This window comes from Cupressus sempervirens, chromosome 6 (assembly GCF_028749045.1).
Source record: "Cupressus sempervirens isolate cs-2001-9-10 chromosome 6, ASM2874904v1, whole genome shotgun sequence".
Lineage (NCBI taxonomy): Eukaryota > Viridiplantae > Streptophyta > Pinopsida > Cupressales > Cupressaceae > Cupressus > Cupressus sempervirens.
Window position 1 is genome coordinate 327,181,877 of NC_143123.1, and position 72,089 is coordinate 327,253,965.

Consider the following 72,089-nt stretch of genomic DNA (forward strand, 5'->3'; position numbering starts at 1 on the left):
GACACAAACTAAAGTTTACTAGTGCTTGATATCAACTAAAATTTACTTGACATCAACTATTTTACTTGGCTTACAGTAGAATAGACTTTTACTTGGCTCCGATTGATTTTCTACTCAGCTTGCACTAACTTTTCTCAGCACCTACTATCCACTCGATCAAGCTTGACAGACAAACTTTGTTTAACTTGTTCTTCTAAACTTGTTCAATGTAACCAACCTTTGCAACCATAAGTAGATTATTAATGCACTATAATATCATTGTCTTACTTGATTCTTGTACTCCTTTTCATATCATAACTCAACCCTTCCTCTAGGTGCTATTGTTACATCATTTGATCAAATCCTCTTCATCAATCAAATAAGTGATAGTACTTAAATCATATAAGCATTTGTCTTATGAGAAAATAGCAAATTTGATATTAGTGACAAAACAATGATTGAAACACATTTATCATACTTGTATCAATCTATTTTCAACACATATACATGGGATCAAGACCCTTGAACTACTCACTCTAACGAATATGTAGATATGGTTTCTAATTGTTTTGATGTTTGTTGTATTCCTATAGCCACTAGTGAAATTTACTCACCTAATACAGCTCTTTGCTATCATACACCCACTCTGGCGAATCAAACAATTTTCTATCATTACAATCCTGTAATGCCCTAGTGCATGGTTTAGAGGTAATGTCATTGTGGCAGTGAGAATAACTTCAGTGAAGAGTTGAGTGTAAGGAGTTACTACCTTGACTATTCAAGAAACCTTCAATAACATGTGAAATAAGGTATTTAAACATGCCTCAACCAATTGTGATTTAATTTTGGATCACCTACTTAATTAGTTTGGAATTTTGTTCTTGCCAAAAGGAACATAAAAAGATGATTATTGTCCACAATTTTTTTTTTAGCTCTTTTGGCAGAATCGTTCTTACAATTTTTTGGCTCAATCTGCAATTGGTCAATATGTGTTTTGAAAAATTATTCTTGGACTGCAAGTCAGGAAAAGGAGAAATATCAAACTTGAAAATGATGTACATAAATGTAATTAATTTATAAACTTCAATTTTATAAACTTACAAAGAGAACCATGGAATTATAAGAAACTATTATGGTTTGTACTATTTAAAAATTATAGTTACAAATGATAAATTTATATACCTTTGATTCAGAGAGCACAAATAATGGAAATGAAGTATTGTTGAAGGTGCAAGCTCAACTACACCCCCCCCCACCACCATCTGGATGGCACTGTTAAATAGAGAATAGTTGCATACATACATACATACATGGTTAAGTGCTACCTAGCTATGTCCAAGGTGCCTACACATTGGAGGCATACTCTACCCACCAAGCTGCCTACATACCCATATACATGGGATCAAGACCCTTGAACTACTCACTCTAATGAATATGTAGTTATGATTTCTAATTATTTTCATGTAGTTGTATTTCTATAGCCACTAGTGAGTTTTACTCACCTAATACATCTCTTTTCCATCATACACCCACTCAAGCAAATCAAGTAATTTTCTATAATTATAATCCTATAATACCCTAGTGCATGGTTTAGAGGTAATGCCATTGTGGCAGTGAGAATAACTTTAGCAAAGAGTTGAGTGTAAGGAGTTACTACCCTGAACATTCAAGAAACATTCAAGAAATATTCAGTAACATGTGAAATAAGGTATTTAAACGTGCCTCAACCAATTATGATTTAATTTTGGATCACCTACCTGATTAGTTTGGAATTTTGTTCTCACCCAAAAATATAAAATACAAGAACAATTGTGCCAAAAAGAACGTAAGAAGATGATTATCATAAAAAGATGTTTATATACATAATACATACATATACACATATATATACATATACATATGTATATGTATGTATGTACATACATGCATACATATGTATATGTATGTATGTACATACATACATACATATACAATGATCACAAGGGTATGAAAATGAAATCCTAGATCTCCACTAATCTCCACAATCAACAAGATCTCTCTATATGTATACATACATACATGTACACACATAAATATATACATACATACATACATATACATACATACATACATACATATACACAAACATATATTTGCATAAACAATTTTATCACCTTGGAAAGCATTGGAAGACATTTGATTAGAAATATGGAAAAGTTGAAAAAAATTTGTCATGCGACAAATATTGTTGCCAGGCAACTTTTTTTGCAAATTTGGAAGGTGATCAGTTAGAGTTTTTATTTTTTTATTTTTACCAAACAAGTAGGAATGAATATGTAAGGTCAAGAAATGTAGTCTATAAATGAATGTTCTTCAACCTAGGAAAGGGTTGGAGTTGGTATGTACTAATTTGAATCAATAAGAAAGCAATTTTAGTGGGAAAATATGTGTAGACAACAAGTACAATTTTAAGATCTCCTTGCAGTTTTACAATAGGTACATGCTTATATTATGAAAAGTTGTGTTTTTGCTTCTTAGAAAAGGTGCTAATTAGTTTAAGGAATGTAGGTTAAGCTTGAAGTACTTTTGATTTTTTTGTGTCTATTGGTTAACCTAATCTGTGCTTAGGGTTTTAATTGAAATGGAGTCTCCTTCCTAATCCTCACAGTGGAAGACCCTATTTTCTTTTTGTAGAAGGGATATAAGATGGAGATGAATGTTTTACTTTTTATTTTCAGAACACCCACCTACTTGGATTACCTATTTCGAGGGTAAGTAAGTAGAGATAGTGCAATTGATGAAGCCACCTAAGATATTTTAAGATGTCATCTTGCAAAGACATATAGTTCCCTATAGTAAAAATTCTTATGAAAGGGTGAATTGCAAAACCAATTAGTTATAATGATAGATTCCTTATATAACAATCAGAAATGAAAACATGTAAAATTAACCTTCTTAGATTTCTTGTAAGCATTGTCTTTCTTGGGCAATAAACAATTTGGCCTTCTCATCTTTTTGTGACCACCCATACACATATCTTGTGTCCTTTTAACATCTTTGACAGCGTGATGAACAAAATCATGACTTTTATGCCTCAAGTCTACATCTCATTTGTACCACTATCAACTTTAGTGCGAACATAGGAAGACTTAACCATGTTATTGAGTTCATGTGAAATGGATGCTACCTCATGATCAAAACTATTTTTACAAAAATTAGAATAAATGTTATACCTTGGTTACATGTTTTCAACATCTATAATGGCCTAGGCCATGATTGTAATTTGATCCATTTTGTGATTAATATGAATTCTCAATGGTGTACTATGTGCCTCTTCTTGATCCAAGGTTTTTTTTCTTCTTTAGGGATACTACATGATGATTGATTTTTATATTGATTTTGATGAGTTTTAGTTCACAATTTATGAATGGATATCATAAAGTAAATATTTATTTAATGCAACAATGTTTATTTCCAACAGGTAATCAAGGAAACAATATTTAAGAAGTAAAATAGTCAACATATAGATTTAAAATGAATATTTTCCCTCTATTTTGAAGAAGACATTACTTTGTGTAAAGGACATGAATGCTACTATATAATTATTTAGACTTAAATAAGACAAAGATTATGATAAATATATCAGGTAGTGGACATGAAGGTAAAGTGATGACAACACTAAACGACATATATAGGCGACTATTTGGGAGTGGCAATTAAAACAACACACATATGTATGACATAAATACACAATTTGAATAAGCTCTCAATCATTATCCAATACATGGATATCCATGTTGGTGTTGAAAATGATTAGAAGAGTAAACATTTATAATCAAGACTGGGACAATTATATTCAATAATGTTGTCGATGCTCCAAGACAGTGATATAAAGATAAAGACAAGATTTTGAATGAACAATTCATATATAATATAACAAAATAGAATAATATTGCCACATCATGTTAGGAAGATAATGAAAAATTTAATAAATTGCCTAATAATCGAAAAGACAAAGTCATAACAGGGGCGGAAGAAATGATCGTGATTCTAGTGATACATCTAAAGTAGGTTTGAATATTCACAAAATAGAATAGTGACTTACTGGTTGGCTAAGAAATGAGACACTAGTATTTTCATTCAGAATAAATGTCACAAATAAGGTTGTTTTGTAATCTTAGGAAACTGTTTTGTAGAATGCTATGTTCTCTTCACCATTAAACACCCAATTTCCAAGAGATAGGCTCCATATTTCCTATGTCATCTCATATTGTAATTAATTGTAGCCTCTATCCCTCTAGATTTTGTGCCTAAATAGGCCACATTTTAGTATAATATTTTTATAGTTTGTAACTTTCCATTTCAAGGAGTTGATAATTCTATTTTATTTCTTCCATTTAAAGCTCTTTAAGTTTTATAAAGGTCTCTTACATATGTACATTGCTTACAAACAAGGTACTATATTGGTTTAATGGATGATGCATGTCAATATTCTCTTTTTTTGGAGTCATCCGAGTGAAAACTTTTTAACAATGTCCTATGTACTTTTAAAATTATTTATCTTGAAGGCTTAGTGTATCATGTGCTCGGAGATATTATAAATGTATTTTTTTTGTTTTGTGCATGTATTGGTTCAGATCCTTTCACTTTCCTCTAACCTTTGCATAAAAAACCTTTGTCTAGAAAAGTTAACTACCCCTTCAACTTTGAAAGAATGTGGTTGGCTCATCCAAATCTTGAAAAATGCATACATGAATGGTGAAGCATTAAAGTTGAAGGCACAACTATGTTCAAAGTGGAAAAGAAACATGGACATGTACAAGAAATGATCAAAATTTGGAATAAGGAAGTCCTTGGAGACATTCTAAATGAAAGTGGAAACCCAAAATTATCTTAAAATTATGTAGGATCAAATTTAAGAAGAGGGCTACACTGAACATCTAATAAATTCTAAGAATGACATTCAACATGACAAAGAAAAGTTAGATAAGGATCAAGATGTCAAGGAAGAAATGATGGGGTATTTCCCTAATCTTCTATAGATCGACAATAATTTAAACTCTCTTAATCGAAATGATTTTATCACTTCTATTCCTTCTAGAATTGATGATATTTTGAATAAATCTCTTAGTTCTATCCTATCCTCCAAAGTAATTAATGAAACAACCTTCTCATTTGAAGGAGAGAAGTCCCTTGGGTTGGCTGGTTTCCCTATGCTCTTTTTCCACAAGTTTTGGCATATTGTTTCTAAGAAAGTCTCAAATTTTGTCAAAGAACTCTTTGACACTCAATCTCTACTAGAGGAAATGAATTGAATATTTATTTCCCTTATTTAGAATAAACCAAGAGCTAAATTTATGGATGGATTTAACACAATTATCCTTTGCAACTTGTTATAGAATATTATTTCTAAAGTCCTAACTTTGAGGTTGTAGGCTCTTCTCCCTAAAATTATCTATGTCCAACAAATAGGTTTTGTTATTAGAAGGAAAAAGTGGGATTCAATCATTACTGTCCATGAGAACATCCACTCACTGGAAGTCTCAAAAAAACAAGGCTTTTTAATGAAATTGGATCTGTCAAAATCTTACAATAGATTTGATTGGGGATTTTTGTGCAAAGATTTAAAGGTTTTTGGTTTCAATTAGAAATTCATTAAATTATTTTTTTCTACTTAGTCTACTATTGTGTTAGTGAATGACATGTCTTCTAATTTTTTCAAAGCTTCATGTAGTATAAAAAAAGGTGACACCATTTCCCCTATCCTTTTTTATATCATGGTGGAACCTTTGGGAAAACCTATTGGAAGATTTGTTCAGGATGGAAATATTTAGGGTCTCCAACATTTTTTTGATTTTTCTCCTTATTCCCACAAGCAATTTTTCGATGACACTATCGTGATGCGAATGGATTTTGTCAAAGAGGCAAAAAAAAATTAAAATTTCTCTTTCTTTCTATACTTAATTCTATGGGACAACTTATCAATTAGACCAAAAGTTCCATTTCCTTTATCAATAATCCAGAAGAGAGACCAAAAAGAATATCTAAAATCCTTGATTGTAAGATTGATTTTTTAAACCTTTTCCTATCTTGGTCTCCCATTAGGGATCAAGCTTTTTAATTCTTTTTGGAATTCCATTATTGACAAAATCAATAGAAATTTGACTGGTTAGAAAGAGCCCTTTTAATTCAAGTTGGGAAAATCCAACTTTTGAAGTCTATTCACCAAAATATGCATGTGTATGCATTAAGACTTTTCTTTATTCTTGTGAAGTATGCTAATATAACTAAAAAATCTATGGAAGTTTCTTTGGATGGACACAGAGGAGAAGGCTCATTTTTGTTAGTGTCTTAGGAAAATGCCTGCAAACCAATTAAGAAGGGATGTATAGGCATCAACACTATCAGAATGATTAACAAATTTCTTCTCTCTGAACAAATTTAGAGAATATTTGAAGAGGAAAAAAATGGAACTCTCTAATTAAGAAAAAGTATGTCTTTGTAGCTTCTAACCTTGAGGATTACCTCTATTTAGATGTTTAGATTAATGGTTACCAGATCTAGAATAGTATCCATAAAGATAAGAACATGTTAAGCAAGGAAAAAGATGGAATCTTGGTAATGGAAGGAGGATGAAGTTTAGGGATGACAGTTGGATTATGGATAATCCTATTTTTTAAGATCTTATCTTTTTCTAGCATGCAGAAAAATGGAAGAATTTACTAGGGATTGAAGTTAGAAACTACTAGACAAAAAATGAATGAATTATACTTAAGGATGTCAATCTTTCTCTTCCTCCTATTAACTAAAATCCAAATTCTTATTTTACTAGACCAAGTCTTAATGATAATATGTTCTGCAATCAAAATTTTGATGGAAGGTTCTTTGTTTTCTCTATTTCATCTATAAATTTTAAAGACTTTGAGAGTTCATTTTGGTCTAAAGCTTGGATTAACTCTCTAATTCCTAAAATAAATATCTTTTACTAGTTCTTCTTTCAAAACAAGGTATTGACTACTGGCAATTTATGCAAGAAAGGCTTTACTCTTTCTAATCGATCATGGGCAATATATATATGATTTTGCCATTTTTCTAATCAAATATGTTTGGACTACTATTCTTTAGCCCAAATGGCCCTATGTAGGGAAATATTACTTATTTTTGACTTAATGAAATTCCTGAATCCTTCTGATGAGTTTGCTATATCTGCTCATTGCTCGAGATGCTCTATTTAGCAGCCTTGGAAAAACATTTGAATCCACATTAAGGGTACAATAGTGTATCATTCCATTTATTGAATCAATTTTCAAGTTCTAATGTAAGTGTACATTTCAAGCCTCAATGTCAGTTTTCTTAAGGAAATTTATGTCTTTTCTAGTCTTGGGTCTAACAAATTCCATGGTCTAACAAATTTCGTGGTCTAATAAATTTTGCCAATTGCATGCTTATTAGATTTTGTCATTCATGTAAATATCGTGCAAGTTTATAACCAATCCCTAAAGTCTAATGAACCATCATTAGTTTTATTATTCATCTCAAAACCTTAATCAATCACTCTAGGGATTTTAATGTATTCTAATAATATTTACATGCCAAAGAGATTCAATCTTGTTCAAAGGTATCTCTAACGGCCAGTCTGTAGAGAATGTTGCTATGTGAATGAATCAAGGTCCTTTGACGGCCAGTCTATAAATATAAGGGTATCTCTAATAGTCAATCTATAAAGACACCAAAGATGTGGAAAAAATATGGATATTTTGTTCCTTATCAAGTGTGATTTCACTCAATAGACCTCTTGATGGGATTTTTAGTCTATAGGAAAATCTAATTTTTGAGAAGCTGGCACAACTTATAGCCAGGTAAATAAGATATGAAGGATAGAACCTTCAATTTGGGCTTGCAAATAACATGAATCATGAAATACTAATTTCCTCCTAAATAATGTGAAGAATGCACTTAAGAAAATAGAAGAGTACTAGACAGAGAAAAAATGAACTTGGTTTAAAACAAGATAAGCCTTGCAAATTGTTTTATGAAAACCCTTACCTTCAATGACATTATAAAAATCTTTGTGAAGCCTCCCTCCTGCCCACACTTTGCTACCTAAATAAATGAAGTTTCACTTTTTTTTTTGTTTATATACCTAACAATGTCAAAATTGTGATGCTAAATTTAACTGTCATCAAAATTTCAACTTATCAAGATCATATTTTTTAAAAATGAATTTGACAAGACAAATTGGCTTTTCGTCAAAATTTTTGGTCAAAAATGACCCCCAAATGTACTGGTGGTTGATCTTTGCATCATGATTTTTCTTGTTAGCCTTGGATGATTCTATTAGAGTGGGGTTGTTGTTGCACCAAAAGATCAATTTGTCAATGCCTGATACAACCACTTAACTTATAGTACATAGGAGGTGGTTAAGCCCTTGTCAGGAATCTCAAAGGGAGCACTGAACAAATTTCTAACAATCTTCCGCTCAACATTACCTGAGGGTCTAAAAATTTGAACCTGTGACCAAGCTCTAATACCACTTGTTAGAATGGGGTCATCTTTGCTCCACAAGACTGATCTGTCAATGCCCGCTACAACCACTCAACTTATAGTACACAGGAGGTGGTTAATCCCCTGTCACAAATCCTAAGGGGAGCACTAAACAAATTTCTAACAGATTCCCCTTTTTCATATTTAGGTAACGGTGTTTGAAGGCTTTGTGATCAGAATGTTTTACTAAGCCATCTGTTATGACTTTGACTCTATTAATCAGGTCATGGATAACATCTTTGCGTTTAAAGCAATTTTTAGTGTTACACTCATTTCCCCTATGATAATTGTAGAAATGATCCTCCCTCCACCAACGAGGTTTGATAGGTGGGTCATAGGGCTAGGAGTTATCTGGAAGCATGACAAGTTTATTTGCAAGCAAGGTCTTCAAGACCACTTCATAAGATTCCAACATAGGTGTGTAAATACATTTTATCTTAGAAGATTTTTGAGTTTTGTCAAATGTTTGAGACTTTGAATTCTCTTGTTTTGCAACATAGATAGCATTAGGAAGGTCAAAGGTTGACTCCTTCATCCTAGGAACATCAACTACTCCATCATTGACAACATACTTGTTCTTATTCCAAGGCGTATTTTTGTCTTTGCCATTCCCATTGCCATTATTGTCCTTGTTCAACATATTGTCACATTTTCTAATAGCAACATCCTTAATGCGGTATGCACTTTTGACCATGTTATTGAAGGATGTGAATAGTTGTTTCCTAAGGTCATAATAGAGTTTAGGTACAAGTGTATTGACAAAAATGTCAATCTTCTTGGTCTCAGGAATCTACCAAGGGTACCTAGAGTGTAAAGATCTCCATAGTCAAAGGTGCATTGCAAAGGGTTCACCTTGTTTCTATTTAATGTTGCACAAGTCTAGCATAGTAATATGATGTTGAATGTTATAAGAATACTATTGAATGAAGCATTGTGCAAGTTCATCAAATGACTTGAGAGGAGGGGATAGTTTCATGAACTATTCCATATCTTGGCCTCTCAAGATCCTAAGAAATAACCTCATAAGGTAAGTGTCCTCATGCATAAAGTCCATGCTAAGAGCATAGAAGTGTCTTACATGATCGTGAGGATTGCCATTTCTATCATATTTATCATATTTGAGAAACTCTTTATCACTAGGAAATGGGATTATGTAAAGAATCCCATCAAAAGGAAGAGCACATATCGATTCAACAAAAGAGATCTTGAGTTGTTCCTTGGAAACTTGCAATTGAGTGAGTTGATTTTTGAGTTCTTGCATTTCCTCTCTCAAGATCTCGGCTTTAGTAGGTTCTCCTTTTTGGATGATTCTTTGCACGTCAAAATCCTAAGGGAGTTTCCATCCCTTAGCTATCATGTATTAAAAATATTGGTCCCCATTTTGTTCCAAGGCTTTGAGAATTAGCCTTTGGAAGATCTCATCTTGTTGAAATCTCATAAGGTCTTCACTAGTCATTTCATTATTGGTCTCACTTTTGTGATGCGACTGTGAGTGTGTAGGTGGTGAAGAACACACTCCTGTGTTTACTCTAGGAGTTTTGGGAGGTGTATTGTTTCCATTATTACCATCGAGAGGAATGTTATCAAATGGGTTGCTATGGTAGTCATGCCTATGTTCATAATTACACGCATGGGCTTCAGCCTCATCTTGATGATATGCTTTTTCTCTAGTGGCCATGCATATGGCCTCTTTGAGTCTTTCATTTTCTCATGCTTGTTCTTCTAAGTGGTGTTTCCTCTCCTTAGGATGCATGGTGAGTGACATGTTTTCTTCAACCCTAGGTGTATCAAAGGTCGTGTCAAATGGATTCTCAAAGCTATAGAGTGGGTTATTCCAAGTAATAGCCACCTGTGTCTTATCAAAGACAGGTTCCTCCATACAAGGATGTCCAAGAGGATGCCTAGTTGGACTTCCCAATTGTTCAAAGGTGAAGGAAGAATGACTACCTTTATCGACTTGGAACTTATTCGCAACTAGCATGTAATGCTATGTATTTGTCTAATAAGATGAGGTAAACCATTTTAGATTTGAAGCTCTTAAGGTCAAGAACAATGACTTGTCAAAGATAGAATAAGTGAGTGGCTTGTCAAGAGTGCTCAAGAATTTATAGCACTAATGACTCAAGCCAAGAGAGTGAGCAAGAAACTCAATAGCAAGTAGCTAGCCCAGAAAGGTAACTAGATTTTGACAAGTGACCATTAGCGATGTTTTGAGATTACATCTGACGAATTAGATCCATCTTTTCAACTTAGGACAATTCCCAACATGAAGAATTTTTACCAAACTTGGGTAGGATGAAGTGAAAACACCCCTAAATTAGCTAAGACGCAACATGATATTTCTTAGAGAAGCATGTGATATTAGGACAATAGAATATATCGTAAGATAAACTTTACAATAGTCGGGCAATACTTTTCTTTCATAAGATAGCTTTTCTCAAACAGGGTGATAGACTTCACTACTGTTAGGCGATATAAGTTACAACATGTAGATGATACTTTCTCAGGTATGAAATGTCATATGATATTTTTCAAGAGGTTGTGTGATAAAGGGATAATGAACTATGAAAAAGGCAATTTGAAGCTTAAAAATTCTATGTTTCGGGTTGGATTTTGAACATTTTCAAACCAGAATGTGACACAAACAATATATGACCTCAATTTACAATAGAGAACAACATGGTTTGAAAAAAATAAGGGTAATTTAACATGTCTCAAACAATTGGACAAGGGACAAAGCAACCTTGCCAACACACAATTATGATATCAAAGAAAATTCTAGGAATGCTAATGAGATTGTTTGATTGTTGAAGAACATTTACATGTGTCTAACACATCCAAAAACACATGCCAAGAAAGACTACCTAAGATTCATGGTTCAATACTCAATAACTTGGTCCACACTTGATGCATCTTCATCTCACACCAAGTGGTTGCCCGCAAGAAATATTGTCTTTGTCATGGAGATGTCATTAGCATAACCAAGGGGACAAGAATGAAGGAGACACAAATGATGAGTGTAACATTTTGGGGTGATCTGGGTAATCCACTAGGATCGGTCCTTGCATGAAGATGTTGAGCGGAAAATAAGGTAGCTTCTAGACTACGATGTTTAGAAAGGGCTTTCGTTCATAACACTTTTATTGCACCCAATAATGGGACACCTTGCCTTGCAAAAATTTGTTAGAGTGGGGTTGTCATTGCACCAAATGACCAATTTGTTAATTCTTGATATAACCACTCAACTTATAGTACACAGGAGGTGGTTAAAGAGCTTGGTCAGAGGTTCGAATCCTCAGACTCTTGGGTAACGCTGAGGGGGAGATTGTTGGAAATTTGTTTAGTGCTCCCCATGAGTCTCATGAGTCTCGAGGGGAGCACTAAACAAATTTCCAACAATCTCCCCCTCAGCGTTACCCAAGAGTCTGAGGATTCAAACCTGTGACCAAGGGTTGATACCACTGTTAGAGTGGGGTTGTTGTTGCACCAAAAGACCAATCTATTAATGCCTAATACAACCGCTCAAATTATAGTACACAAGAGCAGTTAAACCCTTGTCATAAATCCTGAGGGGAGTGCTAAACAAATTTCCACCTCTAGTAACAGACCTCGTGTTCACAAGAGGACCTTAAGAATTCTTGCTTAGCAGTTTCCTCATGGTCCCAATCCCATAAGTGCTCACACTAAGAAAAGACAAGCACTATGTCTACTAAGGTTTTGTGTCCTTGATAGCCTTGAGTTTATAATGGGTTGGAATAGCCGAGTTCACTTGTCCCCACTTGGGTCATTCCTCTTGATTTCTCAAGAGCAGGGCCTCTAAAGGATTCTAGACTAAATCAGATTGGATCCACTCTTGGGGGTCAAGATTTTTGATTCACCACAAGGGTGAAGAGCATACTCTCCTATCATAATTGCTTCCCCCAAACATGTCAAACAAGTTCAATTAACCCTCTTTCTTTTGAAATCTAAAGGTGGGTCAAGATTTGTACTTCACCACAAGGGTGAAGATTTCCTACCACCGAGAGACCCCAATCACAAGTCTTATGTGCCTATGAAGATAAACAAGTAGTAATATTGTTGCACACAAAGATAAGAAAAATATAAGCATTTGTTTGTTTTTATGTTTTTAGGCAACCCTGCAAACAATCATTAATAGCCTTTTTTCATTTGAAGCTTTGACATACATTCTTTCAAGGCAATTTTTTCAAGTGTTTGGGCAACCCTACAAGCACAAATTTTAGTCCAACAAAGGTTAGTCCAAAAATAATGCAAAAACCTATAGTAAAACCTCTATCAGACATCAGTAAACTCAAGAAATCTGAAAAATAGAATGTCAAAGACTCAAAATTTACAAAACAACTCGAACAACAACAAGTTCCAGGATGGGCGATAGTTTTTTGCTGATAGAATATCGTACAATACATTTCAGTATAGGGGTACAATACTTCTGTGCTATGCGATATTTCTCCATATAACTAAGCGATAGAACTTTGTATGCTAGTATGATATACTTATGTATAGGCATATGAAACTTTTGTAAGAATTTGGTATAGCTCTGATACCATGTAAGAATTTGGTATAACTCTGATACCATGTAAGAATTTTCCTAAGACAATAATTCAACACCAAGTTCAAGAAGCTCAGTCGATAGCACAAGAGAGACAAATAATGATCAAATGAGAATGAATATCAAATAATTGGATATTAGATGATTTATTACACACTAGAAGTGCTTGTATATAAAGGCCTCTAGAATGACTAGGAGTTAGCAAAGAGATAAGAATCACAACTAAGCACATGTTCACCAAGAGTAGATTATCCTCCATTGAGCACAGAAGTTTGTGCGATGATGAGAGGATAAGCTTACATAGGTGTATCTCATAAAAAGATGTTGTAGACACCATGTGCTTAATTAGAGTGTGAACAATTGTGTTGTCTACATGACAACTCAGATAAATATGCAAACTCCTATGTTGTTAACAAGACTACGCATACTCCTAAGTGTCTACATGACAAATAATGAAATAATGCATTTAACCTAAGTAAACTTAAGTAAAGTGTAAATAGTAATTAATTATTTATGCTAACACCCCCCTTAAGTGCAACTTAGGGAAATGCACTTAAGCTCACAAAAGCTATGATGAAAATGCATAATGGGTCCTAGCTATTAGGCCATGTTAGGTACCCATGTACAAATGCAATGATGTACATATAATGCAATGCAATGCAATCTCTTTAAAAATAGAGAAAGAGGGAAAACCCCATGGGAAAAAATCTCCCCCAAAAAGAGAGATAAGTATAATAAAGAAAGATGCATGTATGGATGGAGTAATCAAGACCCCCTCATTATGACATACATCATGCATATACAATAGAGAATCCCCCCATAAGAAGGAAATACAAAGAAATGAAATCCCCCCCTTAGCGAAAGATCTCCTAATGATGAGTGCTTGAAGACAAAAGAAAATCTAATGTCGACAAACAACATTTCTCCCTTTAGGAAGAAGATAAACCAAGTATAGGTGCAAGTATACTTCCCACTGTGGATAGGAAGATGTAGGAAGAGAAGCAATGTAGCCTCCCCTCAATGATGAATGCACACCCATGAAAGAAGCTCCTTGATGACTGAAGAAGCTACTACGAAAGCTGAATGAAGTTCCTCCTTGTAGGAAAAAATGGTGCCATAGTTGCAGTAGAGAATGCTCACCAACTAGGAGGAAGAGTTCTCAGAAGATATGATGTCTGAGGAAAATAGAATACAATTTCCAAAGACTAATATGTCTCCTCTAAAGTAAAAGAGTCCTTCTCCATCTACTAAAAAGAAGTGTCCACAATCATGTCAATCTAAAAAGAAAGATCAAGTGGTTGAGGGACAGAGTGTTCCCTCGCAACAAGTGAAGAAGAAGTCTCCTCAACAAAGAAAAGGTGAATGTCATCAAGAATGTCTCCCACATCTTCAATGCAAGACTCTACAAACAACATTGCAATGTCTGGAGGGAGTCATCTCATGAAGCTACAATAGGAAGATATGGTGTTTTCTGCTGCACCGAATCAGAAGCATCTGTGGCTAGAATTGGATCAGTAGAAGCAACAGGAGCATTAGGAGGTATGATCTCAATTGGAGTTGTAGGCACCATAACTAGAGTGACTGGAGATAGAATGTCCTTTGGGAATAGAGGGACTTGTGGATCTCCATATGCTTTCCAAAGATACATCCAAAGGTCATAAGGTTCACTAGATTTTCTAAGGACAACAAAACAATCATGATTGATATTTATAAAAATGGCTTACAAAATTATGCTAATAGGTGATAGATTAGTGTAAGAGGGCAATTCTTTGGAACATAGAAAAGGAAATACTTCCTTATGCTCTCTTAGATGATCAATCATCAAAACACTCCATTTTTGTCAACTTCAATTTTAAACCAAACTAACACTTATGACATGACTCCATGAGATCAATAAATATATGCACCCCCAAAATGCAAAAAACAATCAAATAAATCCTCCCTAATGCATGATTTGGCACTTTATGTTTAGTGCGATTACAATGGCCACTTGCCAATTTAGGCCTAAGTGGACTTCTAGCTTTGATGGTTACAACAACAAATATGAAGCTATATTAGACTCAACAAGATAAGACACAAGACCTCTTAAGGGTCTAATTAATTACAAATGCCAATAGGCCAAAATGAGACCAAAATTTGAAAGTACCATGTCTACTCAAAATTACTCCAAACTAATACCAGATTTGGAAAGTAGACAAAAAATAATGCACTCTCGAAAAAAAATAGCAGCTGAATATGTGTCCAGATGAGCTCGAACTAAGCCTTTGAAGTTGCAAAAATTGGGATTTGCAATTTGCAGAAAAATTCAAGAACAAAGATCTCAAACATCTTGCACCAATGTGTAGATCACAAAATTCTACCCCAAAATAGAAAAAAATCTCGAAAAAAGGAGTTTGTATGAGGGAGATATCGTTGTTTAAAAATCACCTCTGTAATTAATTTTCCTGAATCACCACCGTCACACCTCCAAAAATCAAATGACTCTAGATTTCACCTTAAATGTCCAGTTTTGATGAAACAAAAATTGATTTAGGAGTTTTTTGACCTTCTAAATGTGATGCCTATATTTGATTTGCACTAGCAAGCTCCAATCTTGACCTACAAAAAGAATCTCTCTAATCTCTATGCAATGAAACTCCTATGGCTTTGATACCATGTAAGAATTTGGTATAGCTTTGATACCATGTAAGAATTTGCCTAAGGAAATAATTCAACACCAAGATCAAGAAGCTCAGTAGATAACACAAGAGAGACAAACAATGATCAAATGAGAATGGAAATCAGATAATTGGAGATTCGATAATTGGATATTAGATGATTTATTACACACTAGAAGTGCCTATATATAAAGGCCTCTAGAATGACTAGGAGTCAACAAAGAGATAAGCATCACAACTAAGCACATGTCCACTAAGAGTGGATTATCCTCCATTGAGCACAGGAGTTACTATGATGATGAGATGGTAAGCTTACATAGGTGTATCTCGTAAAAAGATGTTGTAGATACCATGTGCTTAATTAGAGTGTGAACAATCGTGTTGTCTACATGACAACTCAGATAAATATGCAAACTCCTATATTGTCAACAAGGCTACACATACTCCTAGGTGTCTACATGACAACTAATAAAATAATGCATTTAACCTAAGTAAACTTAAGTAAAGTGTAAATAGTAATTAATTATTTAAACTAACAACTTTTACTAGAAAAGTATCACACGATAGTATTGAGAACTATCGTACAATATTGATAAAGTATCGCTCGATAATCACAACCATAGAAAAAACAAAACAAACAGACAACAAGCGAAAAAATGCAAGATAAAAGTATGAATTAAGAGGCAAAACCAAAACGTTCTACCTCACAAATTGTGCACTTCTGTAAACCCTTCTATCCAAGATATCCCATGAATTGGAACACTCAAATATAGACTTAGAGCTCCCTAATCATGGAGTGCAAGAGGCATAAAATAAGCATGAAGTGAGCTCTCAAATGAACCTCAAAGATGCAAACCTTGCTAGTAAACCATGAAATGGGAGGTTCTTGAGACAAGAGCAAGAATGCTAGTGTCAAAAGAGCTCTCAAGATACAATGCAAGAAATGAAGCTAGACTAAGATGAAATGTACAATGCAACTAGATTAAGAAAGATGAATATGTTACAACCATTGATAATTAGAATATGCGAGCTATGATATAACAAAGGAAATTAAGCTATGCTAGATGAATCTAAGCTAAGATGGAGTATGCAAGAATGAGACAAGAAGCAAGAAGTTCTCCACAAGTACTCTAGGGAAAACTCGTCAAGAAACCTACAACATAACAATACTAAAAAATTAGATCCTTAGAGAGGGAGAGAGCTCTTTCTTTTAAAGATAGATAGACGATTGAGATCAAGATCAATAACTGAGGGTTCAAGGGTGGGGGTTGAGTTTTGGCATGATCCATGTGTAAGAGCAAGGCAACCAATGAAAATGAGTTGACCTTTCATGTGAGACAAAGGCCTTTTCTTTAATTTGTAAATAGGGGAAAATATTTTATGTGTACACATTGAGTAGGTTAGAAGAATGGGGTCTTTTATTTAATTAAAAGGGGACATGTTCTTTTAATCAAATATGGACTTAGGATATTATAGTCAAACTATAGGTTAAGATCAAATAAATTGTTTTTTAGCAATTGGTCTAGGCAAATAATTAATTAATTTAGCTAAAATGCTAAGAAGGGGGTTAATAGTCTAGATGACCATTTCTAGGTGATTATAGATAGAGGGGCTCATTTTAACCATAAAAGCACTAAAATCAAACACTATTTTAGGCATTAATCACCTATTTTATTGCACTAAATAAAATCATGCAATCATATGCCAAACGAATAATTAAGGCTCCCATTAGTAGCAAAGCTTGGAACATTCCTATCTTCCATTATGTTTGATCTAGCTTCCCTCATGGTCACCTTACTTGAAAGGGCTAAAAATCTCCTTACACTATAATAGTCAATTTAGATCCAAGTAACTTTAGCATCAAAAGCATTCAAAAAGCCCATAAAACTCTTAAGACTTGGCCACATTGATGTATATATGCTCTTTTGAATGGTTTATCCATAGATAAATACTCCATTTGGTGATCCTAATTAAGCAACACTGAAGGAAGGTCATTGGTTCTATCACCTTGGATCAAAGCTTTGTGGAATCACATCATATATCATCTATATAGCCACTAATAATTTCCCCTCTAAGAAAGATTCAAAAGAGATTTTGATTTTCAAAACAACATTAGAGGATTCATAACTGATTCAAAATTTGATTCTCTTGCCATGTTGGAAAAAGTAATCTGTATGTTGTGATGAATCTTGTGGGAGATCATGGAAATGGTATCTATACATTCTCTTTCCGAGCAATGAACATGCTAAGGGATACTCCTAGCTCTCTCTTCATTTCTCTATGGTGAACCAACTTAATTATCTTTAGAAATTACAATCCTCTTGCAAGATGTGCCAAAGAAGAATTCAAGGAGTTTGGGATATTTTTGAGCCAAAATTAGCTCACTTTTCTTGCTGTCTTTTATATCAAGATCTACCTATGAGGTCTTGTGTTGTACACATGCGTATCCTCACTCTAATTTATTCCTTATATAGCCAAATTGAGTCATTGAAGTGCCTCTTTGGATAATTTATGCACATTCAAGAAGCTTGGGATTAGATCTATGTATTTTTAAAATAGTTTAGGCCTAGTCTCTTTATGTGGCACATGATCTTACTTGGAGATTGACCTTTCCTTCTCCATATATTCACTTAGAAATGACAAAAATTTCAAGGTGAAGATGTTATTCAACATATGGAAAGCCAAAAATATTGCCTAATGTAATCATGCTTCTACTACACTTGTATTCCAAACTAGCTATGATTTATTTTGATGAATTTATGAAAATTGAAGTGCAAGCTAGCAAAGTTGCACTAAAGTTTTTCATCTCTAGGAGTCATTGGACCATTGGAGGAACATCCCTTGTACTATTGCTTAGGTTCCTCTTGATTGGCGATCTTCTCCTCCTAGGTGTAACCACTCTTCTAGACAAGATAATCAAGGTGGTTATATGTCTTGCTCTCGTGAAAGATGCCTTAAAACACTAAGGAATCTACTTCGTGGAGGCTGATATCAACCTTTGCATCCACCTTCTCTTTGATAGAGCACTGAATGGCCATATACTATCAAATTTCCTCATGTGCTACTTGTCATCCCTCCAGTCTACAGTAAAAGCTACACTGAAAAGAGAATGTTGAGAATAATGCTATTGGCTCGTTTGGTTGTTGGAATACGATTTAGGAATGGGAATCTGAAAGCCTTGATTTGAGATTCTAGAACTTGAAATCTAGATTACAGTTTATGGATTTATGTTGGGATTGTTTGGTTCAAATTAAGAATTCTGAGTTAGTGTGCTTTCCTTACTATGTGTTTTGTGGCTAGAGAGTGAATTGGTATGGACAAATTATATGATGAATGCCTTAATTTGGAGCATCCTTAATATTTCTTCTTTGGCATTATTGTTTTGCAACATTGGGAGACTGCATTTAGCATCCGACATTACTGATTTGGGGTGAGGGATTACAGGTTTCTCATGCCAATATTGCCCATTGTTTGGCATGGGTTTGAAACTATAATTTGACTCTTCATAGTACCTGCCTGGGTGTTATTTCTCATGCCATGTTTTGGCATCAACATTTCCACTTATAATGCTTGTAGCAGCTGATTGTTGGCGTGGGAGGAACTCTAATTTTGTGTGTTTATTTGGACTAGGTTGTCGCTGGAGAATGTTGTTGTTGTTGTGACGATACTCATGATCAATTGAATGCTTTCCCCCTACATTTGCCAGTGTGGTATTTCCAGAGCTCGCTATTATCTCAAACAGATCTGCATTTGTTACTAAGGCCATTGGAGGCTTTCCATAGTCACCTACAAATTCCTCTATTTGATTGTAATTTCTTAATAGCTGAAGCATCTAAATTGCAAATATTTGATATTCAAAAATGGGCATGTGGATGTCAAACCCAATTAAATTTCACTTTATTTGGAATCATTATTTAAAAAAAAATGGGATTTAAAATGGGAATCACAAATAACAAGTATTTTGGAGGAATAAAAAATTCTTGTTTTGGGGGTCAAATGAGGACACCAAATCCACATTTGCCTGAATTCCAATTCCTGTTTGCGACCTAAACAATGGATTAATTTTTTTTAAAGAATTTTGAATTCTAATTCTTGCTCAAATCCACGATCCAAACGGGCCCTTAATGATTGAGAGGCTATTACTCTCTCCCTAGAGGTGTTCGATGGAAACCACATGATAATGACCTTGATAATAACCCTCTCCTCAAGAAATTTGAATAATTAATTTCTGTCAAACTTAACTTCTTATTTATTTATTTTTTTACTTAAAACTAGACCTTTACCTTAAAACTTATGATTATGAATAGTTTTTTTAATATAATTATCACAAAACTAAATAAGAATTATTAAAAAAAATTAAAAACATAGTTTTTAATTTTTAAAATTTTTTTAACCTTTATTCTTTGTCCATTCAACCGATAAAGATTTCTCATTTCGTGTATGAAAGATCTGCAATACCTTAATAGTTGCAGTGAAATTTGCATGGTGAAAAGAAATCATAAGATTGAGTTACTTAGAGCGAGATTTGTATGACTTCCAAATTGAAAGAGGGAAGGAAAAGCTAATAGAGCATAACTCCAAATGAAAGACAACCGCTAATGATGGGCACGTGCGATCTCCGCGTCTGCTCCGCGTTAAGGAAATCATTAAAATTATTAAAGAAATATTTTTCAAAATCATACAGAAAATTTCTGGAACCCAACAAAATAAAAGAGTCGACAGGTGAAAAGCAATGGCAACTGGCAAACCTAAAGGTAAATGAAATTGAACAGAAAAACAAAGGAGAAAAGGAGGTTTTTTAACACGCTGAATCGGTAAGTATCCATAATTGTAAGAGGCAAAACACGAACCAAATTTAACCATGCGGCCAAACAAATTTGTTTTCTCTTCTTGGAATTGAATCCATATCTCACAATAACAACGCGTGTAGCAGACCAAAAGTCTCCCCTGAGTTCTGGGGTGAGATTCAATACAAAGAAATTGAATCAGATCCCATCACAGAGTTAACAAAATTGTGCCCACTTCACTTTTTGTAGAAAACAGGCGCGATGAAATTCTCGTTTCTCGTATCAACATTAATGGAGTTGCATTGATCATTAAAATAACACAGAGTCTTTGTTCATTACAGACTGGTTTTGGTGTGCCTATGAATTAAGCGAGGCCAGTACGGTAACTGGGTGACGTGTAATCAAATGTACCATATCTACTTTGCTTTTGTTGACCTTCGGCGCGTGCCAGTTTTGACTGTGGAGCTATGGAAACTGAGTATCACTGTCGTCTGATGATGAATACTGAAGTTGCTGTGTTATTGTATTGGTTTTGAGTGGAATTTGAAGTTGTAGGTATAAATGGGCAGGTGGGTAAACGGAAGAAAACGGATTCTTTATGCCCAGGTCATTAAAACACAGTATTTGTATTGCCGCATTTGCAGTTAATAAACGAGATCGTGATTCCGAAATAGATTGATTGCCTCTGAGCTGCCACGGTGAACAAAGAAGGCATAAAACCGAGATTTCAATGCTCGTGCATTGTACTCACTAGTTGTGTCGGCCACAGGACTTAGGAGGGGATCTGAAGGGAAAACTTTATCCAGTGAACCACCGTGCTTTTCAATGAAAAAGAAAGCCCATGATGTGAATAAATATCATCTTCACAGAAACTTGAGCTCTGTTTCCTAGATCTGCAATAGGCAATGGAAGGAAGCACGAGGTGTGGCAGTGATATGGTGCTTGAGGGAGAGATTGGATGGTAGAATTCGTGTGTTTAAGTGAGAAGATCTCACAATGCAGGTCCACATATCTCCTAGCATGGGGCAAATCACCATCTCAGCTACAAATGGCTTCCTGGACTTTACAAAGGTTAAGGGTGCTGCACGCCATATTTCCTATAGAAGTATTTTCTATACTGTATTAATTCTAGCCTTCCTATTACCATTCGTCTTTATTTTAACAGCATTAGTTACACTGGAGGGGGTCAACAAGTGTTCCTCCCTAGGTAAGCAGTAAATGGTTAAGAAATTGCTTTGATTTCAATGTGCTCACTCTTTGCTTTGCCTTTCTTTGTAGGCTAAGATTAGAGTAATGGTCAGGAAGTCACTCTTCTTTATTTTTGCTTTGTTTAGATTGCATTGGCCGAAGATTAGGTCCGAGACTTTTGGGAAGAGTAGATGTTTCTCCTGTAAGTTAAAACTTCTCTACCACTATCAATTATAATGTGTGTCAGATTTATGTTTGAAGGAAAATTTCAGAAAACAATCTGTTATGCTGAAACAAAACTATATATTCACATGTAATAGGTAATATTTTTCTGAGTTCCCTTGCTGCGTAAGATGTGCTAAGAAGCTCCATTGATATAGAAAATCAAGATAAAAATTAAAATACCAACCCTATTTGCGTAACTGTAATGAGGAATGATCAATTTGTTTCTATCCTGGGACTTCTGCACTTATTGGAATCTAAACCCAGAGCATGTGGCATTTTGCAGAGAACGGGAAGAGACATATACCAACTTCTCTTGCAAGCAAACAATGAAGCACTTCCAGAAGGATTAACAATCCCCGAATCGTTCCCCGATCTCATTACTGATATGAAGGCAAATCCATATGATGCCAAGACATTCGCTTTGAAGATGAAAGCAATGGTATGTTTTAAATTATTCTGTGTTATTTTTTGGAGGTTTTCACATGCGCTTTATTTGCCAGGTTTTTGTTCTCTGATACATTGTTAATATTAACATTAATGACCGGGATATATTCCATCTTCTCTCTGTTTTAAAATTATTCTTGAGTAATCGACAGTTAATTTTGTTTAATGTGCTGGGCCTTAATACTAAACATGGTAGATAAGAGTACATTGAAAACTATACTGTTTTCTTGTCTGAATTACTGTGATTGCAATTCATGGATCTCATTTACAGCAGATCTGAAATGACTGAGGCATGTAACTATAAAATCTACACTATCAAACCACACGTTGTAGTACAGAAGATGATTGGAATCACAGTTCATAGTGAGGAACAATTACCCAAAGAATATAGGGAATTATGCTTTTATTTTGTCATTAGTGCTCAAGAGTCAATACAGTACTTACTGGTACAGGGAGGACCTGTCATACATCGGCTCCCTTAAGCCAACAACGTAAAAACTATTTGAGGCACAACTATTGGTCTAACTACCCACAACAACTCTGTAACATGCACGATCTAAGCTGACAAATGTTAACAATATAACAAGGTCAACATAAACATTTATCAAATTGTAACATATAATAACACTTGCAAAATCATTTTCTGCAGAATCCTCCAGTCAATAAACTTACTCTTTTTTATTTATCATAGTTGTACAAGATGAAACAATTGTCAGAAACCACAATGTTGGAAACAACTCTTTACACATTATCAACTTTGAAATCCTTGGATACATCTCTCCATTCTAAGTTACTGGATCCTTGCAGAATCAGTCCTGTTGCTGTACTAAATGGAATAGGGATTGGGAGTGGCTTTGGGAAAACCACATATTCACAGGGTATCTGGTTGTTTCTGACTATTCTTATAACTAGAGAACCCAGACAAAATTGAAAATAAAGAATATTAATGTGTTAAAAAACCAAATATTTAATATGCCTTGAATCAGAAAATATGTCATGGCACACCATAGAGAAGATATTGAAGACCAATTAAATCATCTTGGTTATAAGACTTAATGATTTTCTATAGGAAGCCTAAGATTATAAGACGGACAAGACAGCGATTAACTAAGAATAATAACGAACAATGATGATGCAAAGGACAGCAATTAAAGAGCAGCCATTTTGTTTGACATCTCTTGCTCTCTTCATCCTGATGATGGATCACTTGGTGTGATTCGAAACGTTGATGATAAAAAATCTTTACACAATCAAATCCAGAAATATATCAGTTTAATATTATAAACTGTGATTCTAATTGGAGCCATGATTGATATAAAGGCAAAGAAACAACATTTAAATTATACTAAACAGCAATTAATGAATAATATTAAGGCACCTGAAGCAGTAATCAGTAAATAAATAAGGAGAAGATCAATTCACTAGATAACAGCGATTTGGCACATAGATCGAACAATATCAGAATATTCATTGCAGGCAGTAGCATTCTATTCTCTTCATAAGAGAACATAACACTCTTTATCAATCAAATATATAGATTAAAGCAATCAGCATATGTACTCCTTTAAGGGGCAGAAATCAGCTTTCAAAATGAAAATGGCCTCAAGTCAGATCTGTTTAATTTACAGCAGCAGACTGAAAACACATAACGTGCAATTATCTTATATATTCTACAAGTGCAGTGGTATGAAATAGTAGAACCAATAATTGCTGTGGGATAATGTGTAATGCATACCCTAAAGCATTAATCTAATTATAGCCTGACAGGCAATCATGTAGAGAGAAGAATGAAATGAAAGAAAGGGGAGCATATATGAGATCACTATCTAAATAGACCACCCAATGACAGATATCCAATGTGCCTGACACTAAGGGCCAAGTGGGTATAAAGTCTTCTTGTGGGTTTAGATAGGAGGGTTTCCTGGTAGACTATTGCAATTTCGTTTTCGTCCCTACACTAGCTAATTGTTCGAGAAATCACAGTCAGAAGAGGATGAATAAGGATACATGAACAGGGAGGGGAGAGATGAGCACCCCACTAGGTAAACCATCCCTTGATGGAAGTCTAATCATAATGTGAGTGCCATTTGGGGGCAAATGTGGTATAAAATCTGCTCTTGAGCCAACGTATCGTGCCCCCTCATTCGAAACCTATTCTGATTGAATGCTAACAATGAATATAGACGTGACGTGACTTATCTAATAAATTATGATGATTATACATATTTGTACTTGTGTGATTACTAACCCTAAGAGGAATAACTGGATGCATGAATAACACACACACACACACAATATTGTTTAGCATGATTGCAGGATCCAAATCAGGATTTATCTGGTTAAAAGGCATTTAAATTAGAAGGTTTTATCACTAAGTTCTAACTATTTTACATTTCTTATTCTAATGGTATTTGGATTTTAGGGCAAAAAGGGGACATTATTAACTCTTTACACCTCCTTACTCCCCTGGCACAGTTCCTGCAATGTATTCTTTGGCCATTCTGTTCATATATGTAATGACTTCTAAGCAAATGAATATATTGAATAGCGACTTTATGTGAAACATCAATCTCGAGCTGCGTCCTCTGCAATCATATGAATCTGAGAATGATCAATAAGAAAGTCACAGTTACAGGAATATTTTGCATGCAACACGATAGATCATAATTTTTTTGAAACTGTTTCATTTTTTTCCACATTGATAACAAATATGCAAGGCATAATTGTAAGCAGAGGATAAAATATTTAATTTGTTTAATGTGCACAAGTAAATTGTTATGAAGTGCTAGACTTTATAATCTCTAGTTTTATATATATATATATATATATATATATATATATATATATGCCCTACCCAGCTTACCTTACCTGGGTAAAAGAAATTGCAATACAAAGAAATTTGTGCCCTACTTGATCCCATACCCAAACTGGCAACTTAGCCTCCAAGATAGGTTTTACCAGAAACTTTTTGACATAATATTGCTTTCATATAAGTATCAGTAAACCTGTATAAAGAAGTTCACCCAAACAATCATGCTTGTTCTTTACTCACTTGGATATTACAAAAATAAAATTAACACCAGTGATATGACATTATTCAGTGTATTATTCAATGTCAATTTACAATGCACAGTGAGAAGGATTCCTATATCTCCAAGGACTACCATCCCTGCAGGGAATAGGCTTGCTTTTAGTTCTGTAACCCATTTTATGGGGATTTCTCACATACAAGGGATGTTTCAAAAATGTTAGCAATTTGACAACTGAGAGGTGCCAAAAACTTGAATATTTACGTTTGCTTTGATTTTGACTCTTAACGATCTTTTACTTTGGTGCTTTAGTTATTAAAAATATGTTCTATCCAGCACAAGGTTGCACGGGGATGGGGGTACCTGGGTACCGGTACTGGTATGGGTACGGCTATTTTTCAAATAGGGGACAGGGATACCTGGGTGTGTCAAATGTTTTTTAAATATAGTTTAATATATATAGAAGATCTGAAAATATGAGTCGTGACAATAGTTTTTCAAAACAAGAACATTGATAAAGTTTGCAGATGCAATGTATTGCTTCCAGTTTCAGATTTGCAATATGTCTGTAATAATTTTAATATAATATGATAAATGGTTAGATGCATAACAGAGAAGGCAGACTTTAAACTTGAACAAGAGGATCATAAACCATATAACAATGACATATTGCAAATGATAAACTTCCGACTTGAACAGTGATATAGTTTAGGGTTAATCAGTATTGTATCATAGTTTCAAACTGATTATGTATTAAATTAAGTTTGATAAATAACAAACTGATCTGCAATCAAATAACCAAAACAAAAATCAGAAATTTTAATCAAGTTCCTTGGCTACGATGCTCCTCACTGAGTACCCAGTACTTGGGGTACATGTACCCATTACTTGGGTATGTGGGTACGTGTCCCAGGGGTGTGGGCATGCGTACCCATGCAAACCTAGATCCAGCAAATGAATAAAAAAGATATACCACACACAGAAACAGGAAAAAAAATGTTGTATGGGTGGCTATTCCATAGCTGCATGTTTTCATATGTTGCCAAGGCCTTTCTCATTTATAGTTTGCATGGTTTCATGTAAGAAGCAAGTGGGGATGTAGGATTTCCTTCATTCCCTTTCATGAGCATGCCATTGGTTTAATCCAAGTTTTGGAGTCGTCTACAACATACTGCTGCATGCAATTTACTGACTAATAATTTTGGAACTTATGTGTTTAACAAAATGAAATATTTATGTAGTGATAATGGTTTTGATTTTGAACCTGGTGAGCTAACTTTTCTCTTTTCTCTTTTGATCTTCTGCCTTCTTGTGCAACAAGATCAATCTTTTATATATCTTTTGATTTATTAATTTTTACAGAACCTTGGAATATACATGTTGACTTGTAACTGGTTATAATATATTTTCTTTTTACTAGTAGCATAATGTCAACTGTAGATTGCTTGCAGATGTGTATAATAATTTACAATTTTAGACCATTCCATGTTTGTAAACTACCCTGATATTTTGCTAGAAACAGTATGTGCGGACTCAATCCCCGTTCAGGATACAATGTCTTATACATGTACTAGAAAGCAAGGGTGTGTTGAATTACTGTGTGTGTCTGGGTGTACATATGTTAAAAACTTTAAATTGTTCTCTCCTTGATGGAGGCAAAATGCATATAGATAAATTTTCTGTTGTGAGAGACTAAGGGGTGTCCCTGGAAGACGATTTTTTCAGATTTTTTCTTAAGTTGAATAGTCAACCTGTTTATCCAGTTTCTAATGTGGTCTGGAAAATGGTTTAAAACTCCTAGAACATTCATTTTTCATTTTGTTTGGTCCCAAAGGCAGAGAGAACATGATTTTTAACTTGTGCATAGCTGAAACAAAATGTACTCGTAAATTTGGTAGTTTAACATGACCTCATTTATGACACTTACTCTTCATCTTTTTCCTCCCTTAATTTTCTGTGTTATTACTTATTTATTTTTCAGTACTTAAAAAATGGTTAAGATATTGGATCTGCAATTTGTCATGGATGATTTCATCATTGTCAACTTTTCCAAAAGTTATCAAGGTAAAACTTTTCCTAAATTTGCAATAAAAAAGGTTGCTTAGGTTGACATAAGTTTTAATAGCATGTTTGTCACTGGATTTGTCTATTTTATAGTAAGAAGCATTACTTTTAACATCTGACTGAAACTAATGACTGCATTAATTAGATTCTTGCCATTCAAAGTTTGATGAATATTTGATATTTCAAGTGTGTTTTGATTTCTGCAGTCTTTCTATTCATGATAACTTAGAAATATGAAAAGGGATTTCTTGTAGATAACCACAACTTTATATAATCAAATATTGGCTTATGGCAATGTATGGGGGTTCATAGCTAGTAAAAAGTTATCATCCCTTTACTGTTATGCTTTTTATCTGCTGCTAGTCAATTTTCATCATCCATATGAATTAAGCTATATGAGAATAAAGATGCGTGAGGATTATAACCATTTGTGTTGGGCGCATCGTGTTCAAAATGCATTCAGCTTATGTCATTTGACAGCATTTAAGCCTTTCAAACTGACAGGATTAAATGCCGTCAAATGAAATAAGCTGAATGCCTTTTTAACATAAAAAACAAATTCCCCTGCCCGAAATCAGCATAAGAATAAAGACTATCTATAATTATTTTACTCTTGTGTAAGCAACGTGCACAACTTCTCTGTAATTTCTGCACGACCCATGTACAATCTTTTCACATGTTATGATATGATCCAAGTCAGTGTAATGCAGATTTATTTTGAAGACAAAAGAAAGAGAGCATAATTTATGGATAACATGATCAAGCCAACCCTAGCTATCTAAAATACCACGATTAGCCCCAGAAACTATTGATAATGTGTTTTAGTGTGCTCGGGGTCTTGATGTGAGTGGGCATGGGGCCCTTGCCTAGGAAACTATTCACTTTTGTGCGTCTGGCTTCCATTCTACTTAAGAATTTATAATCATAGAAATATCTTTGGTCTCACTTGGATATGGGCATTTAGAACATCCAACAAAAGTAACTTAAGACCATATTACTGATGTTGAAATATATAGAATCCACGACCCAAGATTGAACATTGACAACTTGAAATCCAACTTCAAGAATTTTTTTATTGTTATTGAAATGTTTGTCTTGTCTGCTACTGTCCTCTTTGCGCGCATTCTGCCAATGTTTGCTCAGAACTGGCAGGGGATATGATACTCGGTGCCAGTACTTGCAAATAATTGGCATTCTTGTTTTGTATTACCAGTTTGGGAAAAAACTGCATCATCTTTACTTCAAGCTGTGTGTTTCCTGTTGAGATCTATGGATAAGCAATTATACTTGGTGTCTTATATCTGAAAGTGTGCAACTCTGTTTGAGGATATGCATTTTATTTTCATGGTTGAAAGGATGTTTATTAGAATTTTTTCAAAGCGCTTAATTTTGCATTTTCTTTATTTATAATTATTTGTTTTGCAATTATGCAGACAAACTGTTGTGTTTATCTGCAATCAGAGGATGGCCAGTAAAAATCCCAAGAGCAATTTATTGTTCTTTCAGCGTTTTATTGCTCACTTATTTCCTTCTTTTGATCACACTTACAGTGTTTGTTAGCCTTGTTGAGGTGCCCTGCAGAATGTTCTGTTTTTTGGCAATTAACAGTCTACCACCTATTATCTGGGTTGGTCAGGAATGCTTTACCTAATGAAATAACTAAATTTCTTACATGTTTATCCTAATCATTATTGGTTGAGTTTGTTAGAATATTTGGCACTGTCCATGGGAAGGATTGGCTCATGAGATTGCATAAAAAGGTCAAGCTTCCAAAATGAATGAACAAATGATGTCATTGGTTAATGTGATTGTTGCTTATGACGTATGTAACAAGAGAAAAAAATATATGGTATTTGTCACAGCCAAACAATTTAATATCTGACTCTTCACACATGCCAACCGTATTGGTTATTCAGGTACAGAAGATGGAACAAAATGCTCGGTCAGCAAAACTGCAAGAATATTTGTACAGACATTTTGCATCAAGTGGTATTCCAAAAGGCATGCATTGCCTCTCTCTAAGGCTGGCCGATGAGTATTCATCCAATGCACATGCCCGGAGGCAGCTTCCCTCTCCTGAATTAGTTCCTCGGCTTACAGACAACTCATATAATCACTTTGTTGTGGCGACTGACAATGTTCTTTCAGCGTCTGTGGTAGTCTCATCAGTTGTGAAGAATTGTGCAAAGCCCGAAAAGATAGTATTTCACGTTATTACAGATAGGAAGACTTATGCAGCCATGCATGCGTGGTTTGCTTTACATCCTCTCCCACCTGCAACTGTTGAGGTAAAAGGTGTGCACCAATTTGATTGGTTGACAAAAGACAATGTCCCTGTATTGGAAGCCATGGAAACTCATTATGAAATAAGAAGATACTACCATGGTGACCATGCCATTGGAGCAAATCTTAATGATTCCCCAAATGTTCTAGCTGCAAAGCTGCAAGCGCGAAGCCCAAAATATATATCAATAATGAACCATCTTCGAATATATCTTCCAGAGGTCAGCATATTCTTTAAATTGCTTAATACTGGCATGAGCATTTGAACTTGTTTCTTTTAATTCACATAATTTCAAAATCCCAGTTTTTTTTAATCATGCCATAGTTGCTTTCAAACATGTCCTAGCTTTTGTTTCATTATGGTGACACAATGCTTCTTGGATTCTCCTGGCTAATCTAATTTATTTCTTCCCATTTCCTAAATATTAATTGAAATGTAGAGAAGCCGTGTTATTTTCAAATCATGTTCTTATTTCTTATTGACTGCACATTGATAACAGCTTTTCCCAAATCTTCAGAAGGTCATTTTTCTGGATGATGATGTGGTAGTTCAGCGTGACTTGTCTCCACTATGGGATATTGATCTTGAAGGCAAGGTCAATGGTGCAGTGGAAACATGTAGAGTTGCTGACCCCTGGGTTAGGTCAAAGACTTTCAGAACATATCTTAATTTCTCTCATCCTCTTATAGCAACAAAATTCGACCCAGACCAATGTGCATGGGCATATGGCATGAACATTTTTGACTTGCAAACCTGGAGGAAAACAAACATCAGAGAAGTTTATCATCATTGGCTGAAAAAGGTAAGTTAAATTGCTAAACCTAAGCTAGCAGTCTTATCATGATTTAGTAGTTTTCTTCCACAGATGCAACATTTGAATTTGAAATTTGTTAAAAATATCCTCTTTTATTTTGCAGAATTTGAATTCAAAATTGTCACTCTGGCGTTTGGGTACTTTGCCACCTGCATTAATTGCATTTAATGGCTATGTCCATCCCATTGATCCTTCTTGGCATGTTCTGGGATTGGGGTATCAATCCAGAATCAATCAAGATACTCTTCGTAAAGCTGCTGTTATTCACTACAATGGGCAGGCAAAACCATGGCTAGAGATTGCATTTCCGGAGTTAAGACCCTTCTGGACAAAATATGTAGATTACAATGATGATTTCATTAGAAACTGTAATATTATGGTTTCATAGTTAAAGCATTTCCACTTCGTTCAATGCATTCACTATTCAAAGTTAGACCAGGCCTGCAATGGGGTTGAAGATAAACTGTGCAGTAATTTTGTCCACCTGCTATCTGGACAAAGCAGCAGATGGATGAAGGCTCAGTATTAGATGAGCCTCTCATATCATTGTTTATATAGATCTATTTTTTGCATCGGGAAAAATTTCCAAGACGTAGCAAGATAAGCTCTTGTTCGAAGATAATTGTAAGCAAAATTTCATTCAAAATTCTATTCATTTGTAACTGTATAATCACGTTCCAATGAAAATATTTTGAAAGTTTGAATGTGCTCTCATCTTTGTAATGCTGAGAGAGATCCGTGTCTATTATTTGATAATGATTTCTCCAGTTCTTACAAAAAGGAAAAATAAAAAAAACCATTTGATTGCAAATTACGCTCTGGAATGATTCTGGCTCTTCAGTTCTCATATCTGCAAACAAGCCCTTCCAATGCTATGACAAAAAGTTGAATATTTCAATATGCTGTCAGCAAGGCTTGGCTTTGCACTCATCAAATAACATATAATAACATGTTAAAACGAAGAGAGATCAGCAGCAACTTTGAGAGCGTTAGAAGAGGAGCTCTTTGAAAGACTTGATACTATTTTAAAATTTTAATCCTAACTTATGTGAACACCTATATGCTACCAAGGCAGGTTTTGAAGTTCAATTACAACAAGGAGACGAGGTCACAGCACAAGTCTGAACCCACAAGTATAAAAAAGTTTTGGGGAAGAGCATAAATTAATGTCGCATTCCTGTACGTTTGAATTTTTAGTTTTTGTGGGCTTTTAACCCACGAGTGCGATTAATATGTTTTCAAAATGAGGCATAGAAAGGAATAACAAAGCTCTAGAATAGGCAATTATTGTACTAACATCAAAATGCAATTTTCCAGCTGTGTATTTGAAAATGTGTTAATTTAATAACACTTGGTCTTTTTGACCACTTGATCTGTGGACAGTCATTAAATATTGGAGGTGCGTCCACATCCAATGAATGCCACCAGAATTGCTATTTGTCTGAAAAAGAGAATGGCAGCGTATGTATTAGGGACATGCAAAGTTTGATGAAACAATTAAGACTAGATGCTTGAGCTATGTCAGCGAATGTAATCAATATAATTAGGGTTTTGTTTAACAAGCAGCAGTGTGAAAACACGTATCAACCTGTCTCTTTGGGGGAAATGCAAGCCAACCGGCACAACAAAGCTCGTTTATATACAGTTTCATTTTATACATGTCAATAACACCAAGATCTTAATTACATACACAAAATTAACCAGACCTTTTGAATAGTTTTGCCATCCATTAAATTCCGAAGAATTAGGTGAGATTGCAAGATCGCGTGTCTGAGAAAGAGGATGATTCAATGTCATAATCCTGGTACGAAACACATTACTCTGACTTATTTCCAAGTTTGAATGCTAATAATGTTTAAAGTACAGCATGGAATCTGGAATTTTAATTGTAAGATTTTTGGACCATCATTCTCTAGGTATTGAACTACTTAGAACACAATCTTAAAAATCTTCAGTTTATGCCCGCATTTATTCCACATCTAATCAGATCATTCAAGCTAATATTTTCACATAGCCTAATAAAAAATAAAATCAACTATAGATAATCAAATCTAGTAAAAGTATGTACGTCAGTGGATAAGTGCAAAAATAAAATAGTCAAGATAAGTACGTGGATGTCAGCATCAACCAAGTGTCTGTCAGGGACCAAAAGGAGAGAAGACTTTATTTAAACACTTTTTTCGCTAATCACTCTCCACCTCCCTTTCAGAGTGTGGTTGTCAGAGAGTACTATTGAGAGAATGAAATTCAATATTTGAGTATGCCCGTCAATTCATATCTCTAAATCTTGGCCAAGCTTTTGGGGTTTGAGACACAATAATTTTGTATATACAATTCTGATAATTAGGATTACACATTTGTACAAGTCTATCAGATTGAAGGACGGGAAGTGCATTCATTCCACATCACTATAATGCATTTGTTGATTGGATAACAAAATTCTCAATTTTCTCTAAAATTTATTTCTTTCTTCAAATTCAATTTCGTAATCTCATGTACTCCATGTATTCCATGTACTTGACATCACTTACTCTTAATGCAATTCTGTACGCTATATATTCTAGCTCTCGCGTATCCTAACAATACTCACTTGTATATGGGTGCATAGGCTTTTGCTTAGAAACACTTATTGGTTGTAGTTAATACACATGTTTGTGCCATTAATTTACACCATATAGGATTGAAACTTAACATCATATGATTTTGACACTTAACATCATATGATTTTGACACTTAACATCATATGATTTTAACACTTTTCATGTAAATTTCCACATGGAAAACAAAAGATACATGACATTTGCCAACATTTTGAAAAAGAATTTGCTAATGACCTCTTTATATAAATGGTTATCGATTAGATAAGCAAGATCTTGAAAGGACCCTAACTCTCGTACAAAGTGATAGATAAAACTTGAAGCACATCTAGATGCCAATAAACAACAATAGGAATTGTAGAAAAAACTAAACACATTAGACTTACAAAAATTAACGAGACAAAAATAATTCTTAATGACAAATTATTGCGTACATAATATTGCATATATGTATCTAGATAATAATGGTCAAATACTATTTCCTCAATAACAAATAGATTGTAAAATTTCTTTTGCATATCTTAAGTGTGCATTTACATGCTAGTCTTGGGTTTCTAATATACATTCTATAAAATTTGTAGGTTCACAAAGTAATTTACATTTTTTACTCCAATTCTCTTAGGGTTTTGATTACTAATATCAACGTTTGTAAACATTATTATTCTCCTACAACATCAATTAGAGGATCACCTCCTTCATTTAACAACTAAGAATATTCATGATATTGAGGATAAACAAGTGGATGACAAATGTACACAAGAGGTAACCCCATAGCTTTGTAGGACCAGAAATCGGGTTAATATCTAACATACTATGAGCAAATCACAAAACTCAATAACAATATGCTAATACCCTCTAGTCTACCATGAAAGCCAAACAAAACAAAGACAACAACATAAAGTAAAACTCTCTCTACTAGTTGTAGCTCCCATGTCCTTTCTTCTCCATATGATGTAGCTCCAATTGCATATATTGCACACAATTGAAAGCAAAAGCCTATGATGAGATGGTGCTATTGAGAGTACTGAAGTGTGATTTCAAGCCTAATGGATGCTAAGAGGTGATAGATGTTGAAGACTCTAAAAGATTAAGGACCAAGAACTTAGGAATGAAAAAGGGAGCAAGAAGGCTCAATTTATAGCCAACGTGCAAGAGGAGAGGATTGAATGAGAGGAAGGATACTTGTCAATGGAAATGCACAACTTGGCACAATATTCCTTAGGATATCCATCGCGCATATGACACAAGATGCCAAATGTGACATTCTATGATGCACAGAAGTCAACATGCCTAAAAGTGGAAGAGAATCTATGACGTGCATATGACACCTCAAAGCCACTTGTAGGATTCTATGACGTGTGGAAGTCAACATGGCTAAAATTGGAGGAGGATCCATGATGTGTCATGTGACACCTCAAAGCCACCTATAGCCAAGAATCTATGACGATGGAGGTTTATTATAACCACATGTAAGGAATCAAATATATCAAATATGATGTATTCAACCAAGTGTAAATGGAGAATCCATGATGTGTCATAGCCATGTGTCACGATGATGTTAAGGTTATGTCAAGATTATGTCGAATGTTTGAATTAAAAATCCATATATCCACACAAATGAGAATTAGTAAAAATAGAAGTTAGAGGTGGAAAATATGACTTAAGAAATCGAGAATTTCCATAGTTTGTGAATGTTGAATCAATTAATCAATAATATTAATCAATTGAGGATGCTAAGTTAGTGAGAACAATTAGTAATGCATGATGGCAACGATTGGAATGACACAGGATTAATTTATGGATTATTTAAACCTATAGAGAAAATTGGTAGATGATTGGTCAATTTGATTAGATAAATGTAGGATGAAATGCGATGATTATGCAGATCGACTAGGATGACGGTGGACAAATCAAAGCCATGATCAAATTGATTCACTGATTAGGATTGATAACATGCCAAGGACACATGACATGGATTAAGAGTATGTAATGTTTACTTGACATTGTGAATGCTACAGGATTGAAAAGGGTTGATCATAATAACATCGAGATACATTGTCAATGTTATTAAATTGATTTGGTGATGTCACAATCTTGCATTGAAGGACTCGACAATGTCAAAGATCGAATGATGTGAATGATAGTTTGACCTAGTGCCAAGAGATATGATAGTGCTAAGGTCTAATTTGATAAGTTTGATAGGTTTTGATAGGTTTCCAAGGCACTGAGAGACATGAAAATGCCTAGGGTTGGACAGATGATGGTAGATTTGGGATGTTTGACACGTTCCAGGTTGATTAGGACTGATTTGGGGTGATTCTGGGTAGATTTGGGGTGATTCTGGGTTGATTTGATATGATTCCGGGTTGATTTGATATGATTTTGGGTTGAGCGAATGAAATTATCAAATGATTTGCAAATGATCTGAAGGGGGATATGAATGATGAAGGACATTATCAAAACGTGCTCAGGTGATATTCAAGTTTGGCCAAAAGATTAGAATTAACGAAATGAGAAAATGGGACGAGTTAGTATGAAATTATGATTAAATCGTAGACGCGAACCATTTTTGAGCATCTACAAGCTTGATTGGTAAGCTTGTGCCAAGGTTCTGGGTTCTTCCCACATAGTTGCGATGTTGGAGTGTTACCAACTTTACTTTTTGATGGTAGCCTTAAAGCTATTGCTATCAACTAATGGTTTAAGGAGGGAGATTTTCTTATCTTGAGGTAATGATCTCTAGGACAAACATAGTGTGAACCTCCAAGTTGTTGAGATGTTCCTGTAAGAAGCAAAGGTGCGTAGAATCACTTCCTACATTAATCTTGAGAGGATGATTATGCAAATTCAACTAACTATTGCAGAGATCTCAAGAAATACATAATAATATAATCAAAATAACAATGAATGCATAACACAATGATTACCATGGGGAAACCCTTCTGAGAGAAAAACCCCACCCTCCAAAACCTGCACAATATATTCTCAAATCAAGAAGATTACAATACACTTGCAATGCAAGTTCTTACAGGAGCACATCACTACAACTCAAACTTGGACTTAGAATCAAAGACTCCTTTTAGAACCTAGTCTTGCAAATAGAACTCAATGATTCAAACACCTTCCCAAGCCCTTCTTTTATAGTGAATTAGAACTTGGAAATCATTTGTGGTCTTACAAAACCATGGACCAAAACTATGGGCAAAACAACCATGCCACATGTTACCTACTTGTCATTTGTAACTCCAACAATAGCATTTTCGTCCAAAATTTTGTCCTCTAGTTTAGACCCCCATAAAATTCATATAATGAGTTCTTTATACTCTTAAAATATCCATCCTATATTGTACTAGGGACTAGACACATTTTCAACAACTCATACACCTTTTTTCAACTCATAGACATGTGGAAAACTACCACAAACAAATTCTAGAATTTTTTACCATTTTTTGGAAAAAGCTTGCAAGGTTGAGACATAATTCTCAACATTCTCCCACTTGTCAAACACCTTGCAAGAGTCAGGGGATCCAAAGTGTCATGGACTCATTTGGTAGGGGTCGAGAGGCCCATAGACTCTGAACACCATTTGGACTTCTCTATGCTCATGGGCTTAGTTAATACATCAACAACATTCACCAAAGTCTCAAAAAAACCTTCTCCAGCTTCACCTTGCTGTCCTCGACCATATCTCTCACAAAATAATATTTTACATCAATGTGCTTGGTCCTAGCATGAAATGTTGGGTTCTTCGCTAGGCTGATTGCACTCTAATTGTCACTATAAATTGTCACTACACCCTGTTTGAACTCTATATCTAAATACAATCTCTTTAGCCTTATAGCTGCTTCCTTGTAGGCATGAGTAGCTGCCATATACTTTGCCTCTGCAGTGGACAAAGCAACCACAACTTGTCACTTGCTCATCCAACTGATTGCATCATCGAATAATGTAAACATATATGCATTGGTGGATCTTCTTCTATCAACATCGCCAACCCAGTCTGAATCCACATATCCTTGAATATCCAAGGAATGCTCATTTCCTATTCCATGGAAACATATAGAGTACTCTGAGGTACCCTGCAAGTATTTGAAAACTCTTTTTACTACATCCCCAACGTGCTCTTCCTGGATTAGACATGTAATGGGAAAGTACTCCCACTTCTTGGGAAATATCTTGTCTTGTACAGACCATAGCATACATCAAACTTCCAACAACACTCTGATACGGTACTTGATTCATCTCTTCCATCTCCAATGGGGATGCAGAACACTGTGTATTAGAAAGCTTTGTTCCCATAGTAACAAGAAGACTCAATGGTTTGGAATCTTGCATATTGAATCTTCTGAGAATATTACCAACATACTTACTCTGACTTGGCCAAAGTTTTTTGTTTTGTCTATCTCTTATAATCTCCATTCCTAGAATGTACCTTGCTACACCAAGATCTTTCATTTCAAACTTTGCTGAGAGCTGAGCTTTTAATTCTGCAATCAAAACTTTTCCTTTTCCAATTAACATGTCATCAACGTATAAGGCAATAACCAGAAAATAATCACCATTAGACTTGTAGTATATACAATGATTAGATTTGGATTGCACAAATCCCAAACTCAATACATATGTATCAAACTTTTGGTACCACATCCTAGGACTTTGTTTTAGACCATACAAGGATTTCTTCAATTTATAGACCAAATGAATTTTACCTTTCACCACAAAGTGCTCTGGCTATGTCATATAAATTTCTTCCTCCAAATCTCCATCAAGGAAAGCTATCTTCACATCCATTTGATCAACTTCTAGATCATAAGCTACTGCTATAGAAAGTAAAAATTAAATGGATATCATTTTTTCTATGAGAGAAAAATTTCACCATAATCAATTCCTGCAACTTGGGAGTAACCTTTTGCAACCAATCATGCTTTATACTTCTCAATGCTTCCATCTTCCTTTTCTTTTATTCATTTTGGCTGCACTGTAATAGAAGAATACTTAGTTTCTCTAAAAATAACACTTTTGGAATAAAATACCTTTTGTACAATAGGATCCTAAAGCTTGTATCCTTTCACACCATAACTATATCCGATGAAGATACATTTGACAACTTTTTTGTCCAATTTTTGTCTTCTTTTCCTTTGGCACATGAGCATATGCCTCACAACCAAAAAATCTCAGATTTCTCAGCGAAGGCTTGTAGCTTGACCATGCTTCCATTGGTGTCTTATCAACAAGAGATGATGTAGGAGACCTGTTTATCAGCTAGCAAGCAGTGGCTACAACTTCAACTCAGAAATTTTTCTCTAGTCTAGCTCCACTCAACATACTCCTATCCTTTTCCATCAAGGTCCTATTCATTCTTTCTGCAACTCCATTCTACTATGGAGAATATGGAGTTGTCTTTTCTCTTTTAATACCACAATCTTTACAAAATGTGTTGAAATCATTGGAGAAAAATTCACCACCATTATCAATTCTCAAACACTTTATCTTCTTCCTAGTCTACAACTCAACCATTGCTTTAAATTCTTTGAAATGACTAAAAACTTCAACTTTGCTTCTAAAGAAATAAACCCATATTCTTCTACTGAAATCATCAATGAAAGAAACATAATAAACTGATCTACCAATAGAAGGAACATCAATTGAACCAAATACATCCGAATGGAGTAGATCCAAAATACACAAGGACTTATGAGAACTTGAGTAAAACAAAACGCAGTTTTGTTTACCATAGATACAATGCTCACAAAAACTAAACTCAAGATTGTAGTCATTCAACCCATCAACATGGTTTTTATTTTTTAAGGTTTGTAGACCCTTCTCACCTATGTGGCTGAGTCTTTGGTGCCATAACATAGTCTTCTTTGTTGGTAACTTTGATTCAGTAGATAGAGCACCCTTGGGTACCCAAAAACCATGACCATTTGTTGAAAGAGAAACCATCTCCTTCTCCAACATAGTAGTTCTCTTCACAATCTTATCAAAAGTACTATTGCACTCAATCATGCATACATCAAGCTGGTACAATGTACCCAATCCGCTTCCTCTTGCTATCACCATAACACCTCTCACCATTTTCACACCTACTTCAAAAAATTGTACATGCACACCCACATCTATTAGTTTGCTAACATATAAAAAATTCCTCGCTAGTCCTAGGATATGCAAGACACCATCAAATCTTCTAATTCTTCCATCAAAAAATTTCAGACGAATACTTCCACAACCAACAATATCAAGAACTAAGCTATCACTCAAATACACCTTACAACCATCAAACTTTTCATATTTACTAAACCAATTTCTTTTAGGAGTCATGTGAAAAGATGCACTTGAGTCTATCAACCATGCATTGTCACCTACATGAGTGGCCAAGGCTGCGATGAAAACATCTCCATCTTCCATCTCAGACTTAGAATCAAAATCTTGTTTCTTCTTCTTTTTCTTTTTCTCCTCTTTGTAGTCCTTTTGAAAGTGTCCAAGTTTTCCATAATTCTAGCATATCGCCTTGGACTTACCAGGAGATTTTGATCTCCCCTTATTCTTGGACTTAGAATGGCCATGCTGCTTTTCATTCTTACCTCTTTCTTTTGATCTTCCTCAAATACTCGAATCCTCTTTGGCATTCAGAGAGATCTTCCTTCTCATCTCCTCAAAAAGTAGAGAACCAACAATGTCCTCCATCTTCAAAACAACTGAAGTGCTCCCTATGGCTATGAAAAAGTTGTCCCATGAGTTTGTCAATGAACATAACAATATTTGGCACCTTTCTTCTTCATCCATTGATACCCCAATTGAGGTCAACAACATATTAAAACTTTCAAGATGCTCATAAATCCATCCACCTTCTTCCATTCTCAAGGAATACAACTTCTTCCCCAAGAAAAACTGGTTCACAAGTGATTTCACTTGATAGATCTCACTTAGCTTCTTCCAAAGCTTCTTTGTGGTAGGTTCTTCATGGACATTAATTAGAATCAAGTTGTAAGACACAATCCGATGAGACCTTTAGCTTTTGTCTATCACATCATACTATACGACTATATTCAGATATGTTGGCCTCAGCTTATTCTCATCAATCACATCTCGCAGATCCCAATTATTCAATAGATCTTCCATCTTTAGCTTCCACATCTCAAAGTTTGTGCCAAAAAACTCCTCTACATCAATCCTCCATGATATGCTTGCCATCTTTGCAATTGTGCAATAGAGAAATGAAAAACCTCTACACAAGCTCCCACTCAAACCTTGATTAGCTCAAAAAATCTTGTACCCAATAAATAGAACCAAAATTGGCTAGGCTCTGATAACACTTGTAAGAAGCAAAGGTGTGTAGAATCGCCTACACTAACCTTGAGAGGATGATTATGCAAATTCAACTAACTATTGCAAAGATATCAAGAAATGCATACTAATATAGTCAAAATAAAAATGAATGCATAACACAATGATTATCATGGGGAAACCCTTCCAGGAGAAAAACCCTACCCTCCAAAACCTTCACAATGTATTCTCAAATTAGGAAGATTACAATACACTTGCAATGCAAGTTCTTATAGGAGTGCATTGCTACGACTCAAACTCAAACTCAGACTTAGAGACTCCTTCTAGCACCCAATCTTGCAAACAGAACTCGATGATTCAAACACCTCCCCAAGCCATCCTTTTATAGTAAATTAGAACTTGGAAACCATTTGTGGTCTTAGAAACCATGGGCCAACAACCATGCCACATGTTACCCCCTTGTCATTTGTAACTCCAAGAATAGTATTTTAGTCCATAATTTTTTCCTCTAGTTTAGAACCCCATAAAAGTCATATATTATACGCTAAAAATAGCCCTCCTATATTGTACTAGTGACTAGACACATTTTTAATAAATCATACACCTTTTTCCAACTCATAAACATGTAGAAAACTACCACAAACAAATTCTAGAATTTTCTACAATTTTTCAGAAAAAGCTTGCAAGGTTGAGACACAATTCTCAACAGTTCCAACAACTAGATCCAATGCATCATCATAAGCTATTTATAATACATGCCATCTTTGACATACTAGTCTTTAAAGGTACAACCATTCTATAGAATTGGACAACTTTAGCACAACTTGAACTTCACTTCTTTCTTATTAAAATTAATGACATTGGAAATATTTTGCTTGCAATACTAAAAATGCTTTGTCAAGCTACACCATTGGTGTTAGTCAAGTAGTGCACAATGTGATAGGGAAAAATATATACTTATCAATCTTCCACATTCTCACATCAACTTTATTGGTCATTTCTTAAAGGTGGATTAGGCCACAATTACGACAAATCACTTTACCTTACCTCACATTTTGGTTAAAATTGACATTTATACATAGCTTCCAGGGGATATAGTTCTCATTGTGGGGGACAAGTCTTGGATCTAATATCTACATTTTGAAGGCCTCTCCTATTGATGGAGGCAATGCTTCTCTACTAGTCTTTTGGATATAAATTTTTTTCTCATGTTGGAAAAGTGCTACCACTTGGGGAAAGAGTGCAAATGATGACCATTTGACTATTCTAGCCTCTAAATATTCCTCTAATGACTCTTTACAAGCTGACAATGTCTCCCCTCAAGGTGCTCCTATTGCTCCACCTCTTGTTGTAGACTCAATCCTGTTTGATAGCATGGATCCTTCTTTGACTATTGGTGCTCCTATCAACCCATGATTGTTAAAGTTCAAAACTTTAAGCACTCTATTCCCATTATTGGTTTTGATTCTCTCTTTTTCGAGGTTTCACTACATTCCCTTTGTGGTGGGGACCCTTTTGAAAGTATTTCCTATATAATTATCCACTAGACAAGGAGTCACTTCATGGTCTCATACTCCCCTTCCTCTACTATGGGTGAGTTGTCTACCCACTCAATGTGGGTGACTAGACATGCTACTAGTCTTCTATCAATGGTCATTTCTTGAAATTGTTGTATATAGCATCTTCAATCTATTTTTTCTACACCTTTGGGATATGGTTTTGGTAACGGACGACACCCTTGATTTTTTTCTTTTTATTTTAAAAAATATTCTAGAGTAAAAACCCCACAAATTTTTTTATGTCATCACCAAGAATAGCCTCCTATGGCCAATACACTAGACATTGAAAAAAGTAACATATCACAAACTTAACAATTCTATAACTATTGCCATTGTAGTTTGCACAGTGCTCATTTATCATGCTAAAACAAACTTGTCACAAAGGTTGTAGAAAACCCAAAATATAATGAAGAAAATGATTAAAATGCATAATGGCTTTGAAAAAATACTCTGGCAAGACCTTAGAGAGAATATGAATATTGTTTTGAAATAAAATCTTAGTCTAATGGTAAATTTTCATACAAACTTATTAATAGTGACATACATAAGGACAACATTACATAAAGGTTGTGTAAGATACTTTAAGATAACATGAATAATTTTTTTGAAACAAAATGTTAGGTTAATGGTAAATTTGCATACATCACCATCACTAGTGACAAAAATAAGGAGATAATAACATAAAGGTTGTGTAGTGCCTTGGACTCTCTAGTAATTCACACTTAGCTACATACTCCTTGGAATGACTATTGTAATGCAAAAAAGATAGTTTAGTTATAGGGTATACTTTAAGAATTGGCTATTGCAAAATTCTATCCTTAACAAATCTCTTAGATAGATATTCAATTCTTTTAATTCTTATTTATTTTGTTCTCTTTTTTAAAATTGATTTGAAGTGACAAATTGGGTGTCTATTTTGTATTAAAATATTTAAAATAAATTGCACACAATTGGAAAACTAAAAGTAATTCTTGGTTTCAATCAATTTGCTGAAGTAGGACGTAAAATTTTCATTAAATATTAACTAAGAAAGTGAATGAAGGCTAAATTTCTCATAAATTTTTAATTAATATAGTAATCCTATATCTTTAACTATTTGTGTTAATTAACATGCTGAATCAATTCTAGATTGTCTATAAGTATTCAATTGAGATTGTAAAGCTAACCCTGAAATGCCCATAAAATTTAATTGATGGGGGTAATAAAACTTATATTTAAAAAAATTGTAACTAAGGGTGAACTAAAACCTTAAATACTATAAATTTTTAATTATGAGGGTGTGAATTAAAACCTAAATTAATATAGAGTTGTATTAGTCATCATTAACTTTATTATTTTATTTTAGTTGTATTGAATTAAATAAAAATGTTAATGATGAATGTAGAGTTTCCTATATCAAATTAGTAATTCAAACCAATTGTGTTAGCTCAACAAGTCAAAGATGAAATCATCCTACACTAAGAAATCTTTAATGGGTACAAGGTACATAAATTTGTCAATCAAGGTTTGTAAACTTGAGATGGGTGTACAATATGAAGTGCTTAAGTGATTGAAGTCTAAAAATCAATTAACTTAAACTTTAATTTAAGAACAATATAGCTCAACTCAAATGAAAATTTGTATTCCAAATAAAATCTTAATTAGAATGATAACAATTAATGATCATAATGAAAGGTAATCTACACTAGACTTTGTTCTCATGAGATAATTCAACTTAGTGCTGCAACAATTAAGAGTTATGAAACTATGAAATGAATTATCAAAGTAAATCATAAATCATAGTAAGTGAACTAGCTATAAAACCAGTTAAAAAAAAATACTAATAATCTTAGTGTCACTTTACATGAATTGTACATTGAATTGGGTAGGTATACTCTCATACTTGTGGATAATCTACAAAAAATTAAATCTTCACATATATTCATTCATTAATTCATGAATACTAATCACATAGAGAAAATTATTATTATGTGAATAGAAAGCTTCTACAAAAGTGTTAACAACACATTTTTCAAGTATTCCACACCACACTTATAAACTAACTAGTTCTAAGAGACTAATCCTAAGTTTAATTCATTCTGAACATAAATAAATAGAGTTACTAATCCATAAAAGCATGAAAACATTAGAGTTCTAATAACCGATCTAGTCAATCATAACAAGGACTTAAGTAGCTGTAATAAAAAATAATGATATTAGTAATGGTGAAGGTATACGATGCACTAAAGAAGTTAATCAAGTGACTACATAAACTCCATAGGAAGCTTTACTTAAAAATTTCTATGTGATGAAGGCTAGCTTTACATTTGTGGTCAATTAAACTGTCACTAATTGACCCATGGACATTCAAGCTCATTGGGTACCCATGTCCATCTTTCTCCTACACTCACATATCTATTATCTAGTGATGTGATCCAACCTAGTTCTAGGGTGTTTGCATCTACTTCCCTATTTGAATGTGCTCCTCGTGTAGTCATCAATAGGGAGAATTTTTTCATCTCTCCTTCACTTCAATATTTCCTAAGTAACGAGACTTTGTTGACTTTAACTTCTAGGATATAATGCTAAATGAGGGTGAGGAGACTATGGTTTCTAATGCTATAGGCAAGGGGATTTTCATTGATGGAGTTGCTAAGGAAGGGGATATCCCCCCTTGAAAAATAAATAAATAAACTTGGGTTGTTGGTGGACAGAGCTATCCTCATGCTACTAAATCACATGTTACTATTCCTCCCAAGTGGAAGCTTAACTAATTGTCTATGCCAAGACCTCTTCTATAGTGGTGCGTGGCCTAAATTTGGTGGGTAATGATGATTTATACAAACATCATGTGTTGGTTTGTAAGTTCATTGGTCTATAACCTTCTCTTCCAAACCTACATCACTGGAAAACAAGTTCTTGATGATCCTAAGTCTATAGTAACATAGTAAGGAGATGTTATAAGGTAAGAGAGTCATCGGTAGAAGAGTAAACCAATTTCCACATATGCTATGCCACCATCGACAAACAAGTGCAAAGGATAGTTGATCATAGATCATTTACGAAGTGAGTCACCATGGATTTGACAAGAGAGGAGAACTATTAGAATGGATGTGACTAAAGAAAAGAGTGAAATGACACAAGTAGGAAAAGATGAAGGCTACACATATGATCACATATGAATTGGCAGAGCTACCAATCCAGACCCTAAGAGTAGGGGTCATTGAGTGTTTTGTGAACATGTACAACATGGAATTCAAATTTTGAAGTTTGAGATCGATCGAGGTATTTTGTCATGGGTAATTATTCCTTGACATCACCAAGTGCATATAGGTGCTCAAATAACAATTTGAAAGTGTAGAGTGAAGATAAAGGAGAGATCATTGAAGAGTGTAGAGAGACTATTTCTAACACAATTATTGAGAAAGAGAGATTACTAGAGGGGTAATAATGAACAGTTGTTCATAGTGTAAGATAGCAAGGAAATCAATTTAAGAGAAAAAAATGATATAATGATAAAATGTCTCAAACAACCAAGGGCAGAGGTGAGACTGAAGGGCTCATGAAGTAAATAGGGAGATTAATGCATCTTCAAGGATATGCAATAGAGAACTATAAGAAAAAAAGTTCTATATTTAGATCATATACATTTGATTTATTTCTTACCATTTCATCTAGTTGTAGATCTTAAAAAGGGAAAGCTTCATTAGTAAGATTTGTGAATCCTCTAACTAGGTAGCTTTCACAGGCTTGTGTAACCCTAACAAGTTACAAGTATTCTTAATAGGACACGTTTCTGTAAAAGAAACAATTGTAGCTCTTAATCGGGCAACCTTTACATGTGTTATAAGGGAAAGTGGGTATATTATCCCACTTGATGTTTTTAACCTCTAATCGAGGGTTTCCATGAATAAATCTTAGTATCATTTGATGAATGCCTTTGTGTGCAAGTTTACATGCTTTTATTTCACTGTATTTATCATTTCTTTAGCTATTAAGTGGTTATTATTTAGTTTGATTATGATAGTTAAGAAGATAGCTAGTTTTAGAGCTAGTACTGATTCACCCCCCTCTTAGTACTGACTGGGACCAATAATTGGTATTAGAGCCTAGTCCCTAGTAGAAACAAGTATGACATCTTGAGGGAAGATCAAATGGAATCTCTTAGACTACAAAGAAGACTTGAAGAAGAACTCGACACCATTGAATATCTGAAGGAAAAACTTAGAAAGTCTTTGGCTAAAAGGAAGAAGTTGCTGAAAAGGATAAGTGAGAGTCAAGAGATCATAAAATAGCTGGAAGAACATAATAGTTTTGAAGAGTCAGAAGAAGCCATATGTAATGCCTCACCTGGAGATCCTTGGAACAAGGATTTAATACAAGACAAGATTAATTTTTTTTTGAAACAAGTATGGGTGCACAGAAAACCCAACATATTAGGATCACATAGATCACAATGGAAGACTTAACCACAATCCTAACAACCAATGAATCTCCAAACACCACTTCCAAATTGACACACACAAACACAGAAACAAAAACCAAACACAACAATAGAATGAAGAATCCAAGATCTGTCAAAGCATAAAAAATTAAATAAAACCAAAGGGTACTTAAAAAATGATAAAAAAATCCTCAAAAACTAGTGGAGATGCCCCCTATTTTTTGCATGAGGACAACAATAGACAAAAAATTTGTGTGAGGAAGTACAACACACCATGTGAGAAATTGCTATTCTCATGAGGAAATGCAAAAATGACATGAGAAAGTACTTGGCCCAGTAGCCAAAACACCTAAAACTAGTGTGGGGTTTCACATGAGGAAGCATCAAGAGCTGCATGAGAAAATCCAACACTCCACACAAACTTTTGCACTTTCGCACGAGAAAGTAAAATTTTGTGCAAGGATCCAAAAAACAATCCAGAAAACATAAAGTTAAAAAGCTAAGAAATAAAGTTCCTCCACACCAGGGAGTACCAAATGTTAGGATTAAACCACAGATAGAAATAAAAATTACACGCAAATATAACCAATAATAGAAAATAATAAATCACACAGAAAAGAACACAAGGCACCAAGATTTAACATGGTTCACCCAATCCCTGGGCTACTTCCACCAAACAACAAGTCCAATATTTTTATGATCTAGTGATTACAACCTGATTACAATCCATAATCCCTTACAACTCAATACTACCCCAAGAACCAATTTCGCATCACACCTTATGAAACAATCCCTAATCCTAAGCCCTTTTTATACAAGTATTTTAACCGCTTTAGGGTTATAAATAATAATTACATGTCGGCCCAAAATCTCGATAAAATAGGGCCCAAAATTTTTTTTGGGGTGATGCCATGAACCCTAATGAATTTATGAAGTATGTACAATACTTTCCTGATCAGTCACCACAATCTAACAATCTCCCACTTGGGGACTGATCAGGCTCCACACTAAACAACAATCTCCCACTTGGAGACTGATCCTGTAGCAATACCGCTACCACGTGGGACTCCCATTGGATCAAACCACCCTGGACTCTACTATTCTTTTATTCATATGTAGTCTAGAAGACCAACTGAAGCTAAAGAGGAGTTCAACTTCTCCCTTATTACTACCTTTGTCAACATATCTGCTGGATTGTCATTGATATGTATCTTCTCCAACTTTAACTATCCATCCTCCAAAACTGAACGAATGAAATGGTACCACAATTGTATGTGTTTCGTCTTTGAATGCAGAGCTGAATTCTTTGCAAGATGAATGACACTCTGACTATCTGTGAACAAATAATTATCCTTTTGAGGATGTCACAATTCTTGCAAGAAGAACTGCAACCATATCATCTCCTTGGCTACCTCTGTAGCAGCTACATACTCTGCCTCTATAGTGGATAAAGCATTAACCTTTTGTAACCTAGAAACCCAACTCATGACTGCCCCACCAAAAATAAAGACATAACTTGTAGTACTCCGCCTAGTATCAATGTCCCCTGCTAAATTTGAGTCAACATAGCCCTGTAAATAAGTAGTAGAGCCCCCAAAGTGTAAAAACTTATTGGATGTTCCTCTCAAATATTTGAGAATCCATTTGACTGCATTCCAATGCTTAATTCCTGGATGACTTATATACCTGCTAACAACTCCCACTGCATGTGCAATATCTGGCCTACTACATACCATAGCATACATCAAGCTTCCTATAGCTGAAGCATAGGGTACCTTAGACATCTTATCCTCCTCTTCTTGTGTCTTGGGACACATCTACTTAGTCAATTTCAAATGACCAAGTAAAGGTGTGTTGATAGCTTTAGCATTCTCCATAGAGAAATGTTGCAACACCTTCTCAACATAATCAGCCTGAGATAACATCAATGTTTTATTTTTCCTATCTCTACAAATCTTCATACCAAGGATTTGTTTTGCTACCCCCAAATCCTTCATAGCAAACACATGTGCTAATTGGCATTTCAACCCCTTAATGTGATCCATTTTGGACCCAACTACAAGCATATCATCAACATATAAACATAAAATAATGTAGCTATCATCATCCAATCTCTTAAAATAAACACAGTGATCTAAATGACACCTACTGTAACCATGCTCATGTATAAAAATTGTCAAATTTTAGATACCATTGCTGAGGTGCTTGCTTCAAGCCATATAAAATTTTCTTCAATTTGCACACTAAGTTATCCTTACCTTTGACCATAAATCCCTGTGGTTGAGCCACATATATGTCTTCATCTAAATCACCATGAAGGAAGACTATTTTAACATCCAACTGCTCTAAATGCAAATCTTTAGTACCCACTAGACTTAAAACAATATAGATAGAAGTCATTTTAACAACATGAGAAAATATCTCATCAAAATCATTTCCCTTTTTCTCTGCAAATCCTTTTACAACTAACCTAGCTTTAAATCTTTTCTTACCTCCATCCTCTTCTTTTAACCTATAAACTCACTTATTTTGTAAAGCTTTTTTACCTGCAGGCGACTTGCACAAATCCCAAGTCTTATTCTTCAACAAAGAGTCCATTTCATCTTTCATTGTAGACTCCCATTGAATCTTAGTATCCACCTGCATAGCTTCACCATAACTTTCAAGTTCACCAATATTGGTAAGTAAAATAGAATACAAAGAGGGAGAAAATATTTGTGGAGGTCTAATTTGCCTTGTTGACCATCTAACATTCACTAGTGTGTGTGGTAATTTTTAGGAATAAGGTGTCTCAACCTTGTATAATTCCTATTCTTATTATTTGTTTTGTAAAATTTATTTCTTGCAAATAATGTTGATGTGTCGACATCTTGAATTGTGTGTAAGGAGATCATGACTAAAAAGGTGTATTGTTGGTACTGCGAGTAGCTACTGGAGTCTTCTGTTGTTGATGTTGAACTTGCATTGCAAGTGTATTGTCATCTTGTGTTGAAGATAATACATTGCGCAGGTTCTGGAGGGGTGGGGTTTTTTTACTGAAATATTTTTCCCCATCGGAAAATCCTTGTGTTATGTGTTCCTTTCTCTATCTATTTTCTGTATGCATGGTTGGCTGCAATATTGTTGTTTACATGATATTGAATCTGAACGTGTAGAAGATTTTAATAGGATTTGCATCATACTTTTCTTATGAGATTAGTGTAGGAAGCTGTTTCCGCACCTGAGTTTCTTTACAGTAATTTTTGTTCTGGTTGTTGCACATCATGAGGAATTGTTGGAAATTCAGCTTTTGGAGTATCATCCAACACTACATAATCATCTTCTTTCTTCTCATGTTGCTGCAACAGATCGTTGTACAACACTTTCTCATTGAATATGATATCCATACTTCTTACAATTTTATGATTTTCAAAATCCCAAAGCCTATAACCAAACTCATTAATGCCATATCCAACAAATACACATTTCTTTGACTTAGCTTCTAGCTTGGTTCTATGTTTAGAATCGATGTGAGCAAATGCTTCACAACTAAAGGTTTTGAGAAAAGAATAACTCACCTTCTTACTAGTCCATGCCTCCTCTAGAATACCACAACCCAAAGGAGTAGAGGGACCTCTATTAATCAAATATACAACAATATTGACATCCTCCACCCACATGTGTAAGGGCAACACAACATGCAACCTCATACTCCTTGCACATTCCATTATAGTCCTGTTCATGCGTTCAGCCACTCCATTTTCCTGTGGAGTCCTTGGAATAGTTTTTTGTCTACGAATACCATTAGTGGAGAAATAATCTTCAAATTCATGACTGCAATACTCACCACCATTATCAGATTTGAGACATTTTAATTTTTTACCAGTCTCATTTTCAACTAAGCATTTCCATTTCTTAAAAGTTTGAAATACATCAAATTTCTATCTAAAGAAATAAACCCATACTTTTCTAGTTGTGTCATTAATAAATGTAACATAGTAATGAGAGCCACCAAGGGAAGATACTTGAGTTTATCCCATACATCAGTATGGACAAGTTCTAATTTCTCCCTTTTATTTTCCTTCCCAATCTTTGCAAAACTCACTCTCTTTTGTTTTCCATATACACAACTTTCATAGAAATCCATATTAACACATTTCAGACCTGGTAAAACTTTCTTTGAATGAATTAATTTCATACCTTTCTCACTCATGTGCTCAAGTCTGTTGTGCCACAACGTTGTATTAAAATCTACAACAGCTATTTGTTCTCCCTGCTCAACTGTAGCAATTGTTCTTGAGCAGTCATTTTTCTCTGAAACAATTAAAGTAGAAGGAACAATATGACTTGTACAAAGATATAAGGTGCCTACTTTCACACCTTTTGCTACTACAAGGGAACCTTTACAAACCTTCCAATTTTTATCATTAAAAGTAACTACACAACCCTCATCACCGAGTTGCCCTACAGAAATTAAATTCCTACTCAGCCTTTGAACATGTCTTACCTTATGTAGTAGCCAATGATTCTCATTCTGAAACTTAATCTTAATTTTTCCCTTTCCAACAATTTGACAGGGTTCATTATCTCCCAAATAAACAAGCACAAAATCTCCTTAGACATAATCAATGAAATAACTTCTATGAGGTGTAGCATGAAATGAAGCACCAGAATCTAAAACCCATGAATCATCAACACTTTCTAAAGAAAAAAGAAAAGCATCCTCTTTGAATTTGTTACTTACCAAATTTGCCTCCTTGTCTCCATCTGATTTATCTCCTTCATTTTTCTTAATTGATTCCAACAATCTTTCTTTTTGTGCCCTAGTTTCCCACAGTACCAACAGTCATTCAGTCCTCTTGATTAAGACCTCCTCTCCTTTGACTTTCCTCTTGGTTTTCTTTGAATTAATTCCTCTCTTATTCATTCTGCCCCTGCTTTGTGCATTCAAAGCACTTCCTGATGTAGATCCACCCGAGGTTTTGCTATGAGTTTCCTCACTCAAAATAACACCGATCACATCATCATATTTTAGGGTACTAGATCTAGGAACAAAATTACTCACAACCATTACCAAGCCATTCCAGCTTTTAGGAAAAGAACACAAAATCAAGAGAGCCCTAATTTCTTCTTCAAAATTGATACTCACAGAAGATAATTGACTAGTAGTAGTATTAAACTCATTTAAATGATCTGTAACAGATCCAACTTTTGCCATTTTCATATTAAATAAATACTTAATGAGAAATACCTTATTTGAAGTGGAGGGCTTTTCATACAGTGTCACTAGGGTTTTCATCAATTCTTCTATCATCTTTACTTTTGTAATATAAAATGCCACCGATGGTGCCAGGCATAATCTAATGCTTCCAACTGCCTTTTTGTCCAAAAGATCCCATTCATCATTTGACATAGATCCTTGATTCTTGGCTTTGCCTTCCAACAGCTTCCATAAATCCTTCTGATACAGATAGTCTTCCATTTGCATCTTCCATAACTAGAAGTTCTACCCATTAAACCTATCAACCTTCAACTTACCCTCACTTGCCATTGCTCCCACTCAACCGTGAGACTCCCACTCAACTATGAAACTTTCTTGTAGAGGATAATTGAAAAAACAACTAGGCTCTGATACCACTTGTTAGGATTAAACCACAGACATAAATAACAATTACATGCAAATATAACCAATAACAAAAAATAATAAATCACACAGAAAAGAACACAAGGCACCAAGATTTAACGTAGTTCACCCAATCCCTGGGCTACATCCACCAAACAACAAGTCCAATATTTTTATGATCCAGTGATTACAACCTGATTACAATATGTAATCCCTTACAACTGAATACCATTACAAGAACCAATTTCGCATCACACCTTATGAAACAATCCCTAACCCTAAGCCCTTTTTATACAAGTATTTTAATCGCTTTAGGGTTATAATTAATTATTACATGTTAGCCCAAAATCTCGATAAAATAGGTCCTAATTTTTTTTTTCAGGCCGATGCCCTAAACCCCAAAGAATTTACGAAGTATGTACAGTACTTTCCTGATCAGTCACCACAATGTAACACCAAATCCACAAATCAAGGCATAGACACTCAAACACTAAACTACAAGATGAAAACTTCAACAACCATATAAACAAAGCAGTAAAAGAACATACTGAAAGTAACATTGCAGTGTACAGTAACACCATCATAATGAATTGAAACAACCAAACTAAGTGTCCAGTTCCTCCCAACTATAATGGCATCATGAGACCTCAAAGGCCCTAGCCATCCCCCATGCATAACATCCCAAACTACCAACTAGATAGTTAGAGCTGTCTTATAAGGATGTCACTACTAAAGTGTAATAACATCATAAGAATGGAAATTTAATAATGCTAACCAAAAGCAGTAGATACTGCAACTAAGAAGATAACATCATCTAATCATATACTAAACATCATAATAGAGAAATGCGTCAATAAACTAACATCATCTAAACATGATATACAAGCATTCCAATGAAAGCATACTTTGGAACTTGAAGTACCAAGTGTCACAACAAGCAACAATCACACTTGAACAAAAAACCATCTCTGTACACTGGTTCCCAGTAGTGGTATAGGTAGCTATGCCTCCCAACCATGTGAAACCTATAGGTCCACTCCCACCATGCTGATGGAGATAATGATCCAACCACAAACACACATAAAGAAAATGTCCATGGCTAACACTCATGCCATACAGTAATGATGACTAAAACCAAGATCAAAGATAATGCATAAACTACATGTCTTGGTTAGACACTCAATGGGTTACTATGTAGGGGTTGAAACCATGGAGAGTCACTTGGCATCAAATAGCCCAAGCTAATATTGGCAGCTCACACTTTCCAACGGAAGGAGCACATCTTGAATCTTTTTATTATCTTAGTTTTATTACCACCTATTGTTTTATTTAGTTATCACTTAAAAACTTCCTCTGCCAAACCTCTAGTCACAATGATCACCAGGCTATGAGATAGCAACCCCCTCCATATGCTACCCTACTTTACCTATGCTCATCCAATGATGAGTGCCCATAGGCATGCACATTCCCAACGTAACCCCAAATGATCATAGCTCTTGGAAGTACCACAAAAGTTTGAGCCTCGCAAGTCACCCAATAAATGTACATGTACGTACTCGTGTGTGGCATCACACCATCACAAAGATTATTACATAAGGATTGGATGAGAACACGAGAAAAATATCACTCAACCAAAAACAAGCTTAGGAGGATAGATGCAACACACATGCCAATGCAATATAAAAGTGCAACAATGGTCAGACTGACATCCAAATAGATGATCCAGGTCCATGACCAACATCGTGCCAAGGAAACCTAAGAAAATAAGAAAGTGCGCAAAATGAGGTAAAAGCCCTCAAAACTAGAAAAATTAAAAATTAAAATCCATTTGGTCTTTGGGCACAAAAGCCTAAAAATCCAATAAAATTTGTGTTCAGACACCATATGCACAAACGACCAACATAACGGTGTGAAACCCCAAACCCACATCCCAAAAATTGGGAAAATGTTTGTACTTGACCAACCGAGCATAACCAACAAATAGAAATGGAGGGGAACACTAGTTCTCAGCCTACAAAAAAACAACTACCAAAAACAAAATAAAAATTGAAGCTGAAAATGAAAATGGGAAAGCCCTACCTGATAGCCAAAAGGGCTAAAACAAAAAACACTCAAGTAATATAAACAATTTGCAGATATGGCCAAAAATGATGGCAAAGCAAGGTCTCCCTAAGTTGGATCCAATGAGTTTTTCTTTGCGAAGATCCCACACCCATAGCTCTCACAATGAATAGAAAACCAATCCTTTAGAAAAAGATTTCAGAAACAGTTCTCAATTTTTCAAATTGCAAAAGTGAGAAGTGAGGAATTAAATTCCTTTTTCAATACTTATTCACTTTTTGAGTGAACAATCAATTAGGAAAAATAACCATCCAACCTAGTTAAAACCCAAATCGATAAAGAAAAAAAGGTTATTCCTAGTAATAGGAATTCATCTATGGCAAAGCTGCCATAAATTAAATTCAATAAAATTTAAAGCTTGAAAATCTAAAATCACATAAATTTCTTTAACAACTTTTGTGACAATGCAAAACTCTAAATGCACAAACATGCTCACTAGTCTAATCACATAATGCAAATGAGTCTAGATTTAGCAAATCACTAGAAGGTTTAATTACACAATTAAAATAAGGATACGTTGACCATACAAAGACGACATTGGTAAAATGAACAACTGAATCACTAACTCCATGTGCCACTACCAGTGATATAAATCCTGCACACTAACACACTTGATCAAGTGAAATTTTATATAATAACATAGCCGAAGCAATAAATGCATTAAATCACCTAATTTAACCATTTATTCAATTATACTAAAATAATCCATTTACATCACTCACATTCACATAAAACATAAGGAAGCAAGAATGAAGTAAATAACAATAGCTTTAAATCCACCACATATAACCAAATAAGAGATATGTCCAAAATACCATATAACCAGATATCATCATAGACCCACTGTCATCTAAAAATGGCATCAACATGAAAATATGATAAATTGAAGAACATAGTAGTGAAACATCTATAGTATCGAAATGAAGGTATAACATCTAACCCTTAGGTCATCTCAAAAGTAACATAACATGAGTATCAAGTATCTCTTGAATCAAAATATAACAAGGTTCAGACTGCAAACACAAGAGGCACTACATCCTCCACCACTAGCATTGGCTTACTCTTGGAAGCCGATAAAAAGGTAGGGGTACAATCCTCTCAATTGAGTAGCATGTTCCAAAGTCGTAGAGGTCTCATTGCTCGGCTTCATTGGAGCTTTACTTGCTCGATGTCCCAACCTCTCAAAGTCAACCTTTGATGTTGAAGGATACAAGTTGGCTCCAAAATAAGCTACCTATCCTCCACCTAAAATAATCCCAATCAAGAATGTGGGTCACATCGGAAATATGCTATCTCAAAATAGAAACATGGAAGACATCATGGATGCATGACAGGCTAGGTGGCAATGCTAGTTGATAAGCAATAGGACCAATCCTCTTGAGGATCTCAAATGGCCTGACAAAATATGGTGCCAACTTAGAGCCTTTCCCATAATAGATGGGGCTCTTCCTCAGATGCACTCACAAAAACACCATGTCACCAACAAAAACGTGATGATCCAACCTATGGGCATCTGCATACTTCTTCTTCTTGTCTTGAGCAATAACCAAATGATCTCTAATACAAACAACCTTCTACTCCATATCTTGAAGCATATCTAGACCCAAAAGAACATGATCCTCGAAACAATCACAACTCAAATGGATACAACACGGTCTACCATACAAGGCCTAAAAAGGTGACATGCCAAGAGAACTATGACACCCATTTTTGTATGAAAACTCAACAAGGTATAAATACTCCTCCCACTTCACCTACCCATCCATCACATACATGTGAAGCATATCTTCCAAAACCTGGTTAACTCTCTAAGTTTGATCATCAGTCTCTGGGTGATAAGCCAAACTAAAATTGATCCGTGCACCCAAAGCATGCTGGAGAGACATCCATAGTGTAGAAATAAACATTGGATCTCTATTTGAAATAATCTAACAAGGGATCCGATGCAAATCAACAATATTCTCCAAGAAAAAATGCACTACAAAAGAAGCTATGTAGGATGCTCTCGTGGATGAGAAATGTGCTACCTTGGACAACTTGTCCGTTATCACCATAATATAATCATGTCACCATGATGACATAGGTAACCCAATGATGAAATAAATAGATATCGTATCCCACTTCCACTCTAGAATTGTATATGGCTACAAAAGACCCACTAAATGCTAATGCATTGTCTTCACTCTTTGGCACTCACAAAATCAAGCAACAAAATCAACAATATTATGCCTCATCCCTACCCAAAAGTACAACTGCTTAAGATCAACATGTATCTTCTTGACACTAGAATGTGCAAAATATCGTGCACAATGTGCCTTTGAAAATACCAAGGTATGAAGATCACCAAACACTGGTACATACATATGCCCCAAGTGTCGTAGTAGTCCATCAAACTCAAGAAAATAACCTAAAAATCTCCCCTCAAGGGTATGTCTAGACTCGATCTCCACCCTCACCTCCTAGTACCAAGTGTCACCAAGCAAAGCCTCCAAGATACGGCCTCAAAAATCCACTCCCAATGAAAACACTAATATCTCATGTCACCTCTTACTCAAGGCATCCATGGAAACATTCTCTTTGTTAGGAATAAGGTGTCTCAACCTTGGATAATTCCTATTCTTATAATTTTTTTTGTAAAATGTATTTCTTGCAAATAATGTTGATGTGTCAGCATCTTGAATTGTGTATAAGGAGATCATCGCTAAAATGGTTATGACAGATTCCTATGACACATAAGAGCTATGTTAGGAATATTCAATGATAGGTGAAGACATGTGGCAACTGATAAATTTGAGTACTGTACACTCTACCCCAATAGTGGGGTTCCTATTTTCTCAGAGAATGGTAAAACCCTAATACTACCTTTGGGAGTAGCTCTAAAGTGAAGCGCATGTTATAAGCATTTTTAGGGTTGTGAAGAGGTGGTATCTGAGAAAGTGTATTATTGGTATTGTGAGTTTCTACTGGAGTCTTCTGTTGTCGTTGTTGAACTTGCATTGCAAGTGTATTGTAACCTTGTGTTGAAGATAATACATTGTGCAGGTTCTGGGGGGGTGGGGTTGTTTTACCAAAAGGTTTTTCCCCACCAACAAATCTTTGTTTTATGTGTTTCTTTCTCTATCTATTTTCTTTATGCTTGGTTGGCTGAAATATTGTTTTTTACATGATATTGAATCTATAAGTGTAAAATATTTTAATAGGATTTGCACCATACTTCTCTTAAGAGATTAGTGTAGGAAGCTGTTTCCGCACCTAAGTTTCCTTACACTCTTTCCCTTTAATGTAGTGAACATAAAAGTCATATTCACACAAGAATTCCATCCAATGATGTTGTCGTGCATTTAGTTTTGGCTGAGTAAAGATATATTGCAAGCTCTTATGATCACTATGCAACTCAAACCTATGTCCCAAAAGGAAATTCCTCCAATGAATTAGAGCATGCACTATAGCTGCAAGTTCCAAATCATGAGTGGGGTAGTTAAGCTCATGGTCCTTTTTTTTTATATACTCATACACAATCACTCGACCATCCTACATCAACACCACACCCATGCCTTCCAATGAAGCATCTATGCATCACCTATAGGATTAGATGCTGCAAGGACTAGTACACTGGTCAAACACTCCTTAAAAGCTTTACATTCTATCTCCCATTGTTCTAACCAAAAATAATTCTTTCCCTTTCATTGAAGAGAGGTGATGGGATGAGCTACACATGAAACATCCTTCATGAAGTGACAGTAGTAGCTCACCAATCCCATGAACCTATGAACCTTAGAAACATTAGTGGGTATTGGCCAATCCATGATAGCATGAATCTTCTCTAGATCCATTGAAATACTATCACTAGTGATGATATGCCCCAAATACTTTACCTCTGACTGGAAGAATCCATATTTACTCAAGTTTCCATATAACTAATGGTCCCTCAAGCACTATAACACCTGATGTAAATGAACTTCATTCTCTTCAATAGTCTTCAAATAGATCAACATGCCATCCAAGAATATAATGACACACTAAAGGTAAGTGTGAAATACATCATTCATCAAACTCATGAATATTGATGGTGCATTGGTTAACCCAAAGGGTATAATCGTAAACTCATAATGCCTAAATCATGTACCAAAAGTTGTTTGATGAATATTAGCCTCCTAGATACAAAGTTGATGGTATCTTGACTTAAGATCAATCTTTGAGAAGACTCGTACTCCCTTCATCTAATTGAACAAGTCATCTATCCTCGACAAAGGATACCAGTTCTTCATTATCACCCTATTTAATTGCTGATATTTGATGCATAAATACAAAGATCCATCCTTCTTCTTTATGAAGATGAGTGGTACACCCCATAGGGATACACTAGGAAAAAAGTGGCCCTTGGCCAACAATTCCTTCAGCTGCAATATAAGTTCACTCAACTCCTGAGTAGTCATGTGGTAAGGAGTTCATGAAATTAAATTTTCTCTTGGTACAAGATCAATCCAAAAATCAATTTCACACTGTGGTGGCATATCAGGTATTTCATCAAGAAAAACATTTGCATGATCACAATGGAGTGAGTGATCATCAAGTGTCACCATATGACTCTTGGATTCCTCAAGATCATTGACAGAAATAAGAAACATTTGACAACCTTTCCACACACTCTACTTTAGTTGATTAGCTGAGATCATCCAAAGTGAGATTGCTCTCTAGACTCCCAAAAGTTCCACTTGCCCACTTATGTCATTAACACAATGTACTAACTTATGATGAAAATCTATATTCACTTGATGGGTAGATAGCCAATCCATGCCCAACACAATGTTGTACAATCCTAGGGGTAGGATATGAAGATCCACTATAGTGGTGAAGGTACCCAAATTCAAACTATAACCTTTGACTAAGGAGTCTACATCCACTTTAGAACTTGTGGATAACTCAACCTGCTACCTATCGACCTCTACCACTAGCCCACATCATTGAACAAGAGACGGTGAAATAAAACAATTTGAAGCATTTGAGTCAAACAAAACTGAAGCTAAAATACCATGCAATGTACCTATACCCTCTGTACACTCGAAAGTGTCCCACTCTAAACCCTTCTATCCAAACAATTCCATGAGTTGGAATGCTTGGATTCCGGCTTAGAGCTCCCTATCCATGGAGTCTAAGAGAGTATATTTCAAGAATAAAAAGACTCTCAGATGAGCCTTAGAGATACTCTTCTTGCTAGTAAACCATGCAATGAGAGGTTCCAAAGACAAGATGCAAGAATGCAAATGTCCCAAGGAGTTCCTCAAGGATGCAATGCAAATGAAGATTAAGCTAGAATGAGAATGTCAAATGTAGCTATGCTAGAATATGAATGAGAGTGTTACAATCCAAATATTAATCTATGTGAGAGATTATTGCAAAATAGAAGCTAAACTAACATGCAACATGAATCTAAGCTAAAATGCCATGGATGAGAGAATGTATACAAGGAAGAGAAGTTCTCCACAAAGCTCCAAATAAAACCTGTTAGAAAACCTGCAGCATAACAATGTTCAAAAGATGGATCGATTGAGGGGGAAAGCTCTCTCCCTTTTAAAGATGTATGGACGGTAGAGATCAAGATGAAGATGGTGGATGATCAACGGTGGAATTTGAAAAGAGGAGTGATCCATGTGCACACAAAAATCAACCAATAGAATATAAGTTGACTTGTCATATAAGACAAAAGTCACAAAGCCTTTTCTTTTAATTGCAAAATAGAAAAAGGACTTTATGTGTGCACTTTAAGTGGGTTATAAGAATGGGGTCTTTTATTTAATTAAAAGGGGACATGTTCTTTTAATCAAATAATGAACTTAGGATAGCATAGTCAAACTATAGGTTATAATCAAATAAATTGATTATTAGCAATTTGGCTTAGGTAAGTGATTAAATTAATTTAGCCAAAATGTTGAAAAGAGGGCTAATAGTCTAGATGACCATTTTTAGGTGATTACATTTGCCCCTCTTTGACTAATGCGTGATCGATCTGGGAACACATTATGTCAAAGAAAATAGAAAGCCAAGTAGGCGGTGATAGATATAGATATCTGATTTTGAAGAACGAAATGTAGAAAAAGATAGCAAGTCCTAAATGTACAGCCTGATAGCGGTAGTACTGAACACTAGGAAGATGATGTTAGAATTCAAGAAGAATGCTAACACTTAGCAAAGTAGATAGATTGAGAACAAGTGAGAAGATCAAACAAATGCTCCTAAGCAGTGATAGAGTATTTCTGCCCCCTCGAGATCGAAATTGAAATGAGGTAAGGGGATGCAAAAATTGGCTAGAAATGAGAAAAATAGAATATAGCAATGTCCAAGATGACAGATAGATGATTAGAACCCAAGAATGACTATAAGAAACTGATAAAATGCCCCAGTTTGACTAGAGTTGACCTTGAAGGATATAGCATAAAATTAGGTCAAATCTAGTAGAAAGATGATTTAGATGTGAAACAGTGAATTGAAGTAGATATGAAGTATGGAAATGATGAAGACATGAATAAATGAAGATGACCCAGTGATGATTCGGAGATTAGACCTCAAAAGGTCAGCTAACTACTTAGAAGAAAGTAGAATTTTAAAAGACAATTTTGATCCCGAAAATGAATCTAGGATGTCAAAATTATTTAAGAGGTCAAAACTTTATATAATGTGATGATAAGATAGAAAAGAGATGAAGCGAAAGATTAAGAAGGTGAAAAGACATGAACAAGAAGAAAGTAAAGAAATATATGAAAGGAGTTAGCTGATATGTCCACAGAAAGATGAAGAGAGAGCTCTCCCCATATGCAAGAATGCAAGACTAAGCTAGAAAATGAACCTAAAATGCAAGCTAACATGCAAAGTGGTTTAACAGCAAGAAGTGCATAACATTTAGACTCTTAATTTCATCATTGAGCATTTATTAGGGACATCATGAGATCATACAACCATCACTAGTATAACTATGAGGATATGAATATGATCGATATTAGATAGGTATGTGGAAATCCAATCTAAGCATCAGAGACATGTAAGTCAAGATAACTACACGATTAGATTCCCTAAGTTTAATTTAGCAAGATTACACCTGTATCAAGGCATAAGCGCCAGGATAAACCCTGAGTGCGATCTTGCAAAACAATCAAGGATGATACATTTATAAGTCAAAGTGTTGAATAGGACAAGCATGAATGCTTACAACACTATAGACAAAAAAAAGTATACCCACAAGCAGAAATCAAGAAAATATGTCCCATGCCCCCAGTCTTCTAGTCAATGACATCCTTGAAAGACTATTAGGGAGGGAATACATGGCAAAGAAATCATCATAGACAGCACACAAAATAGATAAATGTCAGCATAGCTCAGTCGTTTAAGTGTTAAAGTGTGTGTGTGTAAGTCACTTGGCCATTTCTTCCAGACTTGATTCTGATAGTGAGATATCGCGACATCGGAGACCGTAGGTAAACTATCTGTAAAGTGTTAAAAAACACTTGATGTCAAAGTGGGGGAAGTGTTGAGAAACACTATTTTGTGAGTTGTCAAAGAAACCCTAATCCACAAGAATACCTCAATAGGCTAAGTAGCTATGCCCCCAAGACAAGGACAAGAAACAATTCCAAGCTAGGAAATGTGTAGCAAAGTAGGTGATTGAGACTGATAGACATAGGTGCAAGGGTTTCAAGTAGCGCCTATTTCAAAGTTTTCACCATTTGACAGATTTTTTCAGGACTTTTTTTAATTTTTTGTATTTTTGTATTTTTGATTTTTTTGGTGATACATCAAAGTGCCTATTGCTAGGTTTTCACCAAGAAGATCTTTTTTAGGACATTTTTTGATTTTTAGAATTTTTTCAGGATCATATATGATTTTTTTTTTTGAATTTTTTAGAATAATTTAGAGATTACTAGTTCTCAAGCAAGATCACATCATTTTCTTCCAATGTCTAGCAGGTGTAGGACATGATGGAGCAGAAAGTTGGTGGATAGACAAAGATGGATAAGAAAGGAGTATGAAGCAAGTGAAAGTGATCCTCAAGGATGCACTCCTCAAGAGTACCCAAGCTAGGGAAAGATAGCCATATAAAGTAGGTTTTGGATAAGCAACGGAAGAAATGAGCAAGATAGCATGTAGGATAAGCAATGAAGCCAACAAGTGAGATAGCATGAAGTGTGTAGTCCAAAAGAGTAGCCATGTCAAGAGACCTATGAGAACCATATTTCATTTATTATGATCAAGACCAAGGAGTCAACTAGATAGTATAGCAATGGGATAGAGCAATAAGAATAAAGCTCAAGATAGAGGCTATGAGTGAATGGGAGAGCACAATAGAAAATCTCATGGATAAGATAGCCAATATGCAAAGATAGCTCAACATTGTCAAGATCAAAGAGAGAAGAGGGGATAGATGGATGATGGAAGAATTACGCATGATGCCTATTTGCTAGGTTTTCATCATGGTACTTATCCAAGGTGCCACAAGAAATAGTTTTCACCATAGGATAAATTTATTTCTCTTTACTTTTGCTACCAAGGTGCCACAAGAAGTGGTTTTCACCAAGGCACATTTTCATTTTTATTTATTTTTTCCTTTTTTTGAGTTTTTTGAATTTTTAGAAAGAGCTCAAGCTTTTTGAATGTAGATAGTTCTCCTATAGAAAATATAAGTCATGATAAGCCAAGACCATAGAAAGTTATGCTCAAAGATGTTGATAGGGTGATGAAAGAGAAATGGTAGTAGGAAGAATATATTGAGGATAATAGTTCATGTATAGAAAGTAAGTGTAAGCTTTGGAGGATTTCATGTGGGTAGCTAAAATATTGGACAAGATCAACATTGACACACACCTTGAAGGGTATTGGAACAATGGAGGAATCATGGATGAAATAGCTTGAGATTTAGATGTATGAGCTGGTAGAAGAGATTTGGAAAAAAGTGGAGTGGAAGGCTTTGGAATATTTTTAGAAAGATTTTTGGAAGAAGATGGAATGGAAGCCTTTGGAAGCTTGAATGTCAACTTTGAAGTATTTTCAATATTCAAGTCTTTTAAAAGAGACTTGGGAATCCATATAGCTTTAGATTTTCCTTTGGATATTTCAAAACACATTTCTTCAATAATGGGTTTAGGAACCCATATTTTCTTTGATTTAGCTTTTTTAATAGTGGACCTTTGTGGTCTCTTTTGTGCATTCTCCTTCTTAGCATTCACATGTCGATTAGATGGGACATAGTGATCTTTCTTTTTCAATGGATTCTTATGTTTATTCTCACTTCCAAAGGACTTGGGATTCATGGATGAATAAAGCTGATATGACTGGTTTAGGTGGATAGATGGGTGATAATTCATCAAGGATGAGCGTCTTTGTTGATCTTGAGGTATGATGGGAGAGCTAGGACTAGAAAATGTAGGAGATGAAGGAACATAAGGTCCCAATATAGATGGAAGGTTTGAAGGCTTTAGCTCTAATGGATGAGGACCAAGGATAGATTTAGAAGATGCAAAGGGATAGTGGGAAGGGATATCAACATCTTTAGAGTGAGCAACATAGTCAAAGCCATCAATAGACTCATGAGTACCTTTCATAGGAACAACATTTTTAATAGAAGCACTTGAAGCTTGAGCACAATTTTGAAGTGGATGTGGAGAAGTAGAACATGAGGGGATGCTTTGATCTTGACAAGTAGCTTTGGATAGAATATGAAGAGAACTTTTCTCATAATTTTCACTAAGCTCAAGGGAAATAGAAGTGGTATCTTCATCATACTTAGGAGGTGGGCAAGATATATGATATGGAGGGGAAAAATCTTGAAAGAGATGAAAGGGTGCTTGATCTTGATCTTTCTTGACATTTATAGCTTTTTCTTTTTGAGAGTCCTCTTGACATGGAGCCACTTCTAAGGACAAGGGAGAATGAAGAGTGAATGGAGTAGTGTTTGGATTAGGCATAGTAGTGCATGAAGGTTGAGGATGTTTAGGATTAGTAGCATGGAAAAGGGTTGCAGCCAAGTGAAGGTTAGCTTGAGTTTCTTTTAGAGGTAGCCCTTGAGGATACACATAGTCAATGTGGAAAGCATTAGGTTCCTTTTTTGATAGAGGCATGTTGGAAAGATTTGAAGTGTTGGGAGATGCATGAGTGTTGGAAGAAGTGGAAGATGTAATAGAGCCGCTACTAGACATAGGTTCATTAATGTAATCTTGCTCAAGAAAAGTATCCTCGCTGCATGAATCATTAGAGGTATCAATAATTCCATTATCAATAAGATCTTGGATTTTATGTTTTAGCTCAATGCAATCTGAAGTACTATGCTCATTATGTTGATGATAAGCACAATAGATATCCAAGAATGGGTTTCCATATGAGCTAGACTTTGGTAACATGATGATCTTATTACTAAGAAGTTTTTGCAAAGTGTCATCATAAGAATCTTCCAAGGGAGCAAAAGTTCTATTAGAAGTATGTCTAGAGTCTTTTTTTTGTTTCTCAAGTGAATGGTATGCATCCATGTCTTCATCATTAGCTTGGTCAAAGATAGGTCCATCATGGAATTTCAGCATAGGCTCAAAGGAGGTATCACTTGCTTGTTCTCTAAAGAGGTCTTTAGATCTAGAAGATGAAGACATTTGATGTCTTGAAGTAGAGCATGTAGACCTAGAAGAAGAGGATGACCTCAAAGAAGGTGACTCACATGCATGTAAAGACCTTAAGGAAGATTCATGTAGTGATGCAATCTTCTCCTCTAACCTTTTCTCAAGTTTAGACTTCATTTCTATCATGCGCTTAGAAAGATGAAGGTAAGAAAGATCATTTGTCTCTTCTAGTTCTTTGTATTGTGCATATAGAACTTGAAACTCTTTAGTGACATGGAGGATATCATGATCATCTAGATTCGGTTGAATTTTGGTAGCACAAGGTTTAGATCCCATAGTTTTAGATGCAAAGCCAAGCATAAAATAGTCTAGAAGATAACTTGATGTTGAAACTATAGGAGGTAGAGTGTTCACTTGTCAAGATAGTAGAGAGAGATTAAAGTGACTTGTCAAACAATATGTCCAAAAAACTTACGACATGAATGACTCAAGTCAATAGCTAGGCAAGATGCCCAAATAGCCAAATAGATAGAGCAAGCAGGGTGATAAGTGAACAACTTTCCCAACCCAAGAGTGTAGTCAAGAAATCAAGGTAACCATTTCAGCAAAAGGATAACTAGAAAGCATGCATAGACTATGAAGATAGAAAGACCAAGAGCACCAAGCCCAAAGAGTCACTTTAAGCATGTTCAAGAACTAGAAACATAGAAAATAAAAATCAAATGATGAGACTCCCCTTAGCAAGCAACACAAGAAAAAATGTTAAGACTTGATGCTTTGACTTGGTTGACAAAGTTTGACAATAGTTAATAGCATAGCAAGTTTGATGTTCAAAAGCAATTTCTTTCCAAGCAAGATAGTGACACATGGAGTATTCTTCAAACAATCAAGCAAGGGACAAAGCAACCTTGCATGATACAAGCATATGTGACGTCTCAAAAGAATTTTCTAGAATTATCGTCATGTGTATGTTCAAAAGATTTTCACAAGTATACCACATTCGAGAACACATCAAGCAATATCTACCTAGAAGTCATGGTTCATTACTCAACAAATTAGCCCACGCTTGATGCTCCTTCGCCTCACACCAAGTGGTTGCCCACAAGAGATATTGGCTTTGTCATGGAAATGCCATAAGCATAACCAAGGGAACACATATGGTGAGTGTAAATCTTGGGGTGATTCGGGTAGTCCACTAGGATCAATCCTTGCACCAAGAAGTTGAGTGGCTAAAAAGGGTAGTTACTAACTTAGGGTGTTTAGATAGGGCTTCCGTTCATAGTGTTCCTCTTGCTCCCAATTATGGGACACCTCACCTTGCGATGAGTAACCGATCTCGCGATCGCAAGAGTACCTTAAGCATTCTTGCCTAGTGATCTCCCTATGGTCGAAATCTCATAAGCGATCACACTAGACGAAGATAAACACTACGTCTACCAAGGTTTTGTGTCCTTGATAGCCTTGAGTTTATAGTGGGTTGGAAGAGCCAGGTAATCGGCTTGTTTCCACTTGGGTCGTTCCTCTCAGGTTGTTCGAGAGCAGGCCCTCTAAAGGATTCTAACTACACAAAGTGGATCAAATTTTGGAAGTCAAGATTTCTGGTTCACCACAAGGGTGAAGAGCATACTCTCCTATTCCAATCATTTTCTCCCAAACACACCAAGAAGATTCAGTTACCCCTTGCTTTTGAAACCAAATGGCAAGTCAAGATTTCTGATTCACCACAAGGGTGAAGAGCATACTCTCCTATTACCAAAAGACTCCAATCACAAGTTTTATGTGCCTATGAAAAATGAACAATTATTCAATGCCACACATGAAAACAAAAAAGCAAGAAATTTTGGGTTTTTATGCTTTGGACAGCCCTGCAAACAATCGTTAGTAGCCCTTGTGCATTTGAAGCTTTGACATGCGTTCTTTTTATGCAATGTTTCAATTTTTTTCACAAGGATGGCAATCTGAAATCACAACTTGTTAGCAACAAAAGTTAATGTGAAATAACATAAAAATTTGCAATAAAAAGTGGTGAGTTGCTTCAAAAATCTAATTTATTTTCCAACCAAGAACATGCAAAGAAAGTGCAAGTTAATCACAAATGCTTTCATTTTTACTCTTTGGTTTTGACCTAGTCAACAAGATTGGACTTGTTTTCTATGATTTCATATCCAAAAATGAAAATGAAAAGAAGAGACCCCTATTAAAAATCAGAGAGATTTCCAAAAATGCAAGAAATTTTAAAAAATCTCTTCATTTGCTCCCTAGAGATTGATTTTGTCAAAACAGGCCAAATTTATCAAATCGAGTTTTTGATCCTTAATACGATCTCAAAATTCAAAACACAAAGAAAGAACCCCCATTAGAATTGAAAAAAATTTCTGAAAATGTAAGTTTTTAAAAAAAAATCGCTGATTTGCGATCAGAAACGACTTTTTATGAAAAAAAAAAAAAAACTCATAACTCCCAAAAATCACGTCAAAATGCTTTGAAAATTGGATTGAAACATTTTGAGCATATATCCAACCTGAAAAAATAATTTTAGAACCAAAATCCAAGCGGTTTAAAAGATATGATCAAATCTTTAAACCAACTAAGTTTTTGGCCTTCAAACCAATTTACTTATGGCTTGGCCTTAAAACCAAAGTGATAATTCTACAAAAGCATTTGATTAGACCCAATATGCTGCTGTAAAAAACCAAAAATAAAAAATGAAAGCAAATGGAGCTAGAACTTGATTCAAGCCCCACGGTGGGCGCCAAAAATGTACACTCGAAAGTGTCCCACTCTAAACCCTTCTATCCAAACAATTCCATGAGTTGGAATGCTTGGATGCCGGCTTAGAGCTCCCTATCCATGGAGTCTAAGAGAGTATATTTCAAGAATAAAAAGACTCTCAGATGAGCCTTAGAGATACTCTTCTTGCTAGTAAACCATGCAATGGGAGGTTCTAAAGACAAGATGCAAGAATGCAAATGTCCCAAGGAGTTCCTCAAGGATGCAATGCAAATGAAGATTAAGCTAGAATGAGAATGTTAAATGTAGCTATGCTAGAATATGAATGAAAGTGTTACAATCCAAATATTAAGCTATGTGAGATATTATTGCAAAATAGAAGCTAAACTAACATGCAACATGAATCTAAGCTAAAATGCTATGGATGAGAGAATGTAGACAAGGAAGAGAAGTTCTCCACAAAGCTCCAAATAAAACCTGTTAGAAAACCTGCAGCATAACAATGTTCAAAAGATGGATCGATTGAGGGGGAAAGCTCTCTCCCTTTTAAAGATGTATGGACGGTAGAGATCAAGATGAATATGGTGGATGATCAACGGTGGAATTTGAAAAGAGGAGTGATCCATGTGCACACACAAATCAACCAATAGAATATAAGTTGACTTGTCATATAAGACAAAAGTCACAAAGCCTTTTTTTTTAATTGCAAAATAGAAAAAGGACTTTATGTGTGCACTTTAAGTGGGTTATAAGAATGGGGTCTTTTATTTAATTAAAAGGGGACATGTTCTTTTAATCAAATAATGAACTTAGGATAGCATAGTCAAACTATAGGTTATAATCAAATAAATTGATTATTAGCAATTTGGCTTAGGTAAGTGATTAAATTAATTTAGCCAAAATGTTGAAAAGGGGGCTAATAGTCTAGATGACCATTTTTAGGTGATTACACCCTCAACTACTATACCTTGATTCTCATCTTGATAGTTATCAACTACCACAAAGACTCGATGACTCCTTCCTACATCTCCCATAGTAGGATCCAATATAGCTGCACCTCTACTAGATCTTGAAGGTGGTTTAATTGGACATCCCAAAGCTTTATGGCTAGGCTGGCCACAAGAATAATAGTTTCTTTCAAAGCTCAAAGCAATTATACAACCACCCTGAGTAGCACTAGGATAAGGTGCACTACCCCTACTAGAATTTTGTTGACTACTTTGAGGGGGGTGATCCTCCTGGGATTTCTATCCATAGTTATGGTCATCGCCCTTCTTTCCTAAAGCTCCTAAATTCTATCCACCCGTAGGCCAAAACTCCTTTTGATTCTTATGATAGTATCCACCCTGAGAGTGTGTTGACTGGGTATGACCATTTTTGGAGGACTAAGAGTACTATGTATCCTACCCCAAAGGTCATGCACTTTGGTTCTGAGAAATAGATTTACAAAAAAATAGACATCCCCAATGATAGAGTCCCGAAGGCCCTTAACAAAATGCTGCTTGAGGAGTGCCTTGTCATGCTAGTAACTTGAGTACTATCTCAACCCAAGGAAACACTTCTCATATTGATCTAATATCATGTCCCCCTACTTGAGTTCATGAAAATCATCATTATGAGCATTGTGATACTGTGGATAAAGGAATTTCTCCCTGAACCTCTCCTCGAAGATCTCCCAAGTGAGATCTACCACATTGATATGAAGCTTCTCACACTCCATATCCCACCAGATGGAACCATGTTCCCTCAACTACATGATAGTGTAATGGACCTTCATGTTGCTCACATAAGGTAGTAAGGAGAAGTAGCACTGCATATCTAGTAATCAAGTCTCAACCTTGAGTCCTATCCCCTGGCCATCAAACAATGGTGGTTTGGATCTTTGAAGTTCCCACATCAATTCAACCTGAGCGAAATCATAATAATCCCAACCACAACCCCTCCATTGGTGCCTTCTTCTACATGGTGGTGTATGAGAATGTTCATGCTCATGATCACATTCCTCTTCCCTATGCTCAAACCTGTGGGAATCTCTATGATGAGATTTCTCTTCCCAACCATTGTTGCATTGGTTTTCCTTAGCATGAGGTTCCAACCATGGTAGGATCTCTTATATCTCCAACATCAATGCCCCAATGCCACCCTATTTATTATTACCTTGTTCTCCCTATACACCCTAACTTTCCTCTTCCTGGTGTTCTCCTTCACCATTATTCCTTAGGTTACCACCTTGACCACTAGGTCTAGGTGTAGGAGGCATCACTATGGAGTCATAAGATAAGGGTCAGAGAAAATGTCACAAGCATGTAGTTATAAGCATGAACTACAAGGAGATATCAAGATAAGAAAACATAAGATAGAAATACAGAACCAAAAAACACAATCATAGAGGAAGCATAACATAGAGATCCCAATGTTACAACATGGGCTCTGATACCAGATGTAATGCCCCACCTAGAGATCCTTGGAACAAGGATTCAATACAAGCCAAGATTTTTTTTTTTTGAAACAAGTATGTATACACATGAAAGTCAACATATGGGGATTACATAGATCACAAGGGAAGACTTAACCACAATACCAACAACCAACGAATCTCCAAATGCCACTACCAAATTGACACACACAATTAGAGAAACAAAAACTAAAGATGACAAAAGAATGAAGAATCTAAAATATGTCAAAGAATTGAATATTAAGTAAACCCAAAGGGTACTGAAAACACCAAAAATTGATCCCTAAAAACTAGTGGAGATGCACCCTATTTTTCTTACGAGGACAACAACATATAGAAATTTTACACGAGGAAGTACAACATGCCACACAAGAAACTACCTTTCGCGTGAGAAAATGCACCAAATGACATGAGGAAGTAGTTTTCCTAGTAGCCTAAACATCTAACATTGGTGTGGGGTTTTGCGTGAGGAAGTATCAAGAGTTGTGTGAGAAAACCCAACACACCACACAAACTTTTGTACTTTCATGCGAGAAAGTATAATTTCATGTGAGGATCCAAAACAACAATATAGAAAACATAAAGCTAAAAATATAAGAAATGAAGTTCCTCCACACTGGGGAGTATTGGATCCACAAATTGAGGCATAGACACTTGAACAATAAATTGCAAGACAAAAACTACAACAACCATTTGAACAAAGCAGTAAAAGAATGTATTGAAAGTAACATTGTAGTGTATAGTAACAACATCAGAATAAACTATATTATAAAACTAAGTGCACGATTCCTCCCAACCATAATGGCATCATGAGACCTCAAAGGCCCTAGCCACCCCGCGTAACATCCCAAACTACCAATTAGATAGTTAGAGCTATCTTATAAGGATGTCACTACTAAAGTGTAATAACATCATAAGAATGGAAATCTAATCATGCTAACCAAAAGTAATCGATACTTCAACTAAGCAGATAACATCATCTAATCATGTGCTAAAAATCATAATAATTAAATGTGTCAATAAACTAACATCGTCTAAGCATGATATACAAGCATTCCAATGAAAGCATAAATCACAAGAAAACATACTCTAGAACCCGAAATACCAAGTGTCGCAACAAGCAATAATCACGCTGGTACATAAGACCATCTCTATACACCAGTCCCTAATAGTGGTATAGGTAGCTACACCTCCCAACCACATGAAACCTATAGGTCCACTCCCACTATGCTGATGGAGATAATGATCCAACCACAAATACACATAAAGTAAACGTCCATGGCTAACACTCATGCTAGATAATAATGATGACTAGAACTAAGATTAGAGACAATGCATAAACTATAGGTCCTGGTCACACACTCAATGGGATACTATGTAGGGGCTGAAACCATGGAGAGTTGCTTGGCATCAAATAGCCCAAGCTAGTATTGGCAACTCACACTTCCCAACAGAAGGAGAACATCTTGAATCTTTTTATTATCTTAGTTTTATTACCATCTAGTGTTTTAGTTAGTTATCACTTAGTTAAAAATTCCTCTACCAACCCTCTAGGCATAATGATCATTAGGCTATGAGATAGAAGCCCCCTCCATATGCTACCCTACCCCACCCATGCTCATCCAAGGATGAGTTCCTATAGGCATGCACATTCCCAACCCAACCCCAAATGATCATAGCTCCTGGAAGTACCATAAAAGGTTGGGCCTTGCAAGTCACCTAACAAATATACGCATACGTACTTGTGTGTGGCACAACACCATCATGAAGACCATTACACAAGGATTGGGAGAGAACACAAGCAAAATATCACTCAACTGAAAACAAGCTTAGGAGGATAGATATGCATCCAAATGCAACATAAAAGTACAACAATAGTCTGAATGACATCCAAACGAATGATCAAGGTCTATAACCAACATCATCCTAGAAAAATCAAAGAAAATAGGAAGACACACAAAATGAGGTAAAAAACCCAAAATTGGAAAGATTCAAAATTAAAACTCATTTGGTCTTTGGGCACAAGAGCATAAAAAATCCAATAAAATCTAGGTTCAAACTCCATATGCACAAACAACTAGAATAATGGATCAAAACCCCAAACCCTCATCCCAAAAACTAGGAAAATGTTCATACCTAACCAACCAGGAAGAACTAGC

The 72,089-nt window shown here is 35.2% G+C and overlaps 1 protein-coding gene across 2 annotated transcripts; it reads left to right on the top strand.

Annotated features, from left to right (window-relative positions):
- Positions 1 to 20,404: 20,404 nt before the first annotated feature.
- Positions 20,405 to 31,273, top strand: LOC149552493 (putative galacturonosyltransferase 13). 2 transcript variants are annotated; one of them, XM_089788070.1, is made up of 6 exons: positions 20,405 to 21,720; positions 21,848 to 21,903; positions 22,210 to 22,365; positions 29,380 to 29,967; positions 30,247 to 30,549; positions 30,665 to 31,273. In XM_089788070.1, exons 1-6 carry the CDS (start codon positions 21,510 to 21,512, stop codon positions 30,947 to 30,949), a joined length of 1,599 nt encoding a protein of 532 aa, XP_089644196.1. In that variant the 5' UTR covers positions 20,405 to 21,509; the 3' UTR covers positions 30,950 to 31,273. The 2 variants fall into 2 exon arrangements, with proteins under 2 accessions (XP_089644196.1, XP_089644197.1); XM_089788071.1 differs by having other exon boundaries at positions 20,613 to 21,720; positions 30,265 to 30,549.
- The last annotated feature ends 40,816 nt before the right edge of the window (positions 31,274 to 72,089 follow it).

Excerpts from the sequence above, each read along its gene's own strand:
- LOC149552493 (XM_089788070.1), top strand. The coding sequence starts at position 21,510 with ATGCAGGTCCACATATCTCCTAGCATGGGGCAAATCACCATCTCAGCT. Across the intron at positions 21,721-21,847 it reads CAACAAGTGTTCCTCCCTAG|ATTGCATTGGCCGAAGATTA; the intron begins GTAAGCAGTAAA and ends TGCTTTGTTTAG. Across the intron at positions 21,904-22,209 it reads GAAGAGTAGATGTTTCTCCT|AGAACGGGAAGAGACATATA; the intron begins GTAAGTTAAAAC and ends GGCATTTTGCAG.